At 32.7% G+C, this 72,089-nt stretch overlaps 3 protein-coding genes and 1 long non-coding RNA gene across 4 annotated transcripts; 3 read left to right on the top strand and 1 right to left on the bottom strand.

Annotated features, from left to right (window-relative positions):
- Positions 1 to 9,721: 9,721 nt before the first annotated feature.
- On the top strand, positions 9,722 to 27,555 carry LOC101208613 (DNA damage-binding protein 1). Its single transcript, XM_004135491.3, has 19 exons — positions 9,722 to 10,086; positions 10,682 to 10,730; positions 11,277 to 11,336; positions 11,423 to 11,514; positions 12,690 to 12,741; positions 12,906 to 12,968; positions 13,186 to 13,235; positions 15,562 to 15,637; positions 15,938 to 16,147; positions 16,272 to 16,378; positions 16,472 to 16,580; positions 17,073 to 17,273; positions 17,361 to 17,576; positions 18,227 to 18,337; positions 24,099 to 24,374; positions 24,809 to 25,095; positions 25,820 to 26,171; positions 26,258 to 26,542; positions 26,704 to 27,555. The coding sequence occupies exons 1-19, from the start codon at positions 9,983 to 9,985 to the stop codon at positions 27,283 to 27,285; spliced, it is 3,282 nt and encodes a 1,093-aa protein (XP_004135539.1). The 5' UTR covers positions 9,722 to 9,982; the 3' UTR covers positions 27,286 to 27,555.
- Positions 27,556 to 38,456: 10,901 nt separating this feature from the next.
- LOC101213087 (cannabidiolic acid synthase) lies at positions 38,457 to 41,556 on the top strand. Its single transcript, XM_011650218.2, has 2 exons — positions 38,457 to 39,358; positions 40,246 to 41,556. Exons 1-2 carry the CDS (start codon positions 38,476 to 38,478, stop codon positions 40,995 to 40,997), a joined length of 1,635 nt encoding a protein of 544 aa, XP_011648520.1. The 5' UTR covers positions 38,457 to 38,475; the 3' UTR covers positions 40,998 to 41,556.
- Positions 41,557 to 62,169: 20,613 nt separating this feature from the next.
- On the top strand, positions 62,170 to 63,969 carry LOC101213333 (berberine bridge enzyme-like 18). Its single transcript, XM_004135674.3, has one exon. The coding sequence runs from the start codon at positions 62,170 to 62,172 to the stop codon at positions 63,799 to 63,801; it is 1,632 nt and encodes a 543-aa protein (XP_004135722.1). The 3' UTR covers positions 63,802 to 63,969.
- Positions 63,970 to 64,276: 307 nt separating this feature from the next.
- LOC116401727 lies at positions 64,277 to 65,708 on the bottom strand. The gene is made up of 2 exons (XR_004214064.1): positions 65,158 to 65,708; positions 64,277 to 65,023 (listed from the first exon to the last, which is right to left on the bottom strand). It is a non-coding gene; the product is annotated as an uncharacterized LOC116401727 (long non-coding RNA).
- Positions 65,709 to 72,089: the final 6,381 nt, after the last annotated feature.

Below are 72,089 nucleotides of genomic sequence, written 5' to 3' on the forward strand. Positions count from 1 at the left end.
GGAGGCATCCTAGAGACTATAAAGGTAGTAGCAAAAACCATTAAGTGTTGAGCAACCATACCAATCTAATAAAGTAGAAACCACCTTAGGCAACGTAATATATTGAGCCTAGAATTTGTTACCCATTTCAAAAATTGACATTAAATGATCAAAATCAATTAAATCCTTAAATGCCAAACGGCTAATTAACTAATTTACATACAGAATCTCATTGACTTGGCTCAAGAATTACTGATAAGCATTCAACAATCATAGATATTCGGTTATGATTACAAAAAATTAGAAATTAAATAAAGGATCGGTAAAGTGCCTGGGAGGTATATTGTACCTTTTGCTTCCAACTTGTTGCATATTCAAGAATATAGGCTTCTATGTGGGATTCAAATCATTCTTTATGACTTCAGTTTTGCAAACTGGAATTGAGCTCTTACTCTCCACAAATTTTGAAATAACCAGAAAAAGGTTACATACAACTTAGTCACCAGAAAATCGTAGACAACTCCATAGGAATTAATTAACCTTCAAAAATGAGGTTGAGAAAGGAAACACCACCTTGCAAATTTTGCAAAATGAAACACTTGAACTGAGGGAGAGACATCACCTTATATTTTTTTCAACCAGAGAGAAATTTCATCAGGCTTCACATTGGATTTCAAATACTTTGTTTCATCACTTAGTAGGATAACGAAGGGTATTTGATCATCCTTGATTCCATATTGCTGCATTTTACAAGAAAATTTGAACAAAGAACATTAAAGTTATCGAAAATATTTGTTAAGTGGGAGTAACCGAACTGATGGAACCAACACGAAATAAATGATAACTGAGTTATGAACCTTAATCGCATGAGAACTAACACCAATATCTGTCATTTTTCTTGTAGTGATTTCTTGGTTTTACATTTTATAGAAACATGGTCTCGGAACTAACTCCATTAATTTTCACATGTACTTCCCTCTCTATCTACCTTCAATCTCTTCTAACTCATCTTCCTAACAAACATCCCATAGTCACTCGTTCAATACATAAAAATAGATTTCAAATACCCACGGCAATAGAAGTGAAAAGGCCAAAGACAATATACCCGGAATTCAGCATCCGAAGCATCACTACTAACCGAGCCGCCATAAATGTGAAAGCCCTTTTAAGACATCAAGAAACATTGACAAAAGTTAGATTAAGCTTATAAACACTACTTTTACTATGTGTAGTTCACAAACTTGTTTTTACAAAGAAAACGTTTTCAAAAGAACAAAAATCATGCCAAAAGTTAGAAAGCTAAATAGGTAGTATTTTACAAACTTCATTTTTTTTTTTAATATGGCTTGAGATTCAAATGTGTTTTCAAGGAAGGTGAAAAGTTCACCAAAACGTTGTGAGAAAATAAAAACAAAAGGTTATCGAACAAAGCTTAAATAAGCTATGTAATTTCCATATTAAATATCTCACGTCTTCCCAGTCAATTTCAATTGCTGCACACCATAAACTAATTTACAATAATCCTTATTTTCACTCCACTAACAACTTTATTTGGATACTGGTTAACAAAGATGCAATGCAAGAACACTAATCAAAAGTGATAGATTCAATTTTCTATTCCAATGAAGTCAAGTTTCAATTTTTGAGTGATGTAATTTGTTTGGGACGCTGAGTTGTGATAAGATGTCTAGAGTTTATGTATGAGTTTATATGTCTGTGTTTGGGGTGGAGAGTTAGACATCGTATGTTAGGGATGTCTAGTGCAATTTTTTTAAAATTTTAAATAATATGTTTCTTATAGGGAAAATTTCAAAAATAGCAAATTTTACAAAATATTTATAACATGTAGCAAATTCTATCACTGATAGTCATTGATATGCTATCGTGATAGAAGACTATCATTGATAGAATCCAAATTTTTGCTCTAACTTATAAATATTTTAATTTATTTTGCTATTTTTGAAAATGCCCTATTCTTATACTTTTTTTTTTAAAAAAATATTATTCAATAATTCTACTTATCTTTGCTTGAATGAAATATGGATTGCATTCTTCTTTTATTGTTATAAGTTTTTTTTTCTTTCTTTTTAGTAATGAACAACAATTGAGAGAATAAGATCATTTCATGATTCTAAAACTTGTAAGAATTTTTTGTTATGCACAGTACTTTTGCACAAATGCAACTTCTTGATTATTACATTGACATTTGGTAACAGGTTTATATAATAAATTGGATATTATTTTTTTATGTAGTAAAATAATTTTACTCCAATAACGTCGCAAAAGCATTGGTTTTTTATTTTGAAAAAAAAAAAACTCTAGGAATTTTTAGTGGCACACTTCAATAAAAGATGTTTGTAACTGTCAAAAATTAACTTTTAGCAAAAACATTATTTGTCATTAAAACATCACCTTTAGTGGCGGAGTTGAATATGTCACTATAAAAAATAAATAGTGATATAACATATGTTACTAAAAGTATATCTTTTGCGACATATAGTGTTGCATTGCTAAAACTTTTAGCTACACAGATACATCGACAGTCCTAGTGACGAATGACTCTGCGTCACTAATACTTTTTGCGATGTTTTTTTGCGTTGCACCCACTAAGAACACAATTTCTTGTAGTGTCTCGTTACACAATCTCTTGTATCAGATGATACTTCCTCTCTATGTGTTTTCCTCGTTTGTGGCTGCAAGGTTCCTTAGAATTGGCTACTGTGGGCATGTTCATGTTTGGAACAATTTCTAAATCATGCATAAACTTCCTAAGCCAAACTGCTTCTTTTGTTGCTTCACAAGTAGCGACGTCCTTAGCCTCCATAGTAGAGTCCGCAATGCATCCTTGCTTGATGCTACGTCATGCCACCGCTCTCCCGTTTAGGGTGAATGCTAATCTTGACGTGGATTTCCTATAATCCTTATCGATTTGAAAATCAGAGTGAGTATATTTTTTAACGATCAAATCCTTAGCTCAATACACAAGCATGTAGTCTCTCATTCTTCTTAGATACTTGAGAATAATTTTAACCGTTGTCCAGTGGTCTAACCTTGAGTTAGAATGATATCTACTGACTATGCCTACTACATAAAAAATGTTTGGTCTAGTGTAGAGCATAACATACATTAAACTACCCACAACTGAGGCATAGAGAGTACGTCTCATATCCTCAACTTCTTGAGGTGTCTTAGGATACTGCTCCTTAGACAAGTGAACCTCTTGCCTAAGAGGTAATAAACTCTTCTTAAAGTTCTGCATCAAATATCGAACCAACATTTTGTCGATATAGGTTGCCTGAGATAGTACTAGCATTTTGTTCTTACGATCTCTTATGATTTAGATCGCAAGAATATATTGTGTCTCTCCCAAATCTTTTATTTGGAATTGGGTTGCTAGCCAAGTTTTAACGTCAGTTAGGTATCCTACATCATTTCTAATGAGAAGGATATCATTCATATAATGTACTAAGAAAGCTACTTTACTTTTTTTTATTTTCTTGTATACACAAGGTTAATCAACTCAAAACCGTAAGATTTGACCGCAATATCAACTCTATTGTTTCAAGATCATGATGCTTGTTTCAACCCATAAATGGATCAACTTAGCTTGCAAACTTTTTTCTTCTGACCTTGGTTTTGAACCCTCCGGGGTAAGACATATTTCATAAGCATAAAAAATGGATATGGACAAAAGAATCTTTATAGACTTTAACATAGCAACATGGGAAAATGTTTCCTCATAGTCAACCCCTACCATTTGGGTATACCCTATTGCTACAAGTCTAGCTTTGAAGGTTTGTACCTTCCGAGCTAAATATCTCATTCTCTTATAGATCCATTTGCATTCTATAGGTTTCACCCCTTCATGTTGATCTACAAGTTCTCACACTGAATTGAAGTACATAGACTCCATTTCAAAGTCCATCGCTTTGACCTATTGGTCATTGTCTACATCATTCATTGCTTGTTTATAGGATAATGGATCCTCAACACCATCATCTGGTATGACAACCTAAGTTTCATTTAAATCCAATAAGTTTCATTTAAATCCAAGTAATGGTTAGGTTGTAATACAATTCTCCCATTGCATCAAGGCATTCTCAACGATTGAGAAGGATAAGACTGACTTGATGTGTTGGTTTCATCTACTCTTGATGAGGGGCCATCTTCATCAACATCCCTTGTTGATTCATTAGTAGCGTCACTTAATACTAATTTGTTTCGTAGTTTATGATCTCTTATGTGGTCTTCTTTTAAAAAAGTATTATTTGTCGATACAAACACTCTAGTTTCTTGTGGATCAAAGAATAGACCACATCCTGTTTCTTTAGGGTAACCAACAAATTGACATAACCTTGAACGAGGTTCCAACTTCTTGAAATTTGTCATTAACATGTGTGCTGGACAACCTCAAATTTTGAAGTGACTTAAACTAGATTTACGTCTTCTCCATAACTCGTAAGGTGTTTTAGAAACACTCTTCGAGGGAACATTGTTCAAGATATGAACGGCAGTCTCTACTGCATGCCCTCAAAACGATCTAGGCCATTGAGCATAGCTTATCATTGAACAAACCATGTCTAACAAGGTTCTATTTCTCCTTTTTGATACACCATTTTTTTAAGCTGTACCAGATGTCGAGAGTTGGGATTGAATTCCATGTTTTGTCATATAGTCTTGGAATCTCAAATCTATGTACTATTCACTTTCACCTCGATCAGATCAAAGTATTTTAATCATTTTACTTGATAGATTTTCAACTTTAGCTTTATACTCTTTGAACTTTTCAAGAGCTTCAAACTTATGCCCCATTAAGTATAAATAACAATACCTTTAATAATCATCTATAAAAGATATGAAATATTCAAGACCTCCTCTAGCTTTTACATTCAATGGACCACAAAGGTCTGGATGTATAAGTTCTAGGGCTTCTTTAGCTCTATAACATTTTCCAATAAAAGGTCTTTTAGTCATCTTTCCTTCAAGACAAGATTCACATGAAGGCAATGAATCATTTTCTAACTCATTTAGAAGTCCATTCTTTACCAATCACTCGATCCTATCGACATTAGTGTGACCTAATCTTAAATGTCAAATATAAATATTATTATTAGAAGAAGTTCTTTGCCTTTTATTTTAAGTATTAGCAGTTTTAAACATCTCATGATTTAAAATTGCTTTTGCTTCGTCAGGTCTTAATAAATACAAGTTGTCTTCAAGTTTAGCTGAACAAATATGTACACCATTCTTTGAAATAAACACTTTATTTAAAGAAAATGTTACATTATATGATTTTTCAATAAGACAAGAAATAAATATAAGATTCCTTTTAATCTTATGAACTATGTACAAGTTTTCCAAAAACAGGAATATATTTTTGAAAGATAACTTAACATCTACCACAACACAAGTTGGAATGACATCTCCCGTTCCAACCTTGAGTGTCATCTCACCATCCTCAAGCTGCTTAAAGGAACTAGTTTCTTGTAAAGAAGACCAAAAATGGCTAACGGCTCCTAAATCAAATATCCAGGCATTTTGGTCATTTTCCACTACACATGTTTCTAAGACAAGTAAATCGTATTTACCTTCTTTTTTATTCTTCTTAAACATATCTTGGAGGGAATCCATGATCTAATGTGTAGTTATCATGGTCTCGTGTTTCTTACTTAGTATGTCAGACATACTGAACAAGAGATAGACGAGGGCCTTGTCATTGACCTTTGTCCAACGGTTATATGCATCTCTAACATTCTGAGATGCATTTCGAGCAGGGGAAGGAAACTATTCCTCCTTTAAATTGAAGCATAGATCATCAATAACCAGAATCATATTCAGGTTTGACTTCCACGTCGCTTAATTTTTACTGGTTAATTTTTTGTTTTTAAACAGTCGAATAAAAGAAAATTGTATTGGGTGGAAAATTAGTTTAGGCATTTTGCAAAAAATATCTTTAAGGTTTGTAGTTTTGCAAATATAGCAAAAAACAATCAAATCCAAGTTTTTATGTGTGTGAGTTGGACTTTGTTTTTGCCATTTTTGCAAATAATAAAGTATATGTGATATAGACTTAATTATTATAACTTGTTTTGCTTTTTACAAGTACTCATTGAATAAATGAAGAAGACAATCTCAGCTAATAACTAATACCAGAAGTTTAAAGCAACAACCACCACAGGGTGATTAGCTACTACTTTCCTGAATAGAGACAATCTAAGCTAATAACTAATACCATAATAACTTATATTCCTATAGTCCTTAGCTACCGTTGTTCGGTCAATGATTCACTAAATCACTTAATTCATCCCGTAAGTGTGACCCTACCATTTTTAGATCTTAAATGTACGCTTCAACAAGCTACCAAAAGGAAAGACAACTGTTGAAGATTAACCTAAAAAATCCTATCCATTTTTGGAGTTTGCATTGTCTCAACTTCTATAATCAGGCCCTCCAAAGGCATGGTCGCGCTAGGATGACACATAGGCGGATCATAGAAATCTCAGTGTTCAACCTAATGGATGAGCCGTTAGGATATGTTGACACACGTCTTTCACCCACGTACTATGAACATTTTTCCTATTCACCTTCTCACACTGTTCAAGACTCATCAAACAACATAGGATGTTAGTTTATTGGATTTGAGTTATTAGGACAAAACTAATAATATAATCAATAACATTTATTGAAATTACAATAATAACACTTTATTAATATCCGTCAATGGATTATATTTACAATGTACAAGTTTTAAGACATAAATCCCAACAATCTTCCCGTCTTTCATATCAATTCGGTCACACTCTACCATATGACCTAGAAAGTTAATTATTTGTTGCTTTGCAAAGGAGCATTTTTCCTTCTTGATATATAAATTATTTTCGTTAAGTTTCTGAAAAACCCTTCGAAGGTGATCCTTGTGTTCTTCCATTGTGGAGCTGTAGACTATATCATCGGTAGACCACGACAAACTTATCAAGGTATTTATGGAAGACCTGGTTCATTAGTGTGCAAAAGGTGGTAGGGGCGTTGGTAAGACCAAATGACATTACAAGGAATTCAAATGCTCTATATCTTGTGACAGAGGTCGTATTGAGCTAATCTCCCTTTGCAATTCTTACTTGATAATATCCCAATCGCAAGTCTAGATTCAAGATATATTTCGCCTCATGTAGATGGTCCAACAAGTCAGTGATTATGGGAAGCAGATAATTGTTGCGAATCGTGAGCTTGTCTAATAAATCCCACACTCAATAACTTGTTTAATTGTTTTCGGAGTTTAGCTAGCTCCAGTGGCACAATACGATATGCATTATTCGTAGACACTTTTTCCCATGGCAGCAATCTGATCTTATGCTCAATCGTTTTTTACGATGGTAAAGATTTGGGCAAATTATCGGGCATCACACCACTGTACTTCTCTAAGACACGCAATGATGTGATGCCTGACTTTATTCTCGTTCCATCCTCCCCACTTTATCATCGTTCGTTTCACTAGTCCGACAATAGGTAAGGCAACAAAATTCATGACCTTCATCTTTTATGTATCATTCTCCCAATGGAGACTTAGTTGTCTGGTTTTTGCTTCTGTTATAAAATTGTGGGTTGCACTGGAATCAACCATAGTCTTATTGGTTGGTTTCTGGTTGATCAAGGTGTCCACATACATTAGACCCCTTTCCACCAACCCACTTGTCTCCTCTACCTTCTTCTGGAGAGACGATAAGAATTTCAAGGCTCCCATTCTAGAATTGTCCCCTTCCTTTATCTGGCCAACTTCACCTTCTACTTGACTCGATTTATCATCTGAATTTGAGGCTAAAAAGGCCTGAAAGGCATTGAAGACGGTTCAGTTTGAATATTTTTTAGCCAGATGTGGACCTTTACATATGAAAACACTAAGAGGACGATTAAAGAAGTTTTGATTATAGGGTCCTAGTCAAGTGTTCCTTGTATTTGGTTGTAAATGTCTGTGGTCTTTATTAGGACGTTTGTCTCCCTCTGCAGATTTGGGAGAACTCGGACGGTTATTCTTGTTTCCTCTAGATGAGGAATTTTAGTGACATCTCACATCTTAAAAGTCATTGGACAAATCAAACAATCGTTCGGTTGCTGCGTATGTTGACATGAGGTCTTGGACCCTTTGTTCATATAACTTGGTCTTCGCCCACAACTTCAGACCTTCGATAAAACATAAAACTTTATCCTTCTCTGACATATCACATATGTCTAACATCAGCCCCACAAACTGCTTCACATACTCCCGAATGTTGTCGGTGTGTTTTAGTTCACACAATTTTTGCTGAGCTAAGATATCGACATTCTCAGGGAAGAACTGCGAGCAAAGTACTATCTTTAATGTGTCCCAAGTGTCTATTGTGCAATGACCTTCTTGAATGTCGACATATTAGGACCTCCACCATAACTTTGCATCTTCAGACATATGCATAGTCACCAATGTCACTTTGACTTCTTTAGTGACTGTGTTTGTGGTCTTGATATATGAAGTTCTCTAAGGTCTTTGCATCTCTTGCCCCATAGAAGGGCTTGAGTTCAGGAATCTTTATTCTGCTAACCAGGATTGCTCCTCTAGCTGAAGCTTGGTTTGCCATCACTCGCATCATGAGGTTCATCCTCGTGCTCACGTCTGCGATTTTATTTTTAACGACATTTAGGGCAACTCAAAATCCTCTGACATGCGGTTTATCATTTCCATAGTCGTTTTTTAAGAGCTATTTAACTCCACAACAGTTTCTTCTGTATGAGCAACAAAGCTCATCGAACTGCCCTCACACTCGTAATTTTCAATTCTTACAACTTTTGTCTCTAGAGTGTCAACTTTTTCCAACAACTCTTGGTAATTTGTCAAGATGACCAGTCACAACATCAATAACATTTGCTTTCTAAAGAATTTCTTCAAGTCGGGATTCCAAGAAGCGAATGGAGTCAGAAACTTCCACTAGGTAAAGCATCAGCTCTTCAAGCTCTACTAATTGATCTACATGGGCCTTGTCCTATTGTTTCGTTGTGGACATGTTTATGTCTTAACCGTCACTAAGCCAACTTAGGCTCTGATACCACTTGTGTCAATCACAATCTTTCAAACATAGAACGGGTGATTGTGTGACACTTGTTATACTTAGTTAACAAGTTAGCCATGCAAAATTCAAAAATCGCGGACAAACACACACTATGATGTAACCTCCCTTTACGTTTTTTAGAAAATTGTTTTATAAAACGTGAGAGATAAAGAAATTCATTGAAAACATCATTAAAGAAATCATTGGAGACTGTCAATTGCAAAGAAAACTTTGATTGCAAAGAGTGTGACAAGTCTTGGTCGGAGATTTAACTACTAAGTCTCCCGTATAGTACATTTTGAACATTTTTAAATAAGCTTACATATGAATGCTGGAACATCACACCCTAGGTCGACGACGTAAAAGGGAAAGCAATAGACTAAACTAAATAGAAAACATAAACACAAGATGATTTGGGTATTTTGCCTACGACCCTAGTAAACAACACCCTCTTGCTCATGACACCAAACACCCCTAATATATCTTATATTCTATTACATATTTTATCAAATTAAAATATTTAAATTATGATGAAAGCTTAGAGCTTTTGAATTCACATCTTTCATACTCAATTTGTGTACCGAAGGTAAATATATTCATTTCAATCAAATTAAAGCACCATCAAAATTTCAATAACTAATATTTCGAACTTGTTGGTATTGTTTTTATAATTTAACATTTCCTTCATCCGAAAAATTGCTACCTCTTTCTTTCTTTCTTTCTTTCTTTTATTTTTCTTTTTAATTTATTTATTCCTCTGCCGAAACCTCTCTTCTTCCGTGGCTTCGGCCGAGCCACTCTCGCTAGAACATACTGCAAACGCAGAATCCGGCGTCTCTACCCACCGTTTAAGCAACCGGCAAGGCTTAGCCTAGGGTTTTGCCCCACCCAACGAACAACCGCACGCACCATTTCCTAGCTCAAAGATGAGCGTCTGGAACTATGTCGTCACCGCTCACAAACCCACCAACGTCACTCACTCCTGTGTCGGCAACTTCACCGGCCCTCAGGAGCTCAACCTCATTATAGCGTATGTTTCCCCCATTTTTCTTCATCTCTCTGATCCAACTTTTCACTCTCTCTCTAATTCTCACTTTTCCGCTTCCTTTTCAACAGCTTGGATTGAATTGTGTCTTCTTTTTTAATGTTCCTTTCGTAATCTGCTGTTGTTTTTCCCTATCTACTGAGTTCGTTTTTCTTTTTGGTCAGTTGTTGTTACTCTCATTTTAGAGTTTTCTTGTGTTGATGGTTGATTGAGGAGCTAGGGTTTTATTTCAGTATTGAAGAGTTAATGGAAATTGGTAATAAACCAAGCTACACTAATGCACGTTTGTTAATCGTTTTGCACAATGAATTCCTTCTCCATTTGACCCGGTCTATATTGTCCTGATATGTTTTTGCGGTATGATCACAATAAGATTTTCTTTTTTGGTGTTTTTCTGTTTTTTGGTTTGTCTATTATATGTTAAGAATGGAACGGCTACTGCACATGCTTCAGATTTTGGTTGCTGGGTTCATGTCATTTTATTTCATTCTTGTATAAGCTTTCTTATTGTTATTGTGACTTACTTTAAGAATGATATGCAATGCTGACGAAGTTATTCACACCTAAAATTGGGCTACAGGAAATGTACCCGCATTGAAATTCATTTGCTCACTGCTCAAGGCCTGCAGGTATTACCTTTCTTTCTCTTGCTTTTGATTCATCTTTTATGATCCAATTATAGGGAACTGGAGATATTTTAGTTTCAGGGGTTTTAGTTTGAAGTTGAAATAGGTCATGTAAATTGATGTAGAACGTTGGAGTCCGTGTAAATTACTAAATTTATATCTTCATCAAGTTATCAATAACCATGGCTTGTTTTGAACCATGAAAATACTGGCTACTTCTTTTGGTTTGTAATGGTATAAACTTTTGAAATTGTATACAATTTTTCACACTTCACGTGAGCAGTAATTAAAAGGGTCATGTGAAAGAAAGAGGTGATTTATCAACTTTCTAAGTTATTCACCACAAGTCCAAGGATTGTAAACTTTGCTAGAGTAAGCATAGCTGAACTGGAAAAAGTATATACGATAGCTTTGAGGTTAGAGGTTTGATCCCTCCACCTCATATTGTAAAAAAAAAGATTGGAAACTCTGATTGGTTATTATTTCGAAGTTGTGTACCTTGAATTTTGTCACATAGCTCATGCCTCACTTGCTGCATCTACCATGCAGCCTATGTTGGATGTTCCTATATATGGAAGGATTGCAACACTAGAACTTTTTCGCCCTCACGTGAGTTCTATCTTTTCCAAGCCTGAATTAGTACTACTCCATGAATTTCCGTATTTTTGTGACTTTCTTTTCTGCACGTTAAATAGGGGGAAGCACAAGATTTTCTTTTCATAGCAACTGAGCGGTACAAGTTCTGTGTTCTTCAATGGGATACTGAGAGTTCTGAGCTTATTACAAGGTTCAAGCACATCTATTGTTGCTTTTCATCGTCTCCCACTCCTCCCCCCTCATTGTTATTCAGAGTTCTGACTACTTTTACGTATTTGATAAAGATGCTTGTTATTCATGAGCATGTAATGAGTCTTGTTGCTACCTTGGATATCTAAGTAATTGGAACACACTTTTCATCATGGAAACTTTTCAAATGTCTCTATTTTAATAGAGATTGTTTAATGTTTCTTGTATAATGGTTGAAAATTTCATATGTCTGTGCTACTTTGGGGGATTGGTGTCTGTTTGCTAGAACAGAGTGGGATACATGGTGGTTATTTTCGAACCTAAAGAACACGTTGTTGCTTTCTTATTTACATTTTATTAATTTTGTGAAATGGGATTCAGAAGCTCTACAATTTCTGCCAGTTCTGAGAATTGATGAAGAATCTTGTATTTCTTATTGTTCATTGTCTTTTGAGTTTTTATTTTTTTAGAGTGATAGATTAGGAATTGCATCCTACCAAAATGATTTTATTTTCAGTATAATTGATCCGAAAATTACTTTATTAAACCTAATCTGTTGATCCTAAAAAAGGTAGACCACGAGATTTAAGTTTGAAATAACTATTTTTTACTTTTATTGTTCTACTTTCACAATAAATGTATAATATTTACCGGGTGCAACTCCAGATCCTACTGGTTTATTTGGTTCATGTCTCTTTGTGATTTGAGATTTGCTCTTTTCATTATATCAACGAAAATTTCTCTCTCCGTTTATAAAAAAAGGAATCATGTTTAACCTAAAATTTTGGTTATTAATTTTTTAATATTCTTATTGATAGGAACCTTGTATATTGATCAATTCTAAAGTATTAGGATGGCATATTCATCCTCTAGTCGTAGCCAACTTAATCTATTTATATCTTTTAATATTTCAAATAATGTTGAGCTATGACTTAACTTTATATGTTTCTATTGAAGTATATTTGTTTTTATGTTAAATTTGTATGTTTTATCTATAAAGAAGTATTATGTATGAATATTGACGTAAAAATGTGTCCCCAATGTGTCCATGTCCTACTTTTCAACAAATTGAACTATTGTTGTGTCCATGTTGTGCCATGTTCCCTGTCTGTGCTTCTTAATAGAAACATACTTCTAAGTGTTATGTTCTCACAAATTTCTTGGCGTGTCTGGCAGGGCAATGGGGGACGTCTCAGATCGCATTGGTCGTCCTACTGACAGTGGTCAGGTACCACTTGTTTAGGACTTAAATCAAGCTGTTGGTCATTTTATTTTTCATGTTTTCTAATTTACTAATTTTTTTTCTTGACACGTTTTTATATTTCAATGTTGTTTGAGAATATGTGAAGAACTTCTTTCATGTTTTTAGTATTGTTTTTCTTTCATCTGCAGATTGGTATTATAGACCCAGACTGTAGATTGATTGGGCTTCATTTATATGATGGTCTATTCAAGGTGTGTAATTGTAGTAGATGTCAATTAGTTATGCTCTTAGATGCCTTATATTTGTGTTCGGCTTTTCAATTAAATATTCACCACAGCTTTCACTTTTCAATTATCTGTTACATTCTGACCTTTCAAGTAGTACTCACTAATGCTACCATGGGCTTCAAGTATCTGTTACATTTTGACTACTTTGGATGATGAGTGAATTCATTTGTTCTTTTGCCAGGTAATTCCTTTTGACAATAAAGGGCAGCTCAAAGAAGCATTTAACATTAGGTACTCAACTTAGATTACTGGCCTTAGTTAATTATGAAATTTAGGAAGTTTCAGGTGGTGGTTTATTTTTTGGCTGTTCTTTTCTGTGCGTTTGCCATTTATTTCTATTTTCTTGCAACAATTTCTAATTGTATAAAATAAATAGTATTAGTTATGTGGTAACTTGTTCTGTTTCTTCTCAATTATTTCTTATGTACCTCTAAATCATAGATTTGAAAATATTATATGGTTTGATCAAACAAAATATTAGAGTACACGTGAATAGTTTTCAATAGTGAGGAAAATGTTCTTTTTTTTGAGTCAAATCATGCAATGTTGATACTGGGTATAATGCATTTAGGCATGCTATTAGGATAGGAGTGGGAAATTCATTAGGCATTAAGGGTATTTAGTAATTGTTTGAGGAGTTTTCTGGAGAGTTTTGTTATACATAGAATGAGAGAGGAAGGTTGGCGGGGGATTTTTGTGGTCTTAGGATTGGATGACATCTCAAGAGAAGTGGGTCGAAGTTCCTCAAATACTTGAGTAGTTATTGTAATTTTGTTATCTTTTATTTACAATACCTTTGGGTTCTGTTATCGGATGTCACTGAAAAGACTACATTTGGGTTCTATTAGTTTCATCGGTATCAGTGGTGTAGCCGAAAAACCTAACCAGAGGATTTTATTGTGAATTAAAAGAATCTTAAGGGTCCAAGTTCCTCAAATACTTTCGGTTTTCATTAATGGTTGTTCGATAGGAAAGTGCGGTGGTTGTCTCTCAACCTTAGGTTTGCTACAAGAGATGTTTGGACTCCTAATCCTTTGGAGGGCTTCTAATTCCTTTTTTAGTCACTTATTGGACCCTTTTCCTATTAGTGAGTCAATCTTGATTTTCTTTGAAGGATTAAAACTTCCAAAAAACCTACTGTGAGTCCAAAATGATAAGCTCTAAAGATGGTTACAAAAATATTCTTTGGAATTTGGACGCCTAAACCTTCCAAGGGTTCTTTTCTCATTATTTCTCTTTTTTAAGTGCAAACCATAATCCTAGGAGGCTAGAAATAAATTATTCTCTCCTTGTTGTGGAGGGTCAAGGTTCAGCAAAAGGTTGAGTTTTTTCTTTGTTTCTTTCTTTATTTTTATAGTCCAATAGAGATGGTGAGAGTGATTCTTCTTTCACCCACTATTTCATGGTAAGGGTCGTACCGTTGTGCTCCTTGGAAACTAGTTCTTTTTGCTATTTTATGGACATTTGACTTGAGAGGAGTGAGAGAATTTTCAAGGGTTTTATAAAGATTGTGCGATGAGGTATAAGCTCTAGCCAAATTTAAGGTTTTCCTACTGGGCTTACTATTTTTGGACTTATAATGAAACCTCAATGAGGAAAGGTGGTAGAAATGAGGAAACAAAGTAGTAATGGAAGCATCATCCAACCACCAGGTTTCCCCGAAATACATGTTAAAGCCACTCCCCCCTGAGCGTTTTACTTAGTTTTAGAAAGAAGGACCACTGAAAGAGAACTTTCCAAGGTTTAAGTATGACTTTAAATCCCCATTAAGTTCCATTCAAAGGGTGAGGACCATATCACAGAAATTGTACAATGTTTTTTGAAGAAAACCACATTTGTTTTTTCAAAACATTTCTTGTGCCTATAAGATCACACTAAATAAAACCTGTCTCAACTGTCTAAAGAAAACCTGTCTCACCTGCTATCCAAAATTGTCTCACCATATTAATGTTTGTTACTGTAATAATTGGCCTAGTAAGATCTTATCTAGAAACATTTATATTTACATCTGTGGTTTTACTGAAATTGAATGATTCTATCATTTTATGATTCTTTGTAATTATCAGCTTAGTATGATTCTTTTGGATTTTATTCTATGGTGGCTACCTGCCTAGGATTTAATATCCTACAATTTTCTTGACATCCAAATGTTTTAGGGTCAAGGAGTTGTTTTGTGAGATTAGTCGAAGTGTACGTAATGCCGTAAGTTGGCTTGGACACCCACGGACATAAAAAAAACGATTCTTTTGGAATCATTTTCTGTAATTTAATGTGAGGGTTCTCTTGTTTCTGGGGATGTCCTTTTTGTTTTGCGCATGTATATCCTTTTGTCTATGTCGACGAAACTTTGGTTTCATATTAAAAAAATTGCTGAATCTGAATGCTGTTGTAAGGATAAATTATTTCAAAAAGTTTGTTAAATCTACTGTTGAAGTAGATTTATGGTTGTTAAAAAAGAAAAAAATACTGTTGAAGTAAAATGTTTTATCTACAAGATAAGATTTTTGAAGTCTTGATTCATTTGACTATGGCTTATTCCTTTGGGCATTTATTTCAGGCTTGAGGAACTTCAAGTTTTGGACATCAAGTTTCTTTATGGATGTTCAAGACCTACAATTGTAGTTCTTTACCAGGTCTATACTTTGCCTTTCTCATATTATATATTTTTATGTTGTATGGAAAATGGTAGATAAATTGGACCATTAGAGAAATTCTGCAAATGTACACAGTACATTGTTCTTCTTAAGAGTTCTATTGTAGTTCTACTTGGCTGGATCCTGTAGAGTAATTATTTGATCTTGTTTTGGTCTTTCTTCCCCCCTCCTCTTTCTTGCCTTTTCTTGGGAATGGTTGTGCTACATATTTTATCCACATGCTCTTACTGTTTCTTGGCGAGATTGTCTGGTGCTTACTTTTCCTTTTAATGTTTTCAGGATAACAAAGATGCTAGGCATGTTAAAACCTATGAGGTCGTTCTAAAGGATAAGGATTTTGTCGAAGGTCCGTGGTCCCAAAACAATCTTGATAATGGAGCCGCTGTGCTAATACCTGTGCCCCCACCACTATGTGGTGTCATTATTATTGGAGAAGAGACAATTGTTTACTGCAGTGCCACAGCATTTAAAGCAATACCCGTTAGACCTGTATGCTATTGCTAAAAATCTTTTAGTATTTTAGATATCCAGTACCATATCTCTGTATTTCTAAACTATGGCTTTTCTTACCATTTTTCCTTGACATACTTTCTTATAAGTTCTTCACTTTTAGTCTATCACCAGGGCTTATGGAAGGGTCGATGCTGATGGTTCAAGGTACTTGCTTGGTGATCATGCTGGTCTACTTCACCTGCTTGTCATAACTCATGAAAAAGAAAGGTAAACTTATCCTTGTTCGTAGTTTTTTGGTAACATTCTTAATTGATTTGTTTGTTTGTGAATCTTGACGTTTCCATTTGTTTCTATTTGTAGGGTGACTGGACTTAAGATTGAGTTGTTGGGGGAAACATCTATTGCTTCTACAATATCATATCTTGATAATGCTTTTGTATATATTGGGTCAAGTTATGGGGATTCACAGGTATGGTTGATATGAATATCATATATTTTATTTCATTCTTTCTCAGTGAAAATCGTGCTTTTCATATAAAAAACCCATATATTTTTTAATGTAAAATTTGATAAAATTATTCTTATAGATTTTGCGTTAGAGGCTTGATTCATCATCACTTTTTTCTCTTCTCTTGATGGTAAGAAGTATCCTTAATTTGAATGATGAAGAAACTGTGCAAGAGGCAGAGGTGCCAAAAGCATTGACAATTTGTATTTAGGACTCATCATCACTTTAAGAAAAATACATTTCATGTTATGGGATGTTGCACGGCATTGGTCAGTTTTACTTCTGATTGTGATACATAAAACTGATTGACTGTGTATGCATATAGGTATTAATATGAAGTATCCATCTCAGTTACAGAAAGTATACAGTTTTTTGCAGTGTGCACAATAAAACAAGTAATACATGGGGGTAGTTGGATAGATAACAATAACATGTGTGATGGTGCAAATGCAGCTTGTTAAGCTAAATGTACAACCTGATGCAAAAGGATCATATGTAGAAGTTTTGGAGAGGTATGTCAACTTGGGGCCCATTGTTGATTTTTGTGTGGTAGACCTTGAGAGGCAAGGCCAAGGGCAGGTTGTAACATGCTCTGGAGCGTATAAGGATGGTTCTCTTCGTGTTGTTCGTAACGGAATTGGAATTAATGAGCAGGTTTGCCTATTTTATTAGTTTTGTATTATATTTGTGATAAATTTTCATTCGATCCTGGCAAATGATACTTATGTATGGGCTTTGTAGGCATCTGTGGAACTGCAAGGAATAAAAGGAATGTGGTCACTGAGATCTTCTACTGACGATCCATTTGATACATTTCTCGTTGTAAGCTTTATCAGTGAGACTAGAATTTTGGCAATGAATCTTGAGGATGAATTGGAGGAAACAGAGATAGAGGGTTTCAACTCTCAAGTGCAAACATTGTTTTGCCATGATGCACTGTTTAATCAACTTGTTCAGGTAGATTTCTATTCTGAGTAATTAAATAATTGAGGAAATAGGGAGCTCTTTATTAAAAAGTACTAGCTTAGGAGTTTTACATGGACTTAATTAATATTTTTCTTAAGGTTTTAGAAAACACAACTTTTATTGAGATTTGAGAAAAAAGGAAAGAATACAAGGACATGGAAAAAACATGGCTACAAAACCCTCCCTCAAAGAAACGGGGTCCAATAACAAAGATATTGTCTAAGGAGTAGTTACAAAATGTTTATGAAGTTGAAACCCAAAGGGAGACATAAAACTTACCCAAGGACCAAAAAGCACGAAGTCCCTCTCCAAACCTCTAAAATACAGATTGCTTAGAGGGATGGGGAGGGACCCTAGTGTGGTCCTTGGTCAAGTTTCATGTCTCTCTCTAAGCTTCGGTTTTGAAGACCTTTGCTAACTACTCTTTAGGTATATTTTACTAAAATAGAACTAATTCAATCACCTTTTCTTTAATGTGACTTTTTGAGCTTGATATTTTTTGTGTCCTTGTATTCTTTCATTTTTTTTTATCAATAGATAGATTTCTATTAAAAAAATTTGCTTACCTAGATATATTTCTCATGGTTGGCTGTTCCTTTTGTGATTTGGTACCTGCTAATTACAATCAAATGCTGTTTCAGGTTACTTCAAGCTCTGTAAGATTGGTTAGTTCTACCACTAGAGAACTTCTCAATGAATGGAATGCGCCATCAAACTACTCTATCAATGTTGCCACTGCTAATGCCTCCCAGGTGTGCTCATTTATTTTTGTCGATTTAATAAGTTATTTCTCTTTATGTTTGAACAAAATTTGGTGAAAAATTGAGTATTGTTCAAGCCATATTGCTGTGCCACTTTATGCCTCAACGTCGGATAGTTATTAAAGGGAAAAATTATTATTGTTATTATTTTTTTTTTGATATCCGTGAGTTCGGGCCAGCTTACGCGCACCTCTGACTAATCTCACAGCACACCCACCTGACCCTACAACATTTGGGTGTCAAGGAAACTCGTAGGAAATTAATTCCTTGGTAGGTCGCCACTATGGATTGAACCCATGATCTTTTAGTTAGTTATTGAGACCCTGTCTCCCTTTTTATTACTAGGCCAAATCATGATGGTTGAAGGGAAAAATTATTATTATGTCAATCAATTAGTTAAAACTACTTCGTAAGTATAGGTTCGGTATGCAAATCGAAAGGATCCAGTTCGAACAAGTTTCAAATTCAAACATAAAATTTGATCAAAAGTGTATCACACGAGAATCCATTATTTATATGATTCTTTGATAAAAAGAAATCACAAAAAAATGGTAAAATTGGAAACTCAAGGAAACTTGTGTGAAAAATGTGAATATGAATGTCCTTCATTTTGGGCTTTTAGCATTTCTACTTCCTAGTTAACAAGAATAAATACAAAGATACTTTTCAGCAGCAGTGATTTGTAGATGACATAATTTTCCTCAATATGCTTTTGACCATCTTCTTTTAGGAAGAAAAAAACAAAACCTTCATTTAATCTTTTTTTTTTTTGATAAGAAACATGTGAATTCCTAAGGGACAAGAGGGCCCTCCCTAGAAGAACTAAAAAATGATGGCCTTCCAATTGTTGAATATCATTGAAAGGCTATAATTACAAAAATGTTTGGTGTAATTCGTACTCCACCAAGAAGCTGTGTTGCAACACAGTCCAAAAAGAATCAAAAGAATTATAGTTATCTTAAAAAATTCTACTATTCCTTTCTTTCCAAATGCACCACAAAAGTCTTGTTGCAAGCACCTTGGAAATAACTTTATGCAAGGAGGTAACTAAGCTTTTGGGTTTGAAATCACTGACACGGGCCACCTCTTTCTTTTTGGGGATGAGGCAAACATAAGTCTCATTACATCTTCTATTAATAATTCCATTTTTAAAAAAATCTTGGAACATCCTTACTATTACTAGGTCGGACTTCAAAATGTTCCAAGATTTTTTATAAAACTCTCCAGTCATGCCATCAGGGCCAGGGGATTTAAGACAACCCATCTCAAAGACAGCTTCTCTAATTTCTTTTTCGGTAAAGGGGGATCTCAAGTAAGCTAGAATCCTGTAAGCTAAGGCATTTTCAGTTAAGACCGTCACAAATAAACGGCAAAGAGATCCTTGTGCCATATAAGTTGGAAAAGAAACTAAGGATCTCATCCACAATCTCCTTCTCTGTGACGAGAGCCTTCCCATCAATACTAACCAAAGAAGAAATAAGACTTTTGCTTTTATGAGCCGAGACCCAAATGTGGAAGAAGCTTGAGTTCTCCTCCCCCTCTCTAAGCCACTGAAACTTTGATTTCTGAATCCATAATTTATGTTCTTTAACAATCAAATCAAGCAGGGGCCCTCTACAAACTTCTCTTTCCGCCGCATTTTCCTCATTGAAACAACTCGACTCTTCAAGCAAATCAAGAGAGTTAATCTTATCAATCAGCACCTGTGTTTGGGAGAAAATGTTGCCGAATGTCTCCTTATTCCAACTCTTTAAGAGGACTTTCAAGCTTTTTAATTTTCCCATGAAGGGAAAAATAGGCCAGCCATCAACAGCCAAACTGTCCCACCAATTCTCTACGTTTTTTAGGAAAAGATGACGATCCAACCAAGCATTTTCAAATCTAAAGGGGGTAGGACCCCAAGATTGCGCCCCCCGTTTTGAAAGAATCGGAAAGTGATGAGGTGGTACGAGGAAGTCTTTCCACACTAACTTCTCTAAAGAACTCAACCCAAGGCTTGGATAGAAGAAATCTGTCGAGCTTTGATGCAGCCGGCCTAATCCCCAAATGGGACCAAGAGAACCTACCATTTCGTAAGGGGATGTCCACCATATCCATCTCCTCAATCAAGCTATTAAAGCGAATCATACTTCTAGTAGGACGAACGTCGGAGCTCTTCTCATTTAACCATCTGATGACTACATTGAAATCACCCCCAACGCACCAATTTTCATTGCACAAACCGCATAAACCAGAAAGCTCCCACCAAAATTGGTCTCTCCAAGTCTATATGAAGAAGGACCGTACACACCTGTGATCCAACCATAGAAGCTAGCATTAAACTTACAGTGAATAGAAATAGAGAACTGACCTTGAATAGAGTCAACCATCGTGATTGAGTCCTCTTTCCACAAAATAAGGATACCACCCGAAGAACCATAAGCTTCTAAAGCTGTCCACCCAACAAACTGACTACTCCAAACTGACTTCACCAAATGCTGATCGACAGTCCTAACTTTAGAATCTTGAAGAATAACCACATCTGGATTGAATTTCACAAACAACTCTTTCACAACCGCTCTTTTGGGCTGAGCATTAAGACCCCTTACATTCTAGGAGAGAATTAATATAGATCACCATCGGAGCCTAGGGAATTGCTAGCTTTTGCCGCTTGAGCTTTCCTTTCCCAACTACCTAGCAAAACTTTTACTTCTCTAGTGAGCTTCTTGTTGTTGTTCGAGGAAGCCCCACCCTTTCTATGTGGTTTTCCTTTCCTAGTCATAGCCCAAATGCATAAGTCGTATTTGAGAAGAGCCACTACCACTTGCTTAGCGGAAAAGGATTTTTATAGAGGCTGCTGGTTCTAATTCTGTTACACTTTTGATTTCAGTTGTCTCTTTGATGGATAATGGAAGATCGGTGTTTTCCTCTAAAGCTATTAACTGAAGGCCCTCTTCTCTAACTTTTTTCGTGGAGCTTGCATCGTGGAAGAGTCTATGGACATCGGAAGAAACATCAGAGCCTACATTTTGTTTTGAAACAAATATCTTTTTATGAAGAAAGGTCGAATCTCATCTTTTTCCACAAACTTAATTTTTGTGGGCTTGGGTAATTTCTGGAGAGGGGGGTGGTTTGCACGGGGAGCTTGAGAGATTTCTCTCATAATTATCTCAGGTTGAGTTTTAATGTAGGTGGGCTTTTGAGCACTAACTTCATCGACAACAATGCCTTTCCCTTTTAAATCAGAAAAGCCCACTTCCTTAGTCAAGCTCAGAAGGGTTTTATTGGGCTTAAGGACGATAAAACTCAGCTTCTTTTGCCGCTGTACTCGCCGAACCAGAATTCTGAGTAACGTAAACTGACATCCTTGAATTTGACCTCTCCACGCGCCAAAATATCAATTGGGTTTGGATCTGGGCCGCCCGGGCCTTTGAAGAATTTCTCAGCTTGTTCTGGCGAGAAGGATCCATGGATTCTGGCAACTTTATCAATAAGAAGAGTAGGATTTTGGAAGGAAGCCACATGCACAAGGAAAGAATCGGAACCATCTATCAAGTCAAATTCAGCCGGAATAAAGCCGCAATAATTTCCTATAACTTTGATATTCACTTCCAAGCAGTTAATGAGACTCTAATTCTCTTCCGCAAAATCAATAAAGCCTCCAAACTTATCACCGACCCTCTTAAACACCTCCTCGTTCCATAAATGCAAGGGGAAATTGCTTAGTTTAATCCAGCCTCCGTAAGAGGGAACAATCGACATTCTCCCATGTTTTTTTGGATCCCATCTTTCCATTTTCAAAGTTAAAGGACATAGGTAGCCCAGCCCTTGTTCATTGAGAGAAGATAGATCAGGGCACTTGAGTAGGGCCTTGTCAGTGTGAAACGGATTGATAATAAAGGTATTTTGTATTTGAGCTTGAAGGACTTCCAGAATCCTCTGCCAATCATTGTGGAAGTCGCGTTTAGTGACAACCAGCGTATCCTCCCAACAAATCTTTCTAACTCTTTTTTCTCCTTTGCTACTACCTTCTTCATCAGAATGACTAGGCATAACTCTTGGAGATTTTCCATATTGAGAACTTCGCAGAGGGTGAGGAGGTTGAGATTGGTTTTTCAATCTGGTTCCAAAAGGAGGTTTTTGGATTGTTTTCTTCTCAGAATTAGGGGCCTTAGGTTCGTCATCAGCATTAAAAAAATCTAGCAGTAAATGCCTGAATCGTTCCCAGCCTCTTAAATCAATACCAGCTGGAACAACTATGTTTCCTTTTTGTGGAACAACTATGTTAAGCGAATCACCCTTCCTTTGCTATTCAAATCAAATTCGCAAGAGAAGAATTTGTTTTCGATTTTTGTTGAGGTCCGTCTTGGAGTCACCATTGTCGTTTAGTGAAGAGATAACCGGAAAAGGTAGAGCAATGAGGGCGGAGGTTGGAGAGGTAAACGAAAAAGGTAAAGCAATGAGGGCGGAGGATGGCGGAAGAAGGAAGACGAAGAACCGGATGCCATCAGCACAATAAGCAGCAGCGAGGGAACTCTCTCTTTCTCTCTCATCGTTCTCAAGGCAACCTTTTCTCGGCACACAATAGCCTCCATTTAATCCTATTTATTTATTTTCTGAATAGGTAACATTACATTAATTGAAGCATGTTTAAGTTCAGATTCTTGTGCAACTAAAAAATATTTGAAGTCTCATGCAAGCTAGTAATATTTTAACACTGGTACATTATGAGAATCATTAGCAAACATAAGCAAGAAGGTCCTTCTTCTAGGCATGCCTTTTAATTCTTCTAGCACACTTCTTGGTGGGTCAGGCAGGTGATAGGATGCTTATTTCTTCAAGGAAAGTTGATTGATATCTTAACAAAGCCCTTGTTTCTTTTGTTTATTTTCATTAATTTCTTCTGTCTCATCCATTGAATCTCGCGTTTATGCTGTAAAGGAGATTGAGCCTCAAGTTTTGAAAAACGCTGGTTGCAGTTTATTGTCACCTGAAACTGCAGGATGCAAATTTAAGAGATTTGTTTTCATCCTTTCACCACTGTTTGCCCTCTCAGTATCCTCTCATTTCTGAAAAATCAGTCACGTTTCCTACATTTTTTGTTTGTTTAGCAAGTTTTTCACTGATATTCACTACTTCATTCTCTGAAACTTTTATGCCATGGAAAAAGACTATTAGTTTGGGAGTCCTAATATGCTTTTCAGATCCTGATGGTAGGTAAATTACTGGTTAAAATTGTGAAAGTAGAGATTATTCTGATACATAGCTTTATGATTCGTATATTCTTTTGTGATTTGAGCTTTAGTATCATTTCATTATATCAACAAAACCATCATGGGTTGGGTCTAGTGGTAAAAAGGAGACATAGTCGGATTGAAATGGTTAAGGGGTCAAAAGGTTCAATCCATGTGGGCCACTTACCTAGGAATTAATTTCCTTTCTGTTTTCTTGACACTCGAATATTGTAGGGTCAGGTGGGTTGTCTTATGAAATTAGTCGAGGTGCGTGTAAGCTGGCTTAGACACTCATGGGTATAAAAAAAAGTTATTTCAAAGAATTTTTTTCCCTTTTAAAAAAACGATATGGAGTGATTTCTCTCTTTTTGAATGATATGTTTAATGTAAACCATGGATGAACTAAAATTTATGAGCTAGTGAATTTCATCTCTAAGAATTGCACATATCAGTCTCGCTCTTGTTCTAATATTCTAATGTTTAAGTCTTTTCATTTAAAGGAAAGACCATTAATTATTTCTTGTTCCCTTACATGTCAGGTTTTATTGGCAACTGGCGGCGGCGTTTTAGTTCATTTAGAAATTTGCGATGGATTATTGGTTGAAAAGAAACATATACAGTTGGAGCATGAGATTTCATGCCTCGACATAAACCCAATTGGTGACAACCCTAACTGTAGTCAACTTGCTGCTGTTGGAATGTGGACAGATATAAGTGTCAGAATATTTTCTTTACCTGACCTGAATCTCCTTACAAAGGAACAATTGGGGGGAGAGATAATACCTCGTTCAGTTCTTCTGTGTACTTTTGAAGGGGTATGTTTATCTGCTCTTCCCTTGTTTCTACCTCGATTTATTTGGTGTGATCAGTTCAAATCTGGCTCTGAAATGTGAATTACTTCATAAAAGGAAAAGCCATCATGTAGTGTGTTGGTTGTGGGGTGGAGGAAGATACAAGCACATGATGTATTCTTAAACTTGTTATTGAATCTATATGTCACCTACTTCTTGGCCATATGGAATTATATTTATTTTGATTTTATCTGGTCTTAATTGAACTTGATTTTGTATTTTCAAGTATTGCCCATGCTAAGGAAAAAATCGTGATATCCAATAATTTGTTAAACTTTACAACCTTACTTGAATAGGATCTATTCAATATGTTGAACAGTGTTTTGAGTTCTAAGGAAATACTTGCGGACTTGCTTGCTTCCTTTTTCGTGATTTTTTGTATGTTGTTTTGTTTTCAGATATCTTACTTGCTGTGTGCCCTTGGAGATGGCCATCTGTTGAACTTTATATTGAACACAAATTCAAATTCAAATTCTTGTGAGCTAATGGATAGGAAAAAGGTTTCCCTTGGAACCCAACCTATAACACTCCGCACATTTTCATCCAAGAATGCTACGCATGTATTTGCTGCATCAGATAGACCGACAGTCATTTACAGCAGTAACAAGAAACTACTTTACAGCAATGTTAATCTGAAGGAAGTTAGCCATATGTGTCCTTTCAATTCTGCTGCTTTTCCAGACAGGTACTTCTTGTTTACTTTTACTCTCATCAGTGTTTTAGGGCTCTCAAGTACCACATCAGTGTCTAGATATGCTTTTAAGAGTGATTTTGGAAGGGTTAAAATAACTTTTGTCATATACAAAATCGAAACAAGTTTTTTCAATTCAAAATTCATTTTTATTTTATAGGAATCTCATCTAAAAGTGTAAAAACAAAATATTGAATTGATGGTAAATGAAGGCTGACTTTGAATAAGGAAAAAGTAATTTTAACTATTTAAAAATTACTCCCATACAGAGCCCATGTCTGTCCTCTTTTTTACATAACTTTACGTAATTTTTTAAAAAAGTACAATAATGTGTGTGTGTGTATATTCTTCCGAGTATGTGTGTATATATTCTTCCGAGAAACTGCTTTCACTTAGATATTGAAATAATTTATAATGACCTGATAAAACAGCCCCACAAAAAGAACATCCAAAACCTATGTTAGAAACGAAATCCAAATTCCAACCTAAAGTAACAAGACTTATAGTGTGATTATGTATAATTGAAGTCCCTTCTTGTAAAGGGAGTCTGTGGGTTTGATTTTTTGTATTCCGTATATTCAAAGTTCTTATATACATAACAAGTAACAAGATCTACATGGTAATTATTACTTTTTTAAAAAATAGACTGACCTCCACAATTTGTATAGGTTGTTAGTAAATGGCTTTATGTCTCAATTATTTTTGTTTTGATTGTCAGCCTTGCAATTGCAAAGGAAGGAGAACTCACAATTGGTACCATTGATGATATTCAAAAGCTTCATATCCGGTCTATCCCACTTGGGGAGCATGCACGCCGTATCTGCCATCAGGAACAGTCCAGAACATTTGCCATTTGCAGTTTGAGATATAATCAATCAGGCACAGAAGACACTGAAATGCATTTTATTCGCTTGTTAGATGACCAAACCTTTGAGTCCATTTCAACCTATGCTCTCGACACTTATGAGTACGGGTGTTCTATTCTTAGCTGCTCTTTCTCAGATGACAATAATGTATATTACTGTGTTGGAACTGCCTATGTTATGCCGGAAGAAAATGAACCAACCAAGGTATTAGCACAAACTATATATTTTAAAACCTGAGAGCAAGAGCTTCTATCTATAATTAATCTCTTGTTATCTGTTCTCCCTTATAGGGCCGGATATTGGTTTTTGTTGTTGAGGAAGGCAAGCTACAGCTTATTGCTGAGAAAGAAACTAAGGGATCTGTTTATTCCTTGAATGCCTTCAATGGAAAGCTGCTGGCTGCTATTAACCAGAAAATTCAATTATACAAGTGGACGCTTCGAGATGATGGTACTCGTGAGTTACAATCTGAATGTGGGCACCATGGACATATACTTGCTCTCTATGTGCAAACCCGTGGAGATTTCATTGTTGTTGGTGATTTGATGAAGTCCATATCCCTGTTAATCTACAAGGTTAGACTCTATTTCATGACTTGTGTACTGCTCGTCTTCAATCTAGCCACAAGAACAATAGAGAAACCACCAATTTTGGATGCTTTATTTATTTATAGCCAAAATTAACTTGGACCAGGACTTTATATTTTGAATACTGATTGTTGTTATGTTTGTACTAGCATGAGGAGGGTGCTATTGAGGAGAGAGCCCGGGACTACAATGCAAATTGGATGTCAGCAGTTGAGATTCTCGACGACGACATTTATCTTGGTGCTGAAAATTACTTCAACCTCTTCACTGTTCGAAAGAACAGCGAAGGAGCAACTGATGAGGAGCGCAGCCGCCTAGAGGTGGTTGGTGAATACCACCTTGGTGAATTTGTTAACCGGTTCCAACATGGCTCCCTCGTAATGCGTTTACCAGATTCTGACGTTGGTCAAATTCCAACAGTCATTTTTGGCTCTGTCAATGGCGTTATTGGGGTCATTGCTTCACTTCCTCATGATCAATATGTATTCTTGGAGAGGCTCCAATCCAACTTGAGGAAAGTGATCAAGGGTGTGGGAGGACTGAGCCATGAGCAATGGAGGTCTTTCAACAATGAGAAAAGAACTGCAGAAGCAAAAAATTTCTTGGATGGAGATCTAATAGAGTCATTCCTCGACCTCAACCGCAGTAAAATGGAAGAAATTTCTCGGGCAATGAGTGTTTCGGCCGAGGAGCTTTGCAAGAGAGTAGAAGAATTGACAAGGTTACATTGATCTTCAACCGGGCTGTACTTCTATTCAATTTGATTTATTCATTGTTTCTCACTCGTCCGGAATTACGTTTGGATTTGGGATTACTCTTAGTTTTGATGTAAGAACTAAACTATGTGCTGTATATTTGGTGATCTTTGTTCATAGAGCTGTTCTGTGTGCTCTGCTTTATCACAAAGCATATATGGTTCAACATATAGCTAATAGATTATATTTAAGACTTAGAACTCTTCGGAATTTATGTCAACTCTATGTTCAGCTTTTTGGTGACAACAGTTTTTTTCCTTTTTTAAATTAATAAGTTCTAAATTTAACATAAATTTATTCTTGGAAGTATAAGCTAACGTTAATGGGCAGAGTTATTTAATGGTTTAATAATATACTCGAACTTTGAATAAAATGGAAAATGACAATATTATGTTTTACCCTCATTGTTAGGTTGGGTTTGTTCGACCTGGCCTGTCATTGGAGCTTTGAGTTCAACATAGGTTAAAACTGAAGGCTTTGTGCTAAACTTAGCTTCAAGTCTAAGGTCGTGAGATATTGTTTGGACTTAAAAAAATACACCTATCTACTTATTCAATTCACGAAAAAAGTCTTAATGCATTTTGAAAAGTGCTATTATTTTAATTTTCAAATGCTCTATTACCATTTTTGGTAAGTTAGTGCTACATTATTAGTGCACAAATTGTAGTCTAAAAAATGGAAAAAAATTGAGCCTACCACCTTGCTTTTGATCTTTCTTGGAGTCGTTTTTGGAAAAAAAAATGGAGTCTAGCACCTCCGCATAATAGTGTGATGGGTAATAATGACCATGTGGGGTGGGTTAGATAATATGGACTTTTTTGTTATTGCACCATTGATTTTGGTGGATAACAGTCGACTTAGGGATAGTATATGCTAAAGTAAGACACGATTTTTAAGATATGAGTACCTTTCCTTTAATAGAGTATTAAAGAGAACTTTAGGCCTTGTTGGTGCATTTATTGCAGATTTTAGCACATTGTAATCCACCATCCACCAAAATCAACAAAGGTGCAATCACAAAAAAGTGATCTTACCCAACCTATGCATATAGTCCATATTCCCATCACAACATTACTCGGGGCCCACTAAAGGCCAAAAACAAGATCCTACGCTCTAGAAAAAGAAAAAAATTTGAATGTTAAGGAAAAAGAAAAAAAAGAGAGAAAGTGGTAAAGGCCAAAGAAAGGAAGTGGAAAAAATGACAAGAATCAACACGTTTTATAAGTGATTTCTACTATTGGACCCCAAATTAAATTGAAATGTATCGTATGAGATGAATTGATTGATTACGAGTAGTGTGAACTTTCATGTCTTGACTAGTTATGTATAAGTTTGTATGTATTAATGATTCCTATACCCATGATTAAATATGTACTAGTATGATTAATTTGACGACTTATATGTGAACTAAAATATTGTGGATAGGTTGGGAAATAATTTTTAGTAGACAGTATTTTGACTTTTTAAACTGGATTGAGATTATCTGGACTAAGGAAAATTGTTAGTTTTAGCTATGGGGTAGTGTACCTTACAGACACGGTGTCCTACGAGATCACCACATATTATGCATCCTTTGAGATCACTAGATTGATATGTGCATCATTTGGGATCACTAGACTGATATGTGCATTCTACGGGATCACTAGATTGATATGTGCATCTTTTGGGGTCACTAAATAGATATGTGCATCCTATGGGATCACTAGACTGATTGACGTATATCTTACGAAATCACAACTGTTATGATGTAGGGTGCCTCATAATAGGAAGTTAACAGTTTTTACCTCTATTGGGACTTGTAGTGGGTTTCTTACTGGGTATATTTTTTTAGTCACCATTCAATGTTTATGTTTTTAAGGCAAAGGTAATACGAGAGGTAGACCATCAAGGGACAAGAAGGACTCATGAACGACATGTGAGAATTTTTGGAAAATATAATACTTCCGTTTAACATTTTACCGTTTCTTTTAAGTTTTGATGATTGAAATGAGTTTTATGTTTAGAATGATGTTTGTTTCTTGGTGACCTGAAACACAATACTTTTGAATTTTTATTTTTGTTTGGAAAGTGGCTCGAATTGCACTTTCTTTGATGTTTATTTAATTTTAAACGAATTTTTACGATCTTTTATATTTAAACAAAGTGTCTTTAGGTTAAAGTAATGACCTCATCTTAGTTTAAGAAATTGGGTCGTTACTCAATAAGCTTAAGGTTTATAGGGTTGGAGCTTGGGGCATTGAGTTTTTTTTCCTTTATTCTTCATTTTAGGAATTGGTGTCCTTTGTTTTTTTTGTTTTTTGTTTTTTTAATTTTTAGTTCTATATGATTGCTTGATAATCTTGTGGTTTAGAACTCAAAAATGATTGGAGTTGTTTAATTTTAATGTTTTAATGAATGTTGAGCTTGTTTTGTTTTTTTGTTTTTATTAGTACAACAAATGATGTATCATGTTTGTGGATTTGAACCTTACTGATACATTGACTTGTGCATATTCTTAAATTTTTATGGGCTGCGATGTGTTTGATGAATTGCATCAAGAACAACTATGGAAACACCTAGTGATTATTGCTGAATAATGGTAAATACAAAGCTTTCCTATGCACACAAAATTTTAACAAAAAGTAATGTTCTAACTCATTGTTATTGGATTGTTATTGGGTTTATAACAGGGATAGGCAACCCAAATGACCCACTCAAACCAATAAAATCGAAGCATTGAAGGAATGAGAAGAGGACTAGATACCACAATGGCTACTTAACAAACCTTTTAGCCTCCATCAAGTGAGTTGATCTTCTTCTTATTCTTCAAGTGTCAATGGTGATTTCACTTGTCTAGTCATGCAATATGGTTTGTGTGCACTGTATGGAAGATGATTGTAACGTGAAAGGGTGTTTCATATACTCTCTATTAGATAATTGAGAGTTGGCAGCTGGTTTCTATTCAAGGTTTGACCTTTCCTTTGTGGATTATTGCATTGAATTTTGCACATTGTGAAACTTTTGGAATAAGGACATGCTTTATTATTTATGACTATCGTTGTATTATATGAAATATCTTTCTTTTATTATTTCATTTCACTCTTAGTGCTATGAATGGAAAACATTGTTTGAAGGTAGCTACTGAATTTGTGTTCTATAAATTTATATGTTCAAGCTATGTGATTGTATGACTCTTTGCCATATCAGACTTTTCTTTTTAGAGCTTGATATTATTCTTGTCTACTAAGGTGTGTGTTTACTACTACTTATTATATATCTATTTTTAAACCTTAAATGAATTCTGAAATGAATTCTGAAATGAATTCTGAGTCCTATTGTAGATTGTGCGGTTCATTTCAGTCCTTCTGGAAACAGACAAGGTAACTGTAGAGAAAGTATTAATTTAACTCGAACACCATTTTTTTTTAAAAAATAGAAGACCTATCGACGAAATAAACAGCGTTAGAAAGTCATATACAATCTCTATATAATTAATGTTGTCATATTTTTAACGTCAACACTATTGCATATAAAGCCAAATCATGAGTAGGATAATTGTACTCATTCTTCTTCAATTATCTGGTAGCATAAGCTAAGCACCTTATTTTTCTGCATGAGAACATAACCTAGTCCCTGATGAGGAGCATCCTATTGTAAATTTGGAGTACAAAGCAGGCATCCAAATTGTTAAACTATGTTCTGTAACACGTCATCTTTTCAGTTCCTAAAAGCTTTGTTCGCAGACTTTAGTTCACGCAACTTCAAGTTCTTAATCAAATTGGTTAATTGAAGAGCTAACTTTGATAATTTCCAGACCAAGAAAACAACATACCTCAGTAACTATTGTAGGCCACTCCCACTTAAGTACTGCTTCGACTTCTCGAGGATCCACTTGTACACTTTTGGTTGTAACAACATGACCAAGGAATATTACTTGTCTATGCCAGAACTCACACGCACTGAACTTAACATACTCTTTTTTGTCTTGTAATGTTGTAGATAGTATTCTAAGATGTTTCATTGTGTTTTTATTTTCCTTTAAAGTAAGCAATATATCTACAATAAGCACAATGACAATTTTTTTTTAGATTGATGTACTCGGTTCATTAAGTCAATAAAGGCAGTTGGTGCATTAGTCAAACCAACAACATTACAAGAAACTAATAATGCCTATTTCTCATTCTAAACATTATCTTTTGTACATTTGGTTTGCGAACTTATAGAAATACAAGTTATTGTAGCCTCTTTTAAAGAATAACGAGACCAAAATGTAGAAGAAACATATCAAAACGCGAACATTATGCTGAAAACGCATAAGTACTTAGAAATATACTTTACATAAGCATGATGCCTATTTTAAACGGTTTTCAGTATCTAAATAGAGATCTATGAACAAAAGAAGAAGTTAACAAATTGTAGAGTCTCGCGCGAGAAGAATAGGTGAGAAAACCAAATGACAATATGAGAAGCGGTCTGCTAGATGATAAGAATGGTAGTTGGAGGTTATGTGACATACCACATATGGCTTTTGTCATACAATGTTGAAATATAATATTAAGAACATAAGTTTTCCCGCCAAAATCACCCTATAAAAAGTCTCCTTCACCAAAGAGGAGAAAGTTTAAATGGACCACAAAGACGCCTGAACAAGCTAAAAACCTAGAGAGAGACGAAAATGAGTAGCCTTTTCACCACCTGTAAAGTCCATTATCTTCTTCTCCGGACAGATTGTAGAGTAAGAGCTTAACTTTCAAATGGAGAAAATTTCATATTTTCCATTTCCCCCTAATTTGTAATATTATCCATTTTCTTTGTCTTCCATTTCTGTATTTCTCTATAATATATGTGTTCATATTGTACAATGTCTGAAAACCTACATTCTTTAATATATTGCATTATTATACCCATTTCAATCCATCATGTCTTCACTCTCCATCAGTTAATGTGTTATTTGTAGTTTAGATTAGTGATAAGTTCTTGATAAGAAGTTTTGCTTATAAGTCTTATCGTGTTAGTTGAGCTATTCTCATCACTTGACTAGCATAAGTCGCCAACTACTTGAGAGGGTAAGTAGCAAGGACATGATTAATGCACGCAAGGAAGAGTTTTGTTCCTTTGCGAGATCACTTTCGAAATTCGTATCCCAAAAAAGTGAACAAGTGTGGGCATTAGGCGTTGAGAACTTGTTGTCCTTAATTTTCCTATACGATTTATAAGTGATCACTTCTAGATATATCTTGCCTAATCATTCTTAGTCATAGGATCTCTGAAGGTGATCATGTGTGACACACCTTAATCATAAGCATGGTTGAGTAAGTTATAGCACATCAAGGTTATCACATTACTTAATCGTGTGTGATAATGCATACACATTCCTTCTCTCACTTCTCGAATACAATTTAGTTCGCATTACGATTTCACCATCTTATTCCCTCTTTACAAACTCTCTAGGCTTAGTTACGTAGGTTTACTCTCGCATTTTTTACATTTGTTATAATTTAATTATTTTATACCGCCTAGATGTTAAGTAATTCCTAGAAATAATGTCTTAAATCAATTTCTTGTGTTCGATCCTGGATTATCTAGGTAAGCCTACTGTTTCGCTTGCATTCAGAGAAGTAGTAGGAAAACTTGTACTCAATGAGGACATAGTTACTACGCGATATAGAGAGACATAGTGAGGATATTGCATGCAATGAATATGCTTAGTGACATATCGCCTAGACCAAAATATAAACTCCCCCTAAACCCTAATCTTTAATTTATGATATCTTGATCTCAACTATTTTAAAGAACACTAAGGTATTCTTTAACCAATCAAACAAATCATCAACATGGCATTGAATATTTGCTATGGATTATTACCTAGTTTAGGTGTCGGTAATCGATACATAACCTTGGGATACAATCTTTTAACTATCATAACAAAATTAGTGCATCACATGAGGAAACATTCATGTTTTCTAGTTACTAAATGTAACTCTATCCACCAGTTTTCACAGTTGAGTTTTTAACTCCTTCACTTTTGTTGGTGCCATTTTGTATGATGTTATACTAGTTACTAAATCAAAAGTAAACTTAATCTCTCTATTAGGTAAATATTATTGGAAAACACATTTGAAAACTTGTGAGACCTTGGTCCAAAAGGAAGTCCTATTGAAGAAATATCCTGCCAAGAAAGGAGATTTTTTTTACTAATTGAAGCGTCATGCGGTGGCATATGATCATTTTAAACAAATAATTGTTTTTGAGTGGTTCTCACACATAAAACTGCATTTTGATTAATGGTTTTCATATGAGAAATCAATATCCTTGTGAATGATTTTCATGAATGTTTGAAGTGCTATATTATGTTTCTTATATTTGTAAGAATTTTTTTCTGAGTAATTACGTGGCTATATCCTTTCGTAATACGGTGACTTAAATGGTATTGTGTTGTTATGTCATTTTGTGTCGTTGGCCTAACATTTGTAATGATACTAGTCGTGTATTGTGTGGTGATGAGATCTATTGCAAGATATTAGTGGATATCTCAGGTAACTCGTGAGACGCTGATTGAGATGAATCCCAGGTTTAGGCGTGGAAAGAATCCTAGGCCCTTTAGGAGAGAAATGATTTATGAGACGGTGGTGGATATCCCAGGTAACTCGTGAGACAATGGTTGAGATGAATTCCAGGTCTAGGCGTGGGGAGAATCCCAGGCCCATGAGGCGAGAACGATATGCGAGGTGCTGGTGGTAATTTCAGAAAACTCGTGACACGTTAGTTGAGATGTGTTTCTGGTTTAAGCGAAGGGAGAATCCCCAGACTGATAAAGCGAGAAATGATTTGTGAGACGTTGGCAAAAATCCTCGGTGACTCGTGAGACGATGGTTCAAATATGTTTTATAGGTCTAGGTGAGGGGAGAATCCCCAAGTCGATGAGGCAAAAAATGGTTTGCAAGAGATACGCTAGTGGAAATCCTAGGTAACTTGTGAGACGCTGGTTGAAATATGTCATAGGTCCAAGCAAGGGGAGAATCCCAGGTCCTGGTGATGAGTAGCGATTATGTGATGATGTGAATCGTATGGATTTCTTCATAATGGTTTTGGCTGTTCTGACAAGATAAAAGCCTGTGTTTATGGATTGATGAGTTGATATATATATACTTGAGTATTTGACATAAATATTACTTATATTTCATTTGTTGTATTCTCCAAAAAGGTGTTCCTTAAACTCATCACTCACTAAGTCTTTGACTTACGTTTTAAGTTTTCCCATCCTCAAGTTGTTAGGTGTTGAAGCCAAGTAAGTAATGAAAGACAGGCGTAGAAGCCAAGTAAGTGAAAAGAAAGAGGGTACTTGGTTGTGTAGACTTATGTGGTATGCAAAGTTGTGTCATCCTAACTCCTGTTTAAAGATTTGATTGGTAAGTGAATCGCTCCTTAATATAGAGAGCTCAACTTAGATCAAGAAAGCCTGTCCAACGTTGAACGTGAAGGAACAGAGCTAGAGAAATAAATCCCTAAAGATTGTCATTAAGTTGGGTTGTTGGCGACTTAAGTAGAAGGATGAAATCAAAGTTCTTATACTCCTGAAAACATCTGCACAAAGAGCAGCGTTAGGCGGTGGACGAGGAAAGGTGGACTAGAAGTCAACTTTAGTTTATGTTCTACGAGAAAAAGAATGTCATTTGTAATGCATGAACCTTATAAAAGTGTTAAGCTAATAAAGAGAAGTAGTTATGTTATTTTGTTGTTTCATTATTATTTCTTTGTGCTTATCGCCTAGGAGTTAAGGATGAGTTGTAACATATAAAGAGTATTAGACAATGGAGCAAAGTCCAAAAGTTGTAAATTATATTCCTCTGCAATAAGAAAGTCTAGGTTTGAGGCAAAGGCTTCGCGAAAAGACATGATAAGAAGTTGTTCCGCTTACTAGGCATTTAGCGTGTCATCTCGTGTGGAGATATGCAATGAGTGTCTAGACCACACGTCTCTATCTGGTCGCACAAAGTGGCATTTGGGGTGGGGTGTGAAAAACTTTTGTACCACAAAAACATTCTCAAATTTTGCGCGATCTGCAAAGGGTTCGATATGGAGTTGGTCGTCGTCCAGCGAGGCAAGTAAAGCAAAGACGATTGAGGTTGGCGTCAGTAAGTCACGTCGTGGCTGGAGTGCATCATGACTAACACATGATAGAGAGAGACACAAGAGCATCAACTGGTATTCGTCAACATGTGATTGTCGTCTGGTGTAGGAGATCGGCGTGTGAGGGAGAGAGATAGGTGGTTGGCAGAAGAGAAGTTTCGAGAGGAGGGAGACAGTCAACGTCTCTAGAAGAATGGGGCAGGAGAAGAAGAGAGTTGAATCTTTTTTCATATAGAAATTCATTAAAAAGGAAAGAGAAGGAAATGACCATAATACCTCCAACATAACACTAAACTTTAACTTTGGCCATTTTCTTAGTATTTTCATCTTTTCAACACTTAAATTTTCAAGTCTTTTTTCCAAATTAAATTTGTTCTAATTTTCTTATTACAACACTTCAACCTTAAACAATTAATAATTATATTTAATTTAAACCTGTTTTTCAAACTTAAAATATTAAATAAATCAAATGAGAATAGAATGAAAGATTACATACTCGCAAGCAACGACAACTACTGTGACGTTCTAACTCAATATTCCTTCTTTTGGTCTACAATTTCATCATTATCTCGGGTTTTAGTTTCTTCATTTTCTTTATCTAAGCTTCATAATGAAAAAAGAAGAATAAGAGATAAGTTAAAGAATCTATTTATTTTTGTTTTTGGACCATTTTTGTAAAAATGAAAAGTAAAGCAAGAAGAGAAGGATATAAAAACTGAACAACACAAATTTAGAGTAGATGAAGTTAAGAATGAGGAGATTTAATTGTCATTTGATATGTATTTTGTTATTTCTATTCGATTGATATTTGTTTGTTATGGTTGGTATTATATAACCTCCCCTCATAAACACTACTTATTATCACTTGATATATGATATTTAATAAGTAATTACTAATGTGATATACCCAATAAGTTATACGTAGTTTCAATAGATTGCTAAGTGATGTTCAATGAGTTGTACCTTGTTATAATAATCCGATATAAAGACCTGTAAACTTGTAATAACTAAGTATAAGATATCAATTATATACAACATTGTTCAATATGTTATCAATAAATATAAAGTAAACTACTTGGGAAAGAAATACCTCAAATATTTCATCTTCAATGTGTTAATATACCCCATCAATGTTTCAATATTATAAAGTTAGTATAAAAAAAAGTAACTGGATGAAAATCAAAAGATATCAAATGACTATCATCATAAGCCTAACTAATTGACAAAAAAAAAAAAAAAAAGTAATAAGATAACAATAGACAACAAATGTAAGGTCATTAGATAGCAATCAATATCATTTGCAATTAGATAATAATCAATATTAAATTAACAATCAATATAAGATAGTAATCAGATAACAATGAACATCAAATAACAACAGTAATCACAACAATCAAATAGCAATCAATATCAATGTCAATTAATTAGTGGTAATTAGATAACAATCTGAAAACCATCAAACAATAATCAAATGGAGTTTCACATTTTTAATTGTGAGAGCCTTTTGATCCTTCGACAGTTTCAATTGAATTAAACTGGTTAGTTTATCATTACTGTAAATTTTAAAGCGTTCGATTATAGACTCAATTTTCATTTTATATTGGATCACAAACTCAATATTTATTTTATATTTGACCATAAGTAAAAGTGGTGCATTGTTGTGATTATGTATCATGATAAACGCTTGATAGTCAATAGTCAGTATGAAACATGATTCTTTCAAAGATAGTGTATCACAATAATATACAATAATACTTCATTAGTTGCTCCCTATGGCATGATCCAAACCTTAAATCATTGGTCAATGCTTACTTTAATGATTTAAATATTTCATAATAACAATGGGTGTTAATTATCAAATTGTTTAAGCTCATAACATGCTTCTCTCCTATAATTTTCTTAATAACACTATAACAATTTGAAAGCAAAACGCAAATTAAATTATAAGATGAGAAGAAATTCAAAAGCATCAAACCATTTTAGTGAGAAAAAATTCAAATTCTAATTAGAATTTGCTATGGTATTAAACTTACGTCAACCTATCCGCAAATCTATAATAATTTATATTGTTCTATGTGATATGAGAGATGAATCCATGTATTTACATTCTTTTTTAAATACACATGTTAAACTTAGAAAAAACAATAAACTAAAATATCAACAATTAAGTTAAATATATATTTTAAATAATAAAAATCCTCTCACCCTTTTTCTTTAGGGAAAGAGACAACTAAACATCTAACCACAAAATTTAATTTAGTTAATTAAGAATATATTGATTATCGATAAATATTCAAATTTTTACATGCATTTAAAATATTTAAAATATACAAGATGTTTTCAAATATAGCAAAATGAATACAAATATTTCTAAAATATAATAAATAGATAAAAAATTAATGATAAACTTTTGTTAGTGTCATCGATAGATATCGATAGAAGTGCATCAATCTCTATCACCAATAGTTCTATGACATTTTACCATTACAATTATTAATTAGTTATTTCATTACTTCAATCTTATATAATATTAATGAATATAAATATCTACTTTCACCATTGCATGATGCACACACCTTTTATTTACTTAGCAGTATAGCCTGCATGATGCAGGTCTTCAGGAGTATATAAACAATAATATTACTATAAAAATATATTGATTTAGCAAAGATATTTGAAAAACAATGCATAATTTGAGACAAAATAAACCTGTGTGCTTGAAACACACATTCAAATGTTTATTTAAAAAAGCAAGTCACTTAAAGAAAATGGTTAAAAAATGAAGTGTTTTTTAAAAAATATTTTATCAAAATAGTTAAAATAAATGTGAATTTTATAAAAAAACATGTACATATTTATTTTTGAAGTCGTCCTAAATTTTTAGTACCTTCTCAAATATGGACGTCAGTGTACAAAATTACACATTCAAATAATAAACAAATTAGATGGTAAGTATAATTTTTACTTTTAAATGATGCTAAAGTATAACTTTAATTAAAGCTTGAATTCTCCTACAAATAATGCAGCCTTTCAATACACCAAAGCCTCGAAATAGTCATGAAGTCTTTTTTTCTAACCCCTTTTGCTCTCTTCTTTATTGTTCTATCCTTCATATCTCCATCATGGGCAGTTTCTACTAAAACACATGAAGCTTTTCTCCAATGTCTTCTCAATAACTCTCTAACCACTAATTACTCCATTTCTAATCTCATTTATACTCCCATCAACTCCTCCTTTTATTCAGTCTTGAATTTCTCCATTCAAAATCTTAGATTTTCAAGGAAACAAACCCCAAAGCCACTCGCCATCATCACTCCTTCACATGTTTCACACATTCAAGCAACCATCCTTTGCTCCAAATCCCACGCCCTTCAAATTCGAATTCGTAGTGGTGGCCATGACTTCGAGGGTCTTTCTTACGTCTCCGACGTCCCATTTATCATTGTTGACCTAATAAATCTTAGATCTATTACAATTGATGTCGAAAACGAAAATGCATGGGTTCAATCTGGGGCAACTCTAGGTGAATTCTATTATAGAATTGGTGAGAAAAGTCAAACACTTGCTTTTCCTGCTGGCTCTTGTCCGACGGTGGGCATCGGCGGGCATTTAAGCGGTGGTGGATTTGGATGGTTGATGAGAAAATATGGTCTTGCTGCTGACAATGTAATTGATGCTTCTTTTGTTGATGCTAATGGGAAGGTCTATGATAGAGAGTCAATGGGGGATGATTTGTTTTGGGCGATTCGTGGTGGCGGGGGAGGGAGCTTTGGAATTATTGTGGCATGGAAGGTAAAGCTTGTTCGAGTTCCGGCGACGGTGACCATCTGTGGAAGTCAAAGAAGTTTGGAGGAAGAAGATACAATCAAGCTGATACATAAATGGCAATACATCACTAACAAATTGGATAAAAATCTTTTACTTGGCATTAGTCTCACTGGTATTACAATATTTCTATTTGTTTTTAGTTATTTTTTAATATCAAGTGACCATTTTTTTTCTTTTCTTTTCTTTTCTTTTTGAAAAGTAGCCCTAAAAGTGTTCCTTCCACTTTGTTTGTTGCCTACATTTTATGGGTGTGTTCAAAATCTAATGTTTAAGAAAGAAAAATAGGTTTTACAAACTCTTTTTGTTTCTTAGGAATTTAGTACACTTTGTTTTCCTAAAATCAGATGACAACCTGAGATGGCAACCTTAGTTTAAAAAGGAATTAAGAAAACAAGCATAGTTTTTAAAAATAAAAATTAGGGCTGTATATGGAGTATAAAAACTTTTCTTATTTTACTCTAAGATAGTTGTTTTGTAACACAAACAATTATTACCATTAAGAGCTTAACTCAGTTGGTACATATGTACATCAAAACACTCACCATTGATTATAATTCAAGAAGATTTCACAACAAAAAAATGTTTATTATAACATATTTTTGCTATTGGAATTTACCTATGAATTAACTCTCTCTTGTTTTTTTTTTAAAACTTAGTTTTTTAGAGAACAATATAATATATTTTGCTCATGACTCTAACTTTCTCTCAAATTTGTTTCTATACTTGTTTTATCATAATAAATTTATTTATTACCCTCTATCTTTTATTTAATTTTCTACAGTACATGCATGTTTAAATATCTGAATTTAGTTGTGTAAGGAAAAGTTATTTGTTACCCTCTATCTTTTTCAAATATGGTTATTGTTGTAAAGAAAAGTTAGAAATTAAAACAAAAATCGGAAAACAAGAAACAAAATTACTAGAAATAGAAAACGAAAATTAGTTATCAATAAAACATGAATACACATTTGAAATTCCAATTGTTGATGATATGTGCAGGTGGGAATTCAACTCAAGAAAGTGGCAAAATAAACCCAACAGCTCTATTTTCCTCTTTCTTTTTAGGAAAGGTAAATGAGCTTATGCCAATTTTGAACACCAATTTTCCAGAACTGAATTTGTCAAAGGAAGAATGTTCAGAAATGAGTTGGATCAAAACAGTTCTAACAATGGCTGGCTTCCCCAACCAAGAACCCTTTGAAGTTCTACTCAATAGAACACCTCCTTTTGGTCTAAGCACCAAAATCAAATCTGACTATATCAAGAAACCAATGTCCGAGGCTGCATTCAAAACTATGTTGAAAAGATTGAAAGCTCAAGACATAGAAGTTGCACAAATTATGTTTATTCCTTATGGAGGAAGAATGAGTGAGATTTCCGAATCCGAAATTCCTTTCCCACATCGTGCTGGAAATATATACAAACTTGGTTACTATGTCAAGTGGAAAGATCAAAGCATTGATGCAGAGAAAAGGCATCTAAATTGGATACGAGATATTTATGACTACATGACTCCTTTTGTCTCAAAATCGCCAAGGGCAACGTATTGTAATTATAGAGATCTTGACATTGGAATGAACAATAAATATGGAAAAGCAACCTATAGTCATGCTAGGGTTTGGGGGTTCAAGTATTTTGGGAAGAATTTTGATAGGCTAGTGCATCTTAAAACTAAGATTGATCCCAATGATTTCTTTAGAAATGAGCAAAGTATACCTGCCCTAAAAAACATAAAATATAGTGCAATTTGATAGGTTAAACTATGTTACTATGTCAGCCAATAATAGTTGACATGGTTACTTCTTATATTTTTTAGGTTGGAATTTCAAGTTCTTATATTTGCACTTGTATTGTACTAAAACAGTGTGTTTAAGGTTTTCAATTTCGTATTTCATGTTGCTACTAAAAGTTTTGATATAGATAACCATGATATGACATGGTCATGGTCATGGTCATGGTCATGGTCATGGTCATGGTCATGGTCGCTAATTAATTTAGACGATGATTTTTTCTTCTTGTTAATGGTGAGTCCAAGTATAGTGTACTATAGACTTCATTAATGTTAGTTGTGGTCTATATTCTTAGTCGTGGTCTATTTAATAAATAAGTTATATGTGAATTGATTTATGAGAGTTAGAAAAAGTTAAAGAGCGTGAGTTAAAATGTTAGAGTTTCATATTAATTAAGCGTAGGTTTTGGGTTGTGTTTAATTTGTGGCATGAGTTATGCTCACGACAATCCTATAAATAAGATTGAAATGGTGTAATCTAAATCATCCAAGTGAGAAATAGAATACACACAAAAAATTAAAGTATTCCAATAAAGTTTGTTTTATTTCCTCTCAAATATTTTGTTTGATGATTATCTATTGGGGTGTTCATTATACGCTTCCAATAAAGTGGTATCAGAGCTTGAGTTTGGAATATAAAAAATTATTTTTTTTTGTTAATGGCAAACAAAAATTTAGTTCCCTTCCAAGTACCTCAACTTACGAAAGAAAATTATAACTGGTTATTCGAATGAAAGCTCTACTTGGTTCACAAGATGTGTTGGATATTGTTAACAGGAAAATTGCTTAGGATAGCATTTGCTTAGGATAACATTTTGAGAATATGATATAGTTATTATAGCACATTGTTTTAGAATCTTGCAAATATGGCAAAATTCTCATTTCTCTATCTTAAATTTGTTATTATTTCTAAACTGCCCTTCAATAACTTATTTTTCTTCCTCCTTTTAATGCCCTACTCATTATTTATTTAGTCTCATTCATATTCTCATCATTCATATACTTATATTATATATATTAGTTGGTTAATATACTTGCTACGTGATTTTTCGTTTTTTTAATTTTATTGCAGTTAATTAGAGGATTATTAAGTATATGCATGATGTAACTCAATGTATCTTTATCAAGTATACCCTTCAATAACTTATTTTTCTTCCTCTTTTTAATGTCCTACTCATTATTTATTTATTCTCTCACTTTTTAAAGCTCTAATTATTTGTTTATTCTTATTCTAGAAATATCAATAGTACAATAATTGCAATATGAAATATAACGGTTGTTGATAAGAGTAATTTAACTTCATTTGTGATTTTTTTATTTTACTTTATTCGATATGTATTTTGAGTTGAATCTGATTCTAAATTATTTTGTTTTATTTTTTTACATTAATTTTGTTTTGGTTTTACTTTGTCTCTGTTTTGTATATCAATCTTGTGATATATTTATATTACATGTATTAGTTGGTTAATATACTTACTATGTGATTTGTTTTTTTAAATTTTATTGCAGTTAATTAGAGTATTATTACGTATATAAATGATGTAACTCAGTGTATCATTATCAAGTATATCAACAATATATTGTTAAAACATATGAGTAAAGTGAATAATTATCAAGTATATGAACCAAGTTTACAAGTGTATATCAATAGTATATCAAGTGTATAAGTGAAGAATACTAAATCTATCTGCAGTGCGTCAAGTGTATCAAACATATATTAGCAATGTTTCAGGTGTATCAAAAGTTATTGAGTGTATAAAAAAGTATCAGTGCACCAAGTACATCAATCAAATGTATCGGGTGTATCAAGGGGTATTAGGTGTATCAGACGTGTATAAGGTGTATCAAACATATATTAGTAATGAGGGCATTTGTGACATTTTACCTCTTGATGTGTGGACTGAGTTTCGTTTTTGCCACTTTCGTAAATAATAAAGTATGTGTGCTATGAACTTAATTATTATAACTTATTTTGCCATTTTTGCAAGTGCCCCTTGTTAATAATGGTTATGAAGAACCAGAAAGTGATACAGTTTTGAGTCAAGCTCAATGAGAAAATTTACAACATTCAAAGAAAAAAGATCAAAAGGCTCTCACCATCATTCTTCAAGCCATTGATGATTTAAATTTGAAGAAAATTTCTGGAGCAACTACTGCACATCAAGCATGACAAATTTTGGAGAGGTGATTTCACAGCATATAAAGGAGTCTGAATCGGTTTCAGATTATACTTCAAGATTGCTCGCAGTAGTAAATGAAATGAAAAGATATGGTGAGACAATAAGTGATGAGCAAGTAGTAGAAAAGATACTTCGCTCATTGGATGAAAAATTCAATTTCATCGTTGTAGCTAAAAGAATGAAAGGGTTTGAGTACAATGCCCATTGATCAACTTTTGAGTTCTTTACAAGCTCATGAAGAGAAGCTTCTTAAGAAGAACACGCATACAGCTGAACAACTTTTTTAGTCAAAATTTAAATTTAAAAGACAAGGAAGACAACCTAGAAAAAGGCAATTGAGGGTGAGGACGTGATAGTAATCATGGACGTGGTGATTTCAGAGGTCATGGTCGAGAAAACTGTGGTCAAAGAAAATTTGATGAGAGTAATTCAAACTCAACTTCATCAAGGGGTCATGGAAGAAACATTATTCGAGGTCAAATTGAGAAAGATCAAATAATGACATGAGGTATGACATAAGACAGTTTGAATGTTATAATAGTCATAAATTTGGCCATTATTCTTGGGAATACAGAAATAGAGTTGAATAAAATACAAATTATGTTGAGAAAAATGAAGAAAACGATAATTTATCATTGCTTCTAGCATGTAAAGGTGTGGAAACATGTGAAAACAATGCATGGTATCTCGATAGTGGTGCAAGTAATCACGTATGTGGAAGTAAATCAATTTTCGTGGAGCTTGATGAATATATTGGTGGCGATATTGTATTTAGTGATGCCACAAAAATTTTAGTTAAAGGAAAAAGAAATTTTTTGATCAATTTGAAGAATGGAAAGCATGAGTTTATCTCTAATGTTTATTATGTGCCTGATATGAAGAACAACAATTATGGGTTTGGGACAACTCTTAGAGAAAGACTATAATATTTTTAGGAAGGATTATAGTCTTTTGATAAGAGATAATCATGACAATATGATTGCTAAAGTCCAAATGTCAAAAAATAGAATGTTTTTATTAAACATTCAAACTAATGTTGTGAAATGTTTAAAGTCATGTTTGAAAAATCCAAACTGAATTTGACACTTGAGATTTGGGCATTTAAACTTTGATGGCTTGAGCCTATTAGCCAGGGAGGGCATGGTGAAAGGGTTGCCATATGTTAAACATCCATATCAATTTTGTGAAGGTTGTCTTTACGGAAAAAAATCAAGGAAGAGTTTTCAACAAGAATCATCTTCGAGAGCAGGGAGACTACTAGAGTTGGTTCATACCGATCTTTGTGGACCAATCAAACCAAGTTCTTTTGATAAGAACAATTATTTCTTATTATTTATTGATGATTTCAGCAAAAAAACTTGTTTTATTTTTTCAAGGAGCAATCAGAAGTATTTGACATGTTCAAGACATTTAAAGCCCTTGTTGAAAAAGAAAGTGGTTATTACATAAAAGCTTTGTGATTAGACAAGGGAGGTTAGTTCACTTCAAATGAATTCAAAACTTTTTGCATAGAAAATGGATTTCATCGATCTATAACAGTTCCATTTACTCCTCAACAAAATGATGTTGAGAGAAAGAACCGAACAATACTTAACATGGCTCGAAGCATGTTGAAGAACAAGAAGATGCCAAAAGAATTTTGGGCACAAGTTGTTAAATGTGCAATGTACTTGTCAAATCCCTCCCCTACTAGAAGCTTGTGAAACAAAACTCCTCAACAAGCATGGACAGGAAGAAAACCATCCATTGCTCATTTGAGAGTATTTGGATGTATGGCTTATGCGCATATACCATATCAAAAGCATAGTAAGCTTGATGATAAAAGTGAGAAACACGTTTTTGCTTACTATGATGCAAGCTCAAAAGGCTACAAGCTTTATAATCCAATGACAAAGAAGATGATGGTATGCAAAGATGTTGTATTTGATGAAGAAGCATCATGGAATTGGAATGATGAACCGAAAGACTACAAATTTTTTGTTTTTCCTGATGATTGTGATGAGCCTAGTGACATTGCTTCTCCATCAGTACCACCAACCTCGCCAATCACTCCACAACCAAACACACCTTCATCATCTGCAAGTTCAAGTGAAGGGCCTCGTGGCACGAGAAGCTTACGAGACATGTATGATGAAACTGAAGAATTAAGTCAAAGTTTTAATAATCTTACTCTTTTTTTTTTGTCTAATTTGGTGACAGTGAACTTTTGAATTTTGAAGAAGCTTCGCAAAATGACAATTAGAAGATTGCTATGGATGAAGAGATAAAAGCCATAAAAAAGAATGATATGTGGGAACTCTCCATTCTTCCAAATGGAAAGAAAGCAGTAGGTGTCAAATGAGTGTTCAAGACAAAAAGAAATGAGAGAAAAGGAGAAATGGAGAGATACAAAGCAAGATTAGTTGCAAAAGGATATTCTCAAAGAAATGACATTGATTACAATGAACTGTTTGCTTTAGTTACTTGTTTGGAAACCATAAGATTGTTAATTTCACTTGCTGCTCAAAATAATTGGAAGTTCTCTTAGATGGATGTCAAATCAACATTTTTTAATGGATATCTAGAAGAAGTCTACTTAGAACAACCTCTTGGTTATTTTGTGAAAGGCCAAGAAGACAAAGTTCTAAGATTGTAGAAGGCATTATATGGATTGAAACAAGCACCAATAATGTGGAATAGCATAATCAACAAATATTTCCTTGATAATAAGTATTTGAGGTGCCCTTATGAACCTTCTCTTTATATTAAAACTAATGATCATGGAGGATATTTTGGTGGTTTGTTTGTATGTGGATGACTTAATTTTTACAGGAAGTCGTGCAAGTATGTTTGAAGATCTCAAGAAGGCGATGACTTAAGAATTTGAAATGACAGATATAGGGTTGATGTCATATTACCTTGACATTGAGGTGAAGCAATCAGAAGAAGGTATTTTCATCTCTCAAGAACGTTATACTAGAGAAATTCTAGAGAAGTTCAATATGAACAATTCTAAGCCTGTTACAACTTCGATTGAAACTGTGACCAAATTGTCCAAATATGAAGAAGGAGATGTTGATCCTTCATATTTCAAAAGTTTGGTTGAGAGTTTGATATATTTAACTTGCACACGACCATATATTCTTTTCAGCGTTGGATTGGTGAGTCGATCTATGGAATCTCCTAAAACTACTCATTTGAAAGTGGTAAAGAGAATTCTTCGTTACCTCAAAGTTACGCTTAACTATGAGTTATTTTATTCTTCATCTAAATAATTCAAGCTTGAAGGCTATTGTGATAATGACTGAGCTAGAGATACTTAATGATCGAAAGAGCACTAGTGGATTTGTTTTCTTTGTGGGCAATACTGCATTTACTTGAAGTTCTAAGAAGCAATCTATTGTGACACTATCCACTTGTGAGGTCGAATACATTGCTACATTTTCATGTGTCTATCATGCACTTTATGGTTAAGAAATTTGTTAAAGATAGTTGGAATTTTGCAAGATGATCCAACTGTGATCCATGTAGACAAAGTCAATAATTGCTCTAGCAAAGAATCATGTGCTCCATGATCGTAGCAAACACATTGATACAAGATTTCACTTCATCAGAGATTGCATTTCAAAAAAGGAGGTTCAAGTTGAATTGTGAAGACTGAATATCAAACTGCAGATATTTTCACAAAGCCACTCAATGTTAATGTGTTTTGTTGGCTTTTTGGCCCTTAATCTCAAATTAATTTATTTTAATTATTCAATTAATTTATGTTTTGATGATGACAAATCATTGAAGAAAAATAACTTGAAACACACATGATCAACAAGTAATTCTATTATCAAGATGTATAACCATAAAGCTCATGTATATATTTCACCACAAAGATCATACTTGAAAACAATTGATAAGAGAACCTTCTTTGTCCTTAATTAAGCACAACATACTTAGAACTAAGTTTTTCTAGGTCATTTTGCATGCTTTCAAAATTTTCAAATAATTCATCAATAGAAAGAGGTTCTAGAGTTACCTTATCATCATGTTCATCATCTTTGTCACTATGAGCCATGAGACCAAGATTTGCCATTTCTTCAACTAATTCACTTTCACTTTCACTACTATCATCCCATGTAGCCTTCATTGCCTTCTTCTTCCCAAATCAAAGTTCAAATGAAGAAAATATTGCTAAAAGAAGGTTAACAGAAAAATACCCGAGATGGTGACGTGACGACCAAGCATTCAATTTGAACCAATTAGAGAAAGCCACTTGGAGCAATGAAGGAGTAACAAATGTGGCTTTTTGTTATGTTTTATTGGCTTTTATAAAGAAAATGAATTTAAAAAGAAAATAATTTTAATATTATTATCTTTCCTTGTGTCTAACGGCTAGTTGTTTTAAAAGATGGTAAAGTTGCTTTATTCATTTCTTTTTAAACAAAGTATTTTGAAAAGACATATTATTATATTATTATTTGTATTGTGTCTAACGGCTAATTAAGTTTAAATCTAACCATTCATTTTTCTTTTACTTATATCTAATGACCCAAATGATTTTGAATTTATCTTTCCTCTCTTTTTAAATACTTCACATTTACACAAGATCAAAAAAATCTTTACAATCCTCAAAAGTGCAAAAAGCCAACATTGTTATTCTCTCTAAAGCTTCCAATTTTTATTCTTTTCATCTTATTCTTGAGAGCTTCTTATTGTATTGTGAGGATTAAATTTGTGAGCTTCAAATTGTATACTCACTCTTTTAGAGAGCTTTTCTTTTGCGTGATTTAAAAACTTCAACATATTGTAACAGTTGGATCCTAACCCGTGCAAAGAATCGAGTTTACTCTTGAACCCGAAAAAGGAGCAAGAATCGGTTCGACTCAAATCCGTGGAAAGAGTCCAAAGAAGATTTTCAATCAAAATCCCAAGAGGTGTTTGGGAGAGTGGATGTAGGTTGAGTTTAACCGAACCACTATAAAATTACGGTGTCTTCTTCTCTAACTCTTTTCTAATTATTTTTTAATTTAATTTTAGTTACATACTCTTATTGGTTGAGTTTGATTGCATACTTCCATTCATATATTTTTATCAATCTTGTTATTTAACAAAGTTTACAAAGTTCTTTATTTAAATTTAAAAAGTATCTAATTAGTTGATTTTACTTTTTATTTGTCAAAAAGTTTATTTAAACCCTATTCACCTCCCTCTAGGGTTGCCATACCGATCCAACATGTTTAACAAGTTAATAACTTCGCTTGGAGTTTTTCAGAAAACATGTTTAAGGGAGGATGTTGAAAATTAAACATGTTTTAAATAAATAAGTTATATGTGAATTGATCTATGAGAGTTAGAAAAAGTAATTAAAGGATGTGAGATAAATGTTAGAGTTAATTTAGTAAGAGTTTCATATTAAGTAAGTGTAAGTTTTAAATTGTTGTGTTTAATTTGTGGTTTGAGTTATGCTCATGACAATCCTATAAATAAGATTGAAATGTTGTAATCTAAATCATCCAAGTGAGAAGTAGAATACACAAAAAAGAAAAAAGTTAAAGTCTTCCAATTTATTTTATTTCCTCTTAAATCTTCTATTTGGTGATTATCTATTGGAGTCTTCATCATATGCTTCCAATAAGGAGACATGTTAGGTTTTATAAAAAAAATTTCCAATGCACCTTCGAAGCGTTGGGATGTACACTATATCCCGATACCTAAAATTACACCATCAATCGTGCATAAAAACGAATCTTATATTTCAAACACTGCTAATTGTGAGAAAATTGCGTCGAAAGAGGGTGGGTCTATACCTGACAGCGTCCGTACACTTTAAATATATCCTGACATAGATCAAATGGCGTTAGAAGTAGTATCACACATCCTGATGCCTGCTCAACGACCTCGACCTTAAGCCCAAATTGTCGACCTCGTCTTCTTGCGCGTCAGCTAAATCTATTTGTTCGAACGAAATATTCCTTGTGCATTTTTCTACGTTCGCACATAGTTTTTTTTTTGTTTTTTTGTAGTGAATATTGATGAATTACATGAAAAAAAATGTTGGTGATTTTATTGGGTAGCATGAATATATAGTTGTGGCATTTGAATGACCAACTAAATAAATCTCAAAATGTAAGTTATTTATGTAATTGTCATGTTTATGTTTATGACCATAAAATTTAGAGAAGTGCACTATATATTAATTCTGTCTCATGGACGTAGCTAAGTGCACTATTGATTCTCTTAGTTATTCTTTTACATTCTTTGTTGATTTCTTAATAGATCTCAATAACATTAGTTGATTTATTCTCGGCTCTTAATCTTAAATCTAACTAATTATTTAAAGGCAAAGAAACTCAACTTAATTTACTGTTTGGTTTGAGTGTTTTGAAGTGTCCAATCAAACTCGAAATAACTATTCCAACATGATTTATATCAATTAACTCTCACATCGGAGCTCTACCAAAGAAGATATAGTAAAATGAAGCCTAAGAAAAAATTTATAGCGGTCTAATGATATGGCAAACTTATCTTTAAAATGAATTGAATATATAGTTATATTTATGGTAAATTTACCATGAATAATAGTTATATAGTTATATTTATTGTAAATTTACATAAATATAACAAAAGTGTTAAATATTTATGATCCATATAATAATTTAAGACAGTCCATGAAACCTTTATTGGATTTTGATTATTGTGGGACAAATTTTCAATTTTTTTTTTTTTCTTCTTATTTGCGTTTTTTCTTCTCTTTTTCATATTATTACTTATTTTTCTTCATATTTCCACTTCTTGTTTGCAATTTCTTCATTTTCTCTTCATCTCTCATATTTTTCTTTTTCTTGGTACAAAATTTAAACGATCGTGTACCAATATTTAAATAGTCAGTTGTCTATCACAGATAGACAAAGATAAAATTGTTAGACTTGGTACAAGATCATTAAACTTGGTACAAAATTGTTAGACTTGGTACAAAATTGTGTTTTTTATGTTGTGTTATCGATTAATTGCGTGGATACTTTTGTTATTTCATGTCATGAACTTTTTTCTTTTTCAAAATTATTCTAAACAGTGTAAATATATATTTTTACGCTTTATTCTATTTTTTTAAAAATTCCAATATTTATGGCCATTTAAAATGGACCCAATTTTAATGTGACATGTGAAACCAAACATAGAAATATGATTCATTGGTGACTAATTTATTTTCTTAAATAAAAGTGAGAAACTTCAAGATTAGTACAAAATAATATTTTAATTTTTGAGTTTTTAATTTTAATTACTTTGGACTTTTCTTACATTATTCCCATGTGATGTGAACTATAACTTGGTGTTAGAATAATAAATGCACCCAAAAAATGGGTGTTTCTCTTAAATAAATACATAAAAGGTTTTTTCATTGACAAATAATGAAGGGTTCGTGAAAAGTATCAATCTTCATCTTGATTTCTAGTTGTATATATTTTCTTATTAGAAATTTTCAAATATCACCAAGTTGCACTACTAGACTTGAAAAAAATGTTACACATTTTATATAGTTTAATAAGTCCTCGCTTGAAACATTGTTTAGAAAAATAATTTTGTATGTTTTCAATGAATTAGTTATACATAAAACGTACTTGCGATGCTAAATTGAATAATTTAAAAATAATATTAACCTTGAAGTTACATATTTTGGTTGAAGTTTGTGTTTTTAACAAAAGTTATCCGATTGTCTATTTGTTTTTTAATCATACTTAAAATTATGCGATACTAATTCAGAACATTATTAAAATTATTTACAATATAGCACAATTATAAAATTGATACAGATTGATAGACCATCTATCCCTAATGAACATCTAGTGGCTCTCAACATCAATAAGTGATACATATGGTTAATCAATGTTAATTATATTTTTTTATATTTACTATATTTTGAAAACGACTTAAGAGAAAATAATATAAATTTATGACTTTGATCAAGTACGTTTTTGGACATTTATCTTTGTTAAATAAAAAAAATTGACCTTATTGTAATAATTAGTTGACATTGAAATCTCATTTAAAAAAAAGGTTTAAATACAATTTTGTTTATGTTTGAAAAAAGAAATTAAACTTGTGTAGTTGTGGTGATTTAGTTTCCATTGTGCCTAATTTTTTAATTTGTTCTTCTCCTCTCTACCATCTTGTGTGAACTATGGTTTTATTAACTTGGGATGATTTTTTACTGGACTTGGGATTTAGGATTTGCTTCTTTTTCTCACTTTTAATCCTCCAATGTTTGTTTCAAATTTTGTTATTACAGTCTTACGTTATTATAATTGAGTTATAATAATTTATATTTTTATTATAATTGAGTTATAATAGTTTGTATTTTAAGAGGTAGATTATTTAAATATTTGTTAAAATTATAATTTATGTGTTTGAGGTGTAAACTATTTTAGTGTTTGAGAAAGAAAATAATAAATTTTGTAGCAAAGAATAAGAAAATGATAAATCTAAAATAGTAAAATTTATAGTAAATAGTAAAATAGCGTTCGAGATTTGGGAGGTTGTTTTTATATTTTTCAAAAGGCTATGGTTAATACAACTGACTATGTTGGATATTTTTAGTTAAAATAAAAAAATAATAAGTATCTTTTTATATTAACATGGCTATTTAAATAAAGATAATATTTAGAGATAAAATATTTTCCTTCATAGTATGGATCTTTCATCTATCTCCTTATGTAGAGAAGATTATTGTGACCTTCAAATAACTAAGCTATTAGCTTAGTTTTGTGTGCACATCAACATAAAATTTATTTGAGAGAAGTTTTCTCTCGAACAATTATTATTCGTGAAGTTAGTTGAATTGTCTTGTTTGTTATGATGTATGACTAAACTTTTGCAAGAGGCTTTATGTTGCTTGTTATGATGTATTATTAAACTTTTGCAAGAGGCTTTATGTTGCTGATAAGAAATATATTGAAGACTAAGATAGTTGATCTGCATTCAACAAACTTAGGGGAAGCCAGAGTTGTCTTCGATAAGATTTAATCACACATTTTGGGGAGCCTGTTTTATTTAAGTTTTCTGTATAACTTAAAAGAGTAGTTTAACTAGAAGAGTTTACTTTCGAGTATTGATAAGTTGATTACTCTATTGAATCTTAATAATATTTCTTATCTAAGCAGAAAGCTCCCAAGACGTAGGTGGTATATTCACCAAACTGGGTTAACAAATCCCTATGTGTTATTTGTTATTTTTGTTTATGTTAGCTATTCTCGCAATTAATTACTTTCGATATAGCTAGAGGATATTATTTATCATCTCCTTTATTTTAGTCTCGAACAAAGTTTTAATATTTGCTCATGACATCAAAAGATTTTTTCCTGCATAATATTTTTCTTACTTAGAATTACGCATCTAGAAGTTTTTGTCCGATTTTTTCCTTTTTAGAAGTGTGACTTTTCTTTTCCAAATGAGAGTTATTTTCCTTCTAGAATTTGAGTATTTACGAAATTATGAAGCTCCTTTTAGGGTTGCCAATTGTATGTGTTTATTGAGTAAGCCGAACTTGTTTATCAAGAAATCCGCTTATGCTTATCGAGTAGGAATTATTCTGTGTTGCACGACCATTGTGTTCTACATTGTGGTCTTGCATGTTGCTCAATTGTATGTCACTGTATAGGTTTTATCTTCATTTCTTGATCACAACATACACTAAAGTTAATCACAATTTAAGGGAAGCGTTCCTCTAAACCATTATTGTTGTCAAGAAGATATTCTCAAGCGTAGAAGGAGGAGGTCACGATCATTACAATTGGAGGAGGTCTAGGTTCTACCTTTCCATCATGTTGCTTACTTCTATGCCAACTGTGATTTTTTAGAAGATAACATAAATAATATGTCCCATGAAGGATATTTTTTCTCTTATTTTCGAATGACGATTTATCTTTCATGCATATAGAACATGTCTGATAACCTTCTGTACTCTATCCGAATAGGTCACCATAGGCAAGAAAGTTATTAAATGGTCCACAATAAGGTTGCATATAGTTGAAAGAACCCATTGGTAAAAGAATCGTAAATATGCACACCAATAGTGTCCACAACTCTTTCAATTCTTCAATCAAAAGTGTCACAATAGTGTCACAATAAGGTTGCATATAGTTGAAAGAACCCATTGGTAAAAGAATCGTAAATATGCACACCAATAGTGTCCACAACTCTTTCAATTCTTCAATCAAAAGTTATAGGTAAACACATCAATTTCCTTTCTAGGAGATCTCAGACCAAGTATGAGCAATGAAATGAAAAAGTTGGATTCCTTTTCATACACTTCTAAGGTGAAAAATTATAAGAGATTATCACCACAAGCCACATACTGTATGAAGTACTCATATTCCCAAACAAATTAAAAACTCATCTGAAGCTACTTCTAAATAACCATTTCGTGAATCTGAAGTGAAATGAGGAAGTTCACGATCTAAATGCTTTCAACCCCTCTGCATCAGCTAGAAATTGTAACACATCCTCAATTTCAACTATTCTATCTTTATGTCATTTCATGTCAAAAGTGCTTCTTTCAGGGCAAACAAACACTTTAATCTCGGTATTATAATAATTTATGTGGATTTTTTTTTTTTACTTTTGCCATCATTAACTTTGTACCGAGACTCACCAAAAACTATACATTGTTGCAAATCTTCAAATTCATTCATTCCAATATAATACTCAATCGTGTTTACATGAATGAATAATGGACTCATAACATAGACCTAAGTCATCCAATTTTCACTCAACATGTTAAATGATTTGTTACTCTAGCCATTGAGAACTTTAATATGCATCAACTCACTAATACGTTTAAGGAGGAAAGTTATGAACAACTAGGGTAGTTCATTGCGTTCTTTATTATTCATTAAATTTTCAAATAAGTTAATTGTATCTCGTTCTTGACCATTAAAGGGCATTTCATTCCTGATCCCTTCTTCTATGTTGCTTCTTTGATTTCTATTGAAACTTGTAAATCATTTATAAGATTCAACATTTCATTTTCTTAAAAATTGTTACTAGCTTCTTCATCATTTTGCGTTGAATGTTTTGTAACTCTTTCAAAACATGTAGATAAGTTGACGGGTTTTCCATGATATACCCATTGACAATATGAGGGAGATATTTCACAATTTAACATTTGTATTGAGTTCGTACAATTTTTCAATAGACATCTTATTTCATCTGGAATCATTAACATGAAACTTTGCCAACTCTAAAAATTGGGATACTCCTTCCCTATATTCAATCGACAATTTATTTTTAAGCTTGTTAATAATAAACATTTTCCAACAAACTTGTGAATTTAACACAAGTAATTCCCTTTATTATTTAGCCAAACAGTTATAGTTACTTATCATTTATTACAAGCTCATGGATGCTTATAGAAAAAAAAAACTTATTCAAATCCAAACATACGTATACAAAAATACCGGGTAAGTATATACATACATATATAAAAGATCTCCTCTTAGTAACATACATATATAAAAGTACCCACTCCAAATAAATCACTCCAACTTGTGAATAGAACCAATTCAAATATCAAATCTTTTAGTTCACGATGTATATAGTTTACGTTAGTGGAGTTAATTATAACATATTAACTACATAAAAAATTAAAAAAAATATAACATTAATAGAAAGATAATATAAAATTTCTATTTCTTTTTAATATTTCGTTTCTAACATATTAACAATAATATTTTTTCTTTTTCTTTTCTTTTTTTTTTTTTTTTTTTTTTTTTTTTGAGGTTGAGATTTGTGTGGGAAATAAGGATAAAGGTTGAATTTCAAGGCCAAGATTAAGCATTCTTTCACGCATATGAAACGTCTTCAAAATTAATACAAAATAAGGGGGAAAATGTAAAGGACAAGTTTTTTTTCTTTCTATATCTTAAATTCTCAAGCCTTGAGATACATGGAAATTTCCACACATTTGATTCCATTAAGTTTCTTTCGATATGCCGTAACATGATCATTTAAATACAGGACTTTTTCTTATCATCACAATATTCAAAGAGAACTAAACTTCTACCATCAAAACAATTTTGTTAACCTATGTTTTATGCCAATTTAGCCAACGTTGCCTTACAATTACTGCACAAATTATTAACAAAATACTTTTGATAAGTAATTTAAATGACTTATTACTATTATTTGGCACATCTTCTATATAGAATTTGAACCTCTATTTTTTTTTCAAATTTTTTGTTTTCATATGTAAGTTGAACTAAAATTATATATTTTTGTTATCTAATGCATCTACTTGAGTTTACAATTTTTCTCATTTGAACAATAAATGAAAGTTGAAATCTATGTTTGGCTTCCAAGTTTAATATTCATGTGTGTGAAATCATAATTCATAAACTTACAACCCTTTTGGCCGGGCAACAGTATAACTTGTCAAATTAAAATTGCAATTTAATTCTACATGTAGAATATATGGTTGCCACAAAACTTGAATATATTTCAAAATCGATGCAATAAATTTGAAACCAACTTTTATCTATATTTTAATTCTAATTAACATTATATATTTCCCCCTAATTTTCTACTATTTGAAAATTTTAATATTATTCTTTTCACCCATAATTTCTTTTTCTTTTCTTTTCTTTTTTTTTTTTTTTGCCAAAATTTCCCACCAATTGTTCATCATTTTATAAACTGCTGTAAAGTTAGAAGAAAAAACGAAAATTGAAATAAAAGAAAAGAAATTACTCCAATTATATATAATTATTAATTTCAATTAAATTAAATAGTAATTCAGTTCCTAATAATTGAATTTTTTTCCCCTCAAGTTTCAATTTTAATCACATTTACTTTTTTTTCCCAACGTTTTAGCATATTGAAGAGAGAACCTGAAACTTACACTTTACTTTTATGTCAAACGAGCTAGATGTTTAAGTTTTCACTTGTGTTAATCAGTAGATTTTTAACAAATTGGGATTTTTAGAGAAGTTTTCAAATATATCAAAATAAACCAAAATACTTATAAAATTTAGATGCTATCAATGATAAATAGTGATATGACATTGACAAACATTGGAAGAAACTAGTAGAAGTCTAATATAATAATCTCTATCAACATCTATTTAACACTCGAGACCCAGAATTCAGACTAGGATATTTGGAATTCGAATTCGACTACTAACGACTCTGGTATTCCTTTACGAGCCCTACGACTTGACATGCAACATTATCCTCTTGCTTGCCTTGAAGTCTTCAAAGAGCACTGGAACTCCTCTCCATAAAGCAAGATAGGTTCTTTTAGGTTGCTTTGTCCTCACTCACATGCAACCTAGGAAAATTCTTAGGAGATCATTCAACATAGAATTGTTCCAAAGCTGAGCATACTTAACTTTGAAGTTTCTATGATTGAGCCACCAAAGAGGGACGTGCACCTTGTTAGTATATGTATAAGTTCATTCATGTCTCCCTTCAAAACTCAGAACTTTATATGCCCACCAGCTTCCGCTTGATTCATCCTTGAACCACATCTTATTAGAAGAGGTTTCGCTCTGATACCATCGATGTATAACGATCCAACTTTTCAACTTAAGTTAAGGCTATTACTTAGATAAAAATAATATTTTAAAAACAAAAACATTTAAAGTTTAATTCATTTTATTAAAGAAATATATACTTAAAACAACCAAAACGAAATGTTTGGAAAAATAAATTAAGAATAACTATAAAAAAATGTTTTATTCATGTCCAAAGTAAAACATAAAACAACTCATAAATTTAAAATAAAAACTAATAACATTATAATAACAACGATAACAAACAAATAAATAATCAGATCTTAGTATCAAGTTAAGTTTATCTAATTCTTGTAAAAGTTGGTCACCATAGAATTAGTTGGGCATGACATCATGCCGAAAATTAATGATGTGGTGATTAGGATCATATAAAAATTATAACATTTGCAAGGTATGCACCAAATGTAGTATTAAACAAAAGTTAACACTTCGAGGTTTTGGTCCTTAAAATTTCAACCTTCGTGTACTTTAAAAAAACAATAACTTTTTTACTCTTCATTTTCATTTTTTTTTTTTGTCATTTTTAGAGTATTAAAATGATAACATTTTTTTAGAGTACAATTATCAAAATAAACATTTGCAAGGTGTGGAGACAAAAATGAGCCACATGTAATATAGTGACTAAAATGATCATTAATGAGTTTGACTGACTGGCTGAAATGCGAAAGAGGATCGGACTTTTCGAACGTTGAAGGGGAGATAGATGAGTACAGAGTGGGAGATGCGGGTGGTAGCAGCTGCGGATGGGGGCGGTCGCAGATGGAAGCGAGTGAGTGTGTTTGGAATGGGTTTGGTGAGAATAAGTTACTTATGGAGTGGGAATGGCAAATAATAGAGATTACTAATTTTCTAAGAAAATAATCTTTTCAGCATCAACAATGCCAATCTCAAACCAATAGTGTTTTTTCATTGAAGTTTTATCGTTAATGTCGATTTTGGATTGACACCAGAAGAAATTGAGGAATTTCTAATGCCATAGTGCATCGAAAATCATACAAAAATGCATCGGAAGAGGTTTGCCCGATGTCAGAAGCTCAGTCGGGGAGGACATTGGGAGTACAACGTCGGGGGAGATTTCTTCGACGCATCAGAGGGACGACGTCAATATTGCCTTATTCGAAGCAGTCAAGGTCGATGTGTGGCCGCCATCGGTATTGAAGTATCCCTGACATCTCCTCCTTGCGTCGGATAAGGTAGTCTTGATGCCATATCAGGAAAAGATTTCCCTAATATCATTCCATAATGTCGTGAAAATCCCTTGATCCCGACGTAGGGTATATGTCACGAATTTTTTTTAATTAATTTATTATTATTACTACTATTATTATTTTGTTATCGTGAGTTGTTGTTTTCAATTCCGCTTCGGAACAACAAACAAGACTTATAACAAATTATTAAAATAAAAAATTTGTAATTTATAAAATTAAATACGAAATCGAAATGTATTACAAAAATTGGAATTGTTCTAATTGTTTAAAACAATTACATTAAAAGAAAAAAACTAAATTATCTCCTAAAACTAAGCTGCGTACGCCAGATGCCACAGAATTGAAAACTTATAAATGATATAAAAGTAAAGTTAGATATATATCACCGATGAGAAATTAAAATTACGTTTGTGTGTTTAATGAAATTAAAAGTAAATGATGTACTCTGAAGCTACATCAACCCACTTGAGGGCCTGGATTGAAAACGTGTCTCGCGTTAACACCCTGAAAGTGCAGCTGAACTGAACAGCGTGCAAAGAGATAGGCTTGTCCACTCCTAGGCGATTGAGTGGGAGTGGGAGTGGGAGTGGGTAGAGGGCCATTTACGAAAAAAGAAGAGTATCAGAAATAGAAACTTAATTACAGATTTAAGTGTTTATGTAACGGGACTTACCTGAAGTGTCGTCCACCGAAGAGGATCCTCTCGCATTATTGAATGCATCGTCCAACTCTAGATACATATCTGTCTCATGGAAACCACTGAGAAATGACATAATTCCTGTAGACATACCAACAGACGTTAAACAAATGTGAGTATTTAAAACTAAATGTATAAAAGAATGACTAATGTGCATACGTGAAGACGACACTATTAATTATTCATGGTCGCTTGATCTGCTTTGAGGTAATGATAATTGTTCATCATCATCGTCTATAAAGTCTTAAACAACATGGCGCACATCCGATCTTCCCACCACTGTAGGATCAACCTCAGGCCGACACAGAGTGTTATCCTAAATTTGTGTGTCCATACAATGTCTAACAACAATTTCCAAGATATTAAGTTGCTCATTCTCAATATCGTCCACTTCGAACACATCCCATATACGTTTATTTTGTACCACTTGAACAAGTTTTCAATTGGTACCATTTTTTGGATCCTGGAGGTAAAACACTTGATGTCTCAATACATCCTATGTTTCCACTCGTTTATCCTAATTATGCCATCTCATGTCAGATGAGATTTCTAAACAATAAGATGTGGTTTTTAGGGTCCAAATCTTAGGAGAAAAACATTAATGAATTGATATCACACATCCAAAAAAGTGGATACCGCAAATATAAAAGTATAGTCAATAAAGGTTTAAAAGAATTAAAAGTTACTATATAAATATGCCTATAAGGTGTATCATTTTTTTTATTTATTTTTTTGTCTTTTTTATGATTCAATATATAACACTTAGCTTGGAGCACTTCATATATGTTGGATGACCTCCTAGGAATGTTCCTAGAAATAATGTGATTGAGGACAAAAAGTATGCTATAAATGTTTATGGGGATCGTCGTCTTCACTTGTAGAAGCAATATAAGATAAGCAAGAATGACTAAACTAGGTCACAGAGTAGAGGAATGTCATCGCCATCGAGTGTTAAATACAAATTTTGAATCCTGGGATTTCGAGTATTATTATAAAAATGAAAATATATGGCAATAAATGTAAGAGTACTGAGTATAAAAGTTTAGAGTTTTAGTTGATACAAGTATAAAATTGTATAGTTGTAATTTGATACAATTAAAAGTATAAATTAATAAACCATTTAAGGTCACTTGCACTCATGCCAAAATATAAAATGAAAATTAAGTCCATGATAACCCAAGATTTTAAAATTTGCACAAATGAAAAATTTACAAGCCCAACCTAATTGAAATTGTCGGATGACGAAAATGTCTTCATAGTTAAAAATCTAAAATTGCATTTGATTTATTGTCTGATTGTTATCAGAATGTCATCCGATTACCACTAATTATCAATGATGTTGATTGCTATTTGATTGTTGTATGATTAATGTCTAATTGCTATTTGACGTTCATTGTTATCTGATTGTTAATGATATTGGTTTACCATCTAATTGTTATTTAATTTAATATTGATTGTTATTGGATTGTAAATGATATCAATTACTATATCCCCTTAATTTTTTTTTAATAATTACTAATTAGTTTATGATAATAATCTAGTTACCTTCTAGTTTTTGTCAAGTATATTAAGTAGTTTCTCATTACTATTATACTATGATATGATTACCTTTCATTTTTTGTCAATCAGTAAGGATATTTTTGTTATTGTATTATGATTCTCATCGGATTGTTTTACATTTTTTCGCCAATTACTATGAATTTTAATTACCATCCATTTTTTTTTTATAGTAATATACACAACATATTGTTGATCATTCTAATTATCACTATGAAAAATTTGGCAAAAAAAATACTAAGATAGTCATTTAATTAATTATCTTAGAATTGTTATCTGATTATCATCATTTTTTTTTCAATTTTATTACTCTTTTTTTCTGTTGTAATTGGTCTTATGAGATGGTCACATTTGATTACCTTTTGATTATCATCTTAATATCTTTTACTTTTCTTTTCAATTAAAGTTAATCTTATGAAATGGTTATGTGATTGCCTTCTGATTACTTTTTTTTTTTTGTCTCGGTAATTTTTTATATTATTTGATTGTTTTTTTTATCGTCGTCTAATTAGCTTTTATTCTTTGACACGTCTAATTTCTATTTGATAGTGATTGTGTTATCTAATTCTTATTGTATATTTATTTGTGATGCATTCCACATCTCAAACCATATATATCTTCCATATACTCAATAAATAAGTCCAACAACTCTATCAAAATGTTATCAATCTCAACATGATTGACATCTTATTATCATGTGAGTTTTTAAACATTAAAGATATTTAATTAAATTAAAAGGAATGACATTTTGAGGTGCTTGCAAAAAATAACAAAAAAATTTATATATGATAATAGGGCTCGTGTAACTACATGCTCTAAATTGTAAAAGTAGCAAATTTAAAAGTCGATAACCCTACGATTACTATTTGATATCCCTTCGATAGTCTTGTGATTACCGTCTGATATCACTAATTTTATCATATTCGCAATATGCAAAAAATAGGTTCTATGAGCTAGCTGTTTTTTTCTAAATTACCGTCTGATATCACTAATTTTGTCATATTCACAATATGCAAAAAATAGGTTCTATGAGCTAGCTGTTTTTTTCTAAATTACCGTCTGATATCACTAATTTTGTCATATTCGCAATATGCAAAAAATGGGTTGTATGAGCTAGTTGTTTTTGCCATTTGAAAACATTTGATGCAATTTTCTTTAAAAAAAAAATTAAACGTTGGTAACTTGTAACCTCCATCCTTCACCACCACTTTACTTAGAAGTCGGCCATGTTTAGTTGTTAATCTCTCTCTCCCTATTTTCTCTCTCTATTTCAATTAAATTAAGTAATGTGATTTGAGATTTCCAAAATTGAAATCGGAAAAAAGAAAATCGAAGAAATGAGAAAAGTGAAAGCAAACAAAATAAATAGAATTTGAATTGGAAAACTTTATTTGAATTTTTTTTTCAACTTAAGAAAGCTTGAGTTTTTCAGCAGGTTGCGAAAAGGGAAGAGAGTGAGTGTGAAAAGGAAAAGAAAAATGAGGGTAATTTTAAAATTTAAAAAGAATAAATTAACATAATTAAAGATGTATTCAATTTTATTGAACTTTCTTTTTTTTTTCTTCCTATATTTGCAATATGAAAAAAATGTGACAATGACTCAATTTTATTAAAATAAATTTGCTACCCATTGCAATTCTCCATCATTTTAAGATCATCTAGTTTCAAAATAGACAGACTTTCCTTTTTCTCAATTTTTTTTTCTTTTTTTCCTTTTTGTTTTAATTTTCTCAAATTAGACTTTTGACTAATTATTTTTTTTTTCCGATAACTATATGGAGAAAAATGAACCATCTCAATCCATTACATAAATAATTGGCGTGCATGGAATTTTCTTTGTTCAATATTTTAAAGCTTTGACATTTCGTTTTTATTTCTTAAGCTCAAAACAAAGCTTCCTCTAACACTATAAATATATAGCAAAGTTTTCTCATTCAAAAACAAAAGCACATTCAAAATGAAGTCTCTAATTACCTCATTTGCTCATATTTTTATTGTCTTGACGTTTGCATGGGCAGCTTCTGCTCACAACCATGAATCTTTTCTCCACTGTCTTTCTCATCATTCTCCCAATACCTCTTCCATTTCAAAGATTATTTACACTCCAACCAATCCCTCATACTCTTCAGTTTTGAACTTCTCAATTCACAACCTTAGATTCACATCTCCTAAAACCCCTAAACCTCAAGTCATCGTCACACCGTTCCATGTTTCTCAAATTCAAGCATCCATCATTTGTGCCAAAAACACGGGCTTTCAAATTCGAACTAGAAGTGGCGGTCATGACTACGAGGGACTTTCTTATGTCTCTGACGTCTCGTTTGTCGTTGTCGATCTAATAAACCTTCGGTCCATTAGTGTCGATGCGGAAAACAATGTTGCATGGGTGCAATCTGGAGCCACCATTGGCGAACTCTACTACAGAATTGCTGAGAAAAGCAAAACCCTAGGGTTCCCAGCTGGGGTTTGTCCGACGGTTGGTGTCGGTGGACACTTCAGTGGTGGCGGCTACGGATTGATGCTACGCAAATTCGGCCTTGCTGCTGATAACGTAATCGACGCTTACTTCATTGACGTGAATGGTAAGCTCCACGACCGAAAATCAATGGGGGAGGATGTGTTTTGGGCCATTAGAGGAAGTGGAGGAGCAAGCTATGGAATTGTCCTTGCATGGAAAATAAAGCTTCTCCCTGTTCCACCAATTGTGACTGTTTTCACAATCGCAAGAACTTTGGAACAAAACGCCACTGACATCATTCACCGATGGCAATATGTCTCTAGCAAACAAGATGACAAACTTTTCATCAGAATCATATTAACAGGGATAAACACAACAAATTCTCAACATGGAAATAAAAGAACAATAGAAGCTGCTTTCAACTCCTTGTTCCTAGGAAAAATCGAAGAACTTGTTCCAATAATGCAAAAGACTTTCCCAGAACTAGGGTTAACAAAGGAAGATTGCATTGAAATGAGTTGGATCGAATCCGTTCTCTACTTTGCTGGCTTCTCAAGAGGGCAACCATTAAATGTTCTTCTAGATAGAAGACCACTAACCCCCAAAAGATTTTTCAAAGCCAAATCAGACTATGTAAATGAGCCAATCCCAAAAGCTGGCCTTGAGGGCATTTGGGAATTCTTTAATGAAGAAGAAGCAGAAGCGGCAGTTTTGATCTTGAGTCCGTATGGTGGAATAATGGACAAGATTTCAGAGTCAGAAATTCCATTCCCACACCGAGCTGGAAATCTTTACAAGATTCAACATTTGGTGTATTGGGATGAGGAAGGTGAAGATATTGCTAAAAGACATATAAATTGGATCAGGAAACTTTATAGTTACATGGCTCCTTTTGTTTCAAAAAATCCAAGAGCAGCATATATCAATTACAGAGACCTGGATATTGGAACAAACGAGAAAAATGGTAGAAACACGAGCTACAACGAGGCAAGTGTGTGGGGAATTAAATATTTCAAGGGTAATTTCAAGAGGTTGGTGAGTGTAAAGACAAAGGTTGATCCTTCTAATTTCTTCAAGAATGAGCAGAGCATTCCTTCTCTTAAGCCATGGTGGAATAAGAGGGGATACTAGATGTGTTTTGAAATACATATTGTTGTGTGTTGAAAAAAGCCCCAAATGATTGGATGTGTCACAAAGAAAATAAAAGGGGGTTTACTTTGGTTTATACTTTGTACCTAATTAATAGAATTGTTTTCTGTGTATTAATCATTTATTTAAATGTATTGTGAAATCTTACCAGTCCACTGTGCAAGGTGAACAATGTTTTATCGGCTTCATTCTTCGAGAACAAAATACAATCAAAAGACGATGAAGAAGAGAAAACAAAACTTCAATCTAAACCAATTCTCACACTGAATAGAAAACCAAAACGAGACTATAAAACCTGGAAAAATGAGTCTGCATGTTGATGCCCCCAGATGGTTAATAATCCTTGTCCAGTTAACACGATAAAGTGTTCAAATAGAATGATTTTTGAAACTGTTTATTCAACTAAGTGATCTTTATAAGACTCTAATTATAAATATTTTATTGGGGTTTATTAAAAAATAAAACAAACTATTAAACAATTTCGAACACTGAAAAAGCTTGAAAATAGAAAAGTGTTATAGTCAACACACGATCTTATGTACCAAGATCATTTAGATTTAGTTACACAATCGTTTACATTTGGCTACATGAACGTTTTGATTTGATTTCCCAAAATCTTCAAAATGGGCATCCCCTCATTTATGTCTTTCAGTGCCGCTTTTTCCATATCTCTCACTCTTTTTCCAATTGCTTTCATTCCCAGAACCATCCCATTTTCCCCCTAAAGCTCACTCTTTTTTACTATAGCGTAACATAACATAAGGCAATTGCCAAAATACCCTAGAGGTATTGGATACCAAAGTTGTCTGTTGCAACAATCTGCTGCGAATGTAAAGCAACAAACTTCTTCGTCTTTGAAAACTAATTTACTTTCTCCTCCTTCTCTTGACACGACAAAACATACCCAAACCAGAGATCGTGTCACTATAAATGTCAAATAATGTGGAGATTGATCATTCATTTCCAATAGTTGGGCTATTTTGGTTATTTCTGAATTCCCCCAATTTTTTAGTCTCAATTTGGTGTTTAGACAGCAAGAAAATTGCCTGAACCCTGTCACTTAGATGTTGACCGATGGGCACAGTATAGAAATTGACGGGTGCAACAATGCTCCAATAAAGACGAAGAAAAGCATATTCGAGTCCATGTGGATCTTCGATAACAATTCGATCATGAAACGGTTGTGGGGCGTCGAGCTATTTTCCTGCAAAAATGGATGACCATGATTTGATGAAATTATGGAATGAAGGTCCATCAGCAGCCAAATGGAGAAATGATGCACTAATGGAAAGGCCTTGGTAAGGGAATATGGAGATTTGTAAATTCGAGAGGAATCACCTGAGTACCATCTACTAAGAACCGAAAGTCGGGACAATCATGATACAATTGGTACACATCTTTTGCATCTTTTGGACGATCCGATACCAAGGCGTGGAAATAGAAAGAATCAGACTCGACTATGACTAGATGGACAAAATCGTTAGGGTTATAAAAGGAGATGGGGTTAGTTCTGTTGTGTTGGGATAATGAGATTGGCCCAAAAAGGGGAAAATGTTTAAGAATAAGGGACAGATATTATTTGAGAGATGGAAGGATTGTGTAAAATGTTAGGTAGAGAGAATTTGTAGAAAAAGAGATGGTACGTGGTTGCATTTTGATTTAGTAACAAAATTATATGGAAGAAGTTGAGAGGGAGATGGATTGTAGGGACAGAGCCCACCGGAGAACAAACCAAACATTTTTCTAAAACATTTACAGTAAAACAAGAAGACTATGCCATTGACACACAAAATTCCTCTTCCCAAAATATAAAAAACCAATGGAATGAATGAACTTTGAGCTTCCTTCTGGCTTCTCTCTTTTGAAGTCAATTGTCTTATCTTTAATACAAAGGCATGCTTTTCTATCTTAATTTTTTTTTCAATAATTCAATTTAACAGTTATTTAAATAATATATATGTGCGAATTTAATATATTTCTATAAAATTTAATTATGATTTATTTTGATCTTGATTACGTGTTGTTTAAATTATTTAATTTATTAGTTTATTGTTTCAGTTTATAAGGATATACAACTGTTAATAATAATCAAACTGTAAATGGAAAATTATGTATTTCAACAATTGTTATACATAATATAAAGGAAAATTTGTAAGAATAGTAAATCTTACAAAATATTTACTAATTTATAGTAAATTCTATCCCGGATAGTCATTGATATGATATAGTGATAAAATCCAAAATTTTGCTAACTTGTAAATATTTTAATTTATTTTGCTATTTTTAAAAATATCCCTAATATAAATAATAAAGCGGTTTTTAGAAATAATAAAAGAATAAACTATTTACACTTCATGGCAAATAACTAAATAATGTAAAAAAAAAAAAAAAGCTCACTACATTTGATTTGGCTATTGTAAATATTTTGATCACTTTTGTTAAATTTTATAATTTTGTAGAAATTAAATTCCAACAATATTAGTTTTAAATTTTTATGTTATTTTCTTTTTCCCGTAAACACCTATAAATATAAAAGTGTATCTAAAAAAAATAAGTCTAACCTTTTACATACACTTCTTTTACAAGTAGATACAAAAAAGAAAAAAAAAAGATAAAGAAGAAGAAGAAGAGAACCAAAAAATCTTTGTACTCATCTTTAAAATCAAAGGAAAGTGATCATTCTCGTTGATGTAGGCATTCTTTGGCCGAACCACATAAAATCTTGTATTCTTCTTCTTCTTCTCCTTCATCTTCAATTTGTTTGCATCTCTTCTATTCAAAACAAACACCACTAAAATTAGGGTATGTAAGAGGAAGATGTAAAAAGCAAAGGGAGAAAAGAAAAGGTAACCCTACTCTACTTTTTTTTCCTTTACTTCACATTTCCTTGTCAATGTCACTACAAGAAATAACACATACGATAGCTAATGAAAAAATCTATAATAGACTTTTTATAACCTTTTTCGAAAGTCTTGACAGTCCATGTAATTAAAAGTTTGAGACTTTTTATAGCGTTTTGTCGAAGCTATAATGAGTGTCGTTGTAGAGTATGAAGATATAGCTTATATACGTTGCTAAAAAAACATTTGATAGTGTTTTTCCTTAGAGCTATAATAAATTTATATAGCTTAAATAATGTGCTATCTTTGACGTATAATAGCTTTTATTCGATGCTATTATATAGTATTTATAGCTGTAATATTAAGCTATAATATGGTATTTGCAGCTGTAATATTAAGCTATAATATAGCACTTATAGCGGTAATATTAAGCTATTATAATGCTATTTAATTGTTTTTAATTATTATAATAATTATAATAACCTTTTGATAACATTTCGTTTTTAGTTATATAAATCCTTCTATAAGTTTAACTTATGGCTACAAAAGAGGTAATTTTTGTCTCAAAAATAAATTTTCAATTAATTAGCTTTTGATAAATTTTAGTTCAACCACTCAAATTTAGTTAAATCTACACACATAATACTTCATACAACAATAAATACTAATAATGACTTACATTCATAATGTATTAAATTTACGAAATAAAGTATTTAATAATTTACTTAAAGTTGCAGTCTAAAATGATACACGAAGGTAGTCTTTTCTTTTCTTATATAGTTTCAAAGTAAGTCTTTTCTTTTCTTTCCCTTTTTAATTTATATTTATTTATTTATTTTAGTTGTTGTAAGATTTCCTAGATGTGTTTGTTTTCAAATTATCTCTCTCGAAATTTTTTTACAACTCATCAATATTTCAAGTTGATATATAAAAATTACACTTTAGGACATCTTCATTAACTGTTAAGTGTCTAATTGATCTATTCACACATAGCATATTTGAAGGTCCATACAAACAACAATAGAACAAGAACCGCTAATAGAAAAATATATCCTTGAATGATATCTATTTAGTTCACTATTTATGAAATAATTGTTAAAGTAATCCTATCAATTGTCATGTGTTTAAGAATACCTTATATGTACTTGTATAAGAGGAAAAAACTTATGTTTGCCACTTCTCTTGATGTGTATTTTTATTTCATTGTCAACTCTCTTTTCTAAAAGTTTATAGAATTCAATATAGGAAACTAATGTAATAAAATTATTTCATATTTTTAACAGTGACAAAGTAGAATTGTCTACCAATCAGTATAGCATTTCATTTTTAAGAACTATTTATTGATTTAGTTTTAAACCACCGTCGGAAGAAAAATCAATCACTTGAAAATGAAGATACTCTCGATAAAGAAAATGTTGTTATCATAAAAAATAATCTAGCTAATGAAATGAAGTAAGGAAGAATAAAAAAGCAAGAAAGAATCTTCCAACATCAAACCTATTTATCGAAAGTAAAATATTTAAGTTTGCTACACGTATTTAGATGCAAATGTTAATTAGTGCTAGAATAGTGCCATTGATTCTCTTTCTATTGAGAGAATGAAAAGTAAAATCTTTAACTTTTTTTTGACACATATGTGATCTTTTGGTTAGAATATGTGTATTTGGTTAAAAATGATTTCAATGCGTGACTCTTTATTTAATAAAATATATTAAACTTTCCATGATTTTGATTTTTAAAATATTATTTTTAATCAAGTAATGACCCAAAAGAAGATCAATTTTGATTTATCTCTCGACAGATTTATTGGCCATTATCTTGATGTGTCAAGTCTCATCCACTGATTGTGAACCTTAGAAGAGGCAAAGTCAATTTAGTTTTGATCTAATTTTTTTTTCTTACATTTCTAATTGCTATAAACTCTTTAGACTCACTTTTTGTTGGTCTTGAATCTATTTTAGGGTTTACGTAACTTTTTTGGTTTACTATTATCTTAATCGTTTACTAGTTCAAAATTTTTCATAACCAACATTAAATCTTTGAAATAGACACAAGTATGTAACGTGTGTGAGTAGAATCATATCCTTTTCCCATAAAATTAAAACTCTTATCCTTTATACGACTATGACATTATATCTTTTCAAATAATATATATATGTGCTAGCATGCCCCCAAGATTGAATTAATATTATAGTATTCCATTACTTCTTAATTTCTCTTTCATCAAAGTTGCCCTCTTTGACAAATCACCAAAGAAAGAAGTCACAATTTTAGATTAGACTCAGAAGGATAACAATATATTTCAAAATAATTTTTGCTAAAAAACAGAATAGTAATAAAAGTCAAATTCATACACATACGTTAAAAGCACTTTTTCCCTTTTCGCCTACTATTAAAAGAAGGTACCTCTGGATGTTTCTCAACGACAAAAATTGTAAATGAACTGTCCAATTAGTAGAACTCATGGCTAAATACCTCTAATCAACTCAATTTTGCCAATTACTTGGATTCGTCTTTTTACCTTTTGTAAGCTAAGAGAATTCAACCTATGTCTTTCAGATTTAATACTACAACCATGGCATCAATGATTGGTACCAATCATAATTATAAAAAAACATCATATTACATAAATAATTTTTAAATAACTTCATTAGTCTATTGTTATCTATTATATTACATATAGAAAGTAAATTGTTAATATATTTATAAATATTTGAAACCGTTTCTTAAATAATTTTTCAAAATGATTTAATTTTGATCATCCTAAAGGAAAAAAAAAATTACTCGTCTTTGCGTTCTTAGTGTGATTTTGTAGTAGGCCGCCGCTATGTTGTCCTTTGTTTAGCTGTTTCTATCTAACTAGTTTTCCACGTTCTCAACTTCACAATCATATTCTCTTTCTCTCTCTCTTTCTTTCTTTTTCCTTTAATAGTGATATCAAAAAACGGAGGCAAACTTTGTTTGAGGCAATCTTCATGTATTAATTGTTAGTTTAACGGCGGCTTAGAACATATACTATATTCTTGTTGAGGTAGGGAATTTAAATTTTATTTCCATATCTTATCTACTAAAAGAAGAACGACCACAAATTTTAAACGATACGTAATTGGAAGTTATGTTTATTTAGAAAAAGGAAAAACGTACACTTTTGTTTATCTAAGGATCTAGATATGTTGTTTGAAGGTCGGGAAGAATATGAAAGACTGAATGGAAAAAGAAATTAGAACACACAATGTTATAATTATATTTTCAAAAAACTAAAAACTATTATAGAATACAAAGTTTGGTAATTCAATTTGGTGCAATATGATCTACGTCGTCTTGGAAGAACTGTATCCATGAAAAGATATATCCACGAGTATAAAGTCAAGCAACTACAACGATGTGTACTTGTTTGTAAATAAATGACAATTATAGTAATAGCTCAAGTTAAAGAATTACAATCATCACTTGAGCTCTCCTAATTGATAATGAGACTCCTTGTTAATGAAAATTGGGCTTTCTTTTAGTGTTAGATTCCTCTCACGTTCAACGTACTTAGGATCCCTAAAAGTCGTATAAGGATATTAGTTAACGAACACTTTTAGGCTCCCTTAAGTGTAAATTTCATCATTACTTGCATGTTTCCATCTTAGAATTTACTCTTCTTCTTCTTCCTCGTGTAACCTTCTCGCAAAACCAAAATGGCAGCACTTTAGCTCTTGAATTTTCTTCTTTGACTTAGCAAAACAATAATCCTAACAAATGATCGGGGTCCTCTATTTGTAATACTCCAAAACCAGTTTAGTCGTGCTTAAATTCATATTAGCTTGTCAACTCTTACTCATAGTGGTACACATGTAAACTTCAGATGTTTCCTTAATCATGCTTAGCTTGAACTCTACACGTGGTCCATTAATCACACTTAAGAAATTTCTCCGAACTTTCCTTACTTCTTCTCTCCAAACTTTTCATTCCGCGAAAAAACCTTACTCGCTCAACCTTTCTAACGTAACATTCTTATCGCATAGTTACACTTTTACTCCAAGAAATCTTCCTTGCAAACTAACCAACCTTTCCTTGCATAACCTTTCTTAAGTAGCAACTCGCCTCATCTCCTGAAGACTTCCTCAAAACGCCTAAATTCAAACACTTAGTCAATTTTTTATTTCTTATATTCTATTTTTAGGCACGTCTTTCAAAGTTGAAGCCGACGAAAATAGCCCCAAAAACGTCAGCTTCTGTTCGCTGCTAAACCCACAACTAAACCACTGTCAATACCACTGCCATTGACGTCAAAACTCCAACGTCTTCCTCTTCGTCGACCAACGTCTCTCTTCCCATTGGAAAGCCAAAAACCACCGCACCACACTCTTCTCTTCCTCTCTTGTTTGCTAAATAAATTCTCTCTTTCTCTATGTTAATGTTTCCATTGCCCCTCTCTTGAACACCTTTTTCTTTTCCCTAATTAAAAGACCTACAAAGAAGATGAAAGATTTACAAATTTACCATTGAGGCAAATTACCAATCTACCCTCAATATAAAAGACTCATTTTAAACCTCTTAAATATTTGTCATTTTTCTACCGTAACAATGACATTGAGACCTTCAAAGTGGCGTTTAAGTCACCCCCTCAAACTCACTCCATGATTAAACTACCCAAAAAAATCAACCTTTCAACTTTGATTATTGACTCTTTCTACATAGAAATGTAACAATAGAATTGCTAAACCTTGCCTGCTTGCACATAAACTAACTTCAGTATGCCATCTAACATAACAATTAATTGGAACCTTCAAAACCAACCTTTCAACTTTCACTCTTACTAAAAATATAACAACAATAGAGACTCAATATACAAACTTCTTACACATAAACTCACTTTGGCGTGCTACCTAACCTAAGATAGTGACCAAGATTTTTACTCTTACTATAAACTCAGTTCACTGTGCCACCTAATTTTATTCTACATTTTTTTTTATTTTATTTTTAAAAAAAATATTGATAATGACTCTTTTAAGCATATCTACACATTTTAGGAAAAATAAATTAATTAGTTTTAACTTATTTTTACTCCTTTTAAGAAAAAAAAATTAAAGAAATATTTTAAACTTATTATTCTACTCATTTTAGAAAAAAAAAAAGAAATTAATTTGCTTTAAACAAAAAGCTTTTTTTAAAACTTATTTCTATTTATTTTAGAAAAAATAAAAAAAATCATTTTATATTTTTACAAAATCTCATAATATCCCATTTCTATATATTATTTTAGGAAAAACCAAAATTTATTTTATTAACATAATATCGAAGTTTTATTTTATTCTTATTAATTTTTTCTAATTTGTTGTACACCCCGAGTTTATAAATAAGAACCTTTGTCATTTAAAATATTGAAAAAAAGTTTCTTAGAAAAAAAATTCTTTAAAAAAAGTTTGTAGACAAAAAAAAAAT

Source organism: Cucumis sativus, chromosome 1, assembly GCF_000004075.3.
Source record: "Cucumis sativus cultivar 9930 chromosome 1, Cucumber_9930_V3, whole genome shotgun sequence".
NCBI classification, from domain to species: Eukaryota; Viridiplantae; Streptophyta; class Magnoliopsida; order Cucurbitales; family Cucurbitaceae; genus Cucumis; species Cucumis sativus.

Excerpts from the sequence above, each read along its gene's own strand:
- LOC101213333 (XM_004135674.3), top strand. The coding sequence starts at position 62,170 with ATGAAGTCTCTAATTACCTCATTTGCTCATATTTTTATTGTCTTGACG.
- LOC101213087 (XM_011650218.2), top strand. The coding sequence starts at position 38,476 with ATGAAGTCTTTTTTTCTAACCCCTTTTGCTCTCTTCTTTATTGTTCTA. Across the intron at positions 39,359-40,245 it reads ACTTGGCATTAGTCTCACTG|GTGGGAATTCAACTCAAGAA; the intron begins GTATTACAATAT and ends TGATATGTGCAG.
- LOC101208613 (XM_004135491.3), top strand. The coding sequence starts at position 9,983 with ATGAGCGTCTGGAACTATGTCGTCACCGCTCACAAACCCACCAACGTC. Across the intron at positions 10,731-11,276 it reads TCACTGCTCAAGGCCTGCAG|CCTATGTTGGATGTTCCTAT; the intron begins GTATTACCTTTC and ends TCTACCATGCAG. Across the intron at positions 11,337-11,422 it reads TAGAACTTTTTCGCCCTCAC|GGGGAAGCACAAGATTTTCT; the intron begins GTGAGTTCTATC and ends CACGTTAAATAG.